Source organism: Gobio gobio, assembly GCF_949357685.1.
Source record: "Gobio gobio genome assembly, chromosome: 20".
In the NCBI taxonomy this organism is placed as follows: Eukaryota; Metazoa; Chordata; class Actinopteri; order Cypriniformes; family Gobionidae; genus Gobio; species Gobio gobio.
The window spans coordinates 49133225-49198224 of record NC_137113.1 but is presented as its reverse complement, the minus strand read 5'-3'; the positions used below and the strand labels follow the sequence as shown (position 1 = coordinate 49198224).

General features: G+C 43.5%; 2 protein-coding genes across 4 annotated transcripts in view; one reads left to right on the top strand and one right to left on the bottom strand.

Annotated features, from left to right (window-relative positions):
- gsg1l2b (gsg1-like 2b) overlaps positions 1-7412 on the top strand; it is a gene marked incomplete at both ends in the record, with an annotated part of 34891 nt that extends 27479 nt beyond the window's left edge. Inside the window, 2 exons of the mRNA XM_079845399.1 lie at positions 2204-2315; positions 7109-7412. Of these exons, the coding sequence (XP_079701525.1) occupies positions 2204-2315; positions 7109-7412 (416 nt within the window). The remainder of the gene's footprint in view (positions 1-2203; positions 2316-7108) is intronic.
- A 7314-nt stretch (positions 7413-14726) lies between these two features.
- On the bottom strand, positions 14727-49686 carry hs3st3l (heparan sulfate (glucosamine) 3-O-sulfotransferase 3-like). 3 transcript variants are annotated; one of them, XR_013818626.1, is made up of 3 exons: positions 49149-49686; positions 15856-17767; positions 14740-15813 (listed from the first exon to the last, which is right to left on the bottom strand). XR_013818626.1 is itself a non-coding variant. In XM_079845448.1 (2 exons), the coding sequence occupies exons 1-2, from the start codon at positions 49484-49486 to the stop codon at positions 17149-17151; spliced, it is 957 nt and encodes a 318-aa protein (XP_079701574.1). In that variant the 5' UTR covers positions 49487-49686; the 3' UTR covers positions 14727-17148. The 3 variants fall into 3 exon arrangements, 1 of the variants encoding a protein (XP_079701574.1); XR_013818627.1 differs by having other exon boundaries at positions 15706-15813; positions 16506-17767; XM_079845448.1 differs by having other exon boundaries at positions 14727-17767.
- Between the last annotated feature and the right edge of the window lie 15314 nt (positions 49687-65000).

Below are 65000 nucleotides of genomic sequence, written 5' to 3'. Positions count from 1 at the left end.
GAACCGTTTGTCCAAAAATCATAAAAGTGATCTCGTTTTTGGTCCCAATTTTACCCTATCGGCCATTTTGGCTGTCAGCCATTTTGTACTAAAATACTGTATTTTAGGAACGCATTAACGGATTGTTACGAACCTCTGTATGGGTCATCAGCACGATGCCCTGAAAGAGCCTGAGAAGTTTCGAAACAGCGCCACCTAGTGGAGAACTTTTTTTTCCCCAAACGCTTATAACTTAGGCTGTGATTGACGTATTTTTATGGGAGTACGTTTTTTTGTCTCCTGAATCCTTGCCGAGTCCAACGATACCAGACTTGCCCAGTTTCGGTGTATGGTTTGTGCAGCGCGGTAATTTATCGCTTATAAAACGTTAGCTGATATCTTCGAAACCGCTAGTCCGATCGAGACGAAACCAGCGTCAGAAGTTCAGAAACATAGGTCGACAGCTAAACGCTAATACCCATGTCAAAATATTGATAGTAAGGGGGAGTAACATCCAATCAAAGTCAGGTGTCAGTCATTGTTTACATGTTTTTTCATATAAATGTCTATAACTCCAAAATGAAATGAGATATTTTCACCAAAATTGACACATGTATGGGCTCACTCCGAAGACACATAACAATTTTTTTTTAGGATTTTGCCTCTTGGTGGCGCTATAATTAAACAAAATATGAAATTGGCTCTATACAACTCAATGTTTTAATGTGGTGTTTTATTTATTTATTTATTTATAACATTGTTTTAACATTTTTCAATTTATAAAAGTGTTTTAACATTTTTGCTTCAAATCACTCATTGTTTCAGTTGGTCTGCTGCTAGTTTCCTTGTTTGCTTCTGTTGCGCTTGGCCCCGGTATTTATTATTATTACTATTCCCTGTGTTGGTGATGATGTCTGCATGCAGGCGGCTCACGGTGTTGTCATGGCGACGTGAGGGTTATCGCTCAGAGACACGCGTGACGGGATTCAGATGGACATGATGATACTATAAGAGACACAGATTACCTGAGAGCCGCACACGTCTCTGAGTGCTTGTATTTCTCCAGTGGATTCTCTGCATTTAGTGGATTGGAGTGGCTCAGTGTGTGTGTGTGTGTGTGTGTGTGTGTGTGAGCAGTGGATCATGTGCAGGTTACCTCTGTCCTTGCTGTTCGCTGAGGAGACTGATTGTCCTGATTTGTTGGCGGTGTTGATTATGTCCAGTTTGCCATCTGGCCAGTGCATTTACACTGGTTTGACTCCATTAAGCAGCGAGCCTGACTGTGTGTGTGTGTGTGTGTGTGTGTGTGTGTGTGTGTGTGTGTGTGTGTGTGTGTGTGTGTGTGTGTGTGTGTGTGTGTGTGTGTGTGTGTGTGTGTGTGTGTGTGTGAGTGTGTGTGATGGGTAGATTTAGGGGCAGTGTGTGTGTGTGTGTGTGTGTGTGTGTGTGTGTGTGTGTGTGTGTGTGTGTGTGTGTGTGTGTGTGTGTGTGTGTGTGTGTGTGTGTGTGTGTGTGTGTGTGTGAGTGTGTGTGTGTGTGTGTGTGTGTGTGTGTGTGTGTGTGTGTGTGTGTGTGTGTGTGTGTGTGTGTGTGTGTGTGTGTGTGTGTGAGTGAGTGAGTGAGTGAGTGAGTGAGTGTGTGTGTGTGTGTGTGTGTGTGTGTGTGTGTGTGTGTGTGTGTGTGTGTGTGTGTGTGTGTGTGTGTGTGTGTGTGTGAGTGTGTGAGTGAGTGAGTGAGTGAGTGAGTGAGTGAGTGAGTGAGTGAGTGAGTGAGTGAGTGTGTGTGTGTGTGTGTGTGAGTGAGTGAGTGTGTGTGTGTGTGAGTGAGTGAGTGAGTGAGTGAGTGAGTGTGTGTGTGTGTGTGTGTGTGTGTGTGTGTGTGTGTGTGTGTGTGTGTGTGTGTGTGTGTGTGTGTGTGAGTGAGTGAGTGAGTGAGTGAGTGAGTGAGTGAGTGAGTGAGTGAGTGAGTGAGTGAGTGAGTGAGTGAGTGAGTGAGTGAGTGAGTGAGTGAGTGAGTGAGTGAGTGTGTGTGTGTGTGTGAGTGAGTGAGTGAGTGAGTGAGTGAGTGAGTGAGTGAGTGAGTGAGTGAGTGAGTGTGTGTGTGTGTGTGTGTGTGTGTGTGTGTGTGTGTGTGTGTGTGTGTGTGTGTCTATCACAGCTCAGCACTGACTCCTGCTGGTGAGCGAGGGAAGTGTGTGTAACTGTGCTTCTCTGCTCTTCTTCAGGTCTTCTGGGTATGGTGGCACACATGATGTTCACCACAGCGTTCCAGCTGACGGTCAGTCTGGGGCCGGAGGACTGGAAACCGCAGAGCTGGGACTACAGCTGGTCTTACATGTACGATACTCAAGTCATGCAGAGTCTCTGACTGCTCTTGCACTGCAATCGCCAAAGTCTAATATTGTAATACTTTTTACTTGTATTTTATATATATATTAGGGATGCCACAATTCTCAATATAATATTGAACCGTTCGGTACGGCATTCACGTTTCAATACGCGGTTTCGCATTTAATTAATTATTTTTCTGCAAATTCTATCATTTTCCTCCATCCCAATACTGAACAACGCGACATACATTCACATCACAGGTTAGTGGTGGAGTTATACTCACGGGACACTAGAGTTATTCACAATCACCAAAGTTCATTATTTGCATGCGTTTTAAAGCCTTGCCGGTGTTCTGTCGATTTGTCCTACCTTGTCAGATTTTGCTACCTCCCATTAAAACAGTAACGTTAGGTAGCACGATTCGACAGCAAAAAATGCTGCCTATCAGATTGTGCTACCAGCATCATATTCATCTGATTTGAGGCTTTATTAATATCCATACCTACTCCTACCCTGAACCTACCCTTAAAACTATGTAAATATTTTAAATAAATAAATATTAAATATGGATGTAAAATGCTACCTATCAGATTGTGCTACCAGAATCATATTAATGTGATTTGCTTTATTAATATCCATTAATATCCATACCTACCCCTATCCCTACCCTAAACCTACCCATTTAATTCGTCATTCGCGTTACGCGGTTTTAACATGCGCTTTTCAGAGCGTGCGCACTAAACGCCTGTCAAACACGTGATTACTGGACTCAGTAGTCGTCTTACTGCGCTAATACTGTCAAATACACACAAGGTTCACATAAACACAGTCGGTTATGTCTAAAGTCAAAGTAAAATCGCGTATGTTTGTATATCAGATGCACGGAGGTCTTTAATTGACAGCGGCGCAGCCTATAGTGAACACGCCGTCCTTAAAGGGACAGTTCACCTCTAAAATGATGTCATTATTTACTCACTCTAATATTGTTCCAAACCTGTATTCATTTCTCGATGACAGAATTTTCAGTTTTGAGTGAAATATCCCTTTAATGTTAATACAACAACAAAAGACAAAGAGAAAATCACTCACTGCTCTTGACTGAAGAACTAATACAGAAGCTTTAATAAGAATCAGTGTATATTTTATAGTGAAGTCTATGAAGTGTTTTATTTTTACATTTATTCATTCAATTTCATACTTTAATGCTGCTGTACAGCTCTGAGCTGCCAGTGTAAATCTTTATATATATTTATTTTATATTATACAATACACTAGGAATGTGTACAAGAGGTTTTTTAAGTAAAGTTTTAAGTTTAAGTAAGGGTTTTCAATTCTTTTAAGTAAAATAAAGAAAGAGTATTGCAATAAAAAAATAGTCTTTTTTCTCCTTAACCTCTTGCTGTTCCTGTCGCTTAAGAATAGAATAACAAAAAATGTATGTGACAAGCCATCAGAACCGAACCGAAAACTGTGGTTAAAAACCGAGGTGTGTGTTAAACCGTGGACTAACTGTATTGTTGCATCCCTAATAAATATATTATATTGATTAACTTATTTTATAACTCTATTTCAGTTTCACATTAATAAAAATGTACACAATACTTGACCAAGAGACATTAAGTTGAAAAAGTAATTGATATAATATATTGTTTTGTGACTTTTTGACATACACTATTTTTCTAAAAGTATCCACATCACTGAGTTCAGGTGTTCAACACTTCATGGCCACAGGTGTGTAACTCCAGCTCTAGTGCAGACGCTTCTACACACATTAGAGAGAGAATGGGCCGCTCTCAGGAGTGTGTGTGTGTGTGTGTGTGTGTGTGTGTGTGTGTGTGTGTGTGTGTGTGTGTGTGTGTGTGTGTGTGTGTGTGTGTGTGTGTGTGTGTGTGTGTGTGTGTGTGTGTGTGTGTGTGTGTGTGTGTGTGTGTGTGTGTGTGTGTGTGTGTGTGTGTGTGTGTGTGTGTGATGGGTAGGTTTAGGGTCAGTGTAAGGGGATAGAAAATACGGTTTGTACGGTATAAAAACCATTACGCCTATGGAATGTCCTAACGTTTCACAAAAACAAACATGTGTGTGTGTGTGTGTGTGTGTGTGTGTGTGTGTGTGTGTGTGTGTTCGCTTCTACACACATTAGTGAGAGAATGGGCCGCTCTCAGGAGCTCAGAGAACTCAAGTGTGGGGCCGTGATCGGTGGAGCCTGTGCAATAAGGCCAAATATTACACTAAATATTCCACACTCAACTGTTAGTGAGATTATAACAAAGCCATTGGGAACAACAGCAACTCAGCCACAGAGCGGGGTCAGCGCATGCTAAGGGTCACAGAGCGGGGTCAGCGCATGCTGAGGGTCACAGAGCGGGGTCAGCGCATGCTGAGGGTCACAGAACGGGGTCAGCGCATGCTGAGGGTCACAGAGCGGGGTCAGCACATGCTGAGGGTCACAGAGCGGGGTCAGCGCATGCTGAGGGTCACAGAGCGGGGTCAGCACATGCTGAGGGTCACAGAGCGGGGTCAGCGCATGCTGAGGGCCACAGAGCAGGGTCAGCGCATGCTGAGGGTCACAAAGCGGGGTCAGCGCATGCTGAGGGCCACAGAGCAGGGTCAGCTCATGCTGAGGGTCACAGAGCGGGGTCAGCACATGCTGAGGGTCACAGAGCGGGGTCAGCGCATGCTGAGGGTCACAGAGCGGGGTCAGCACATGCTGAGGGTCACAGAGCGGGGTCAGCGCATGCTGAGGGTCACAGAGCGGGGTCAGCGCATGCTGAGGGTCACAAAGCGGGGTCAGCGCATGCTGAGGGCCACAGAGCAGGGTCAGCACATGCTGAGGGTCACAGAGCGGGGTCAGCGCATGCTGAGGGTCACAGAGCGGGGTCAGCACATGCTGAGGGTCACAGAGCGGGGTCAGCGCATGCTGAGGGTCACAGAGCGGGGTCAGCGCATGCTGAGGGTCACAGAGCGGGGTCAGCACATGCTGAGGGTCACAGAGCTGGGTCAGCACATGCTGAGGGTCACAGAGCGGGGTCAGCGCATGCTGAGGGTCACAGAGCGGGGTCAGCGCATGCTGAGGGTCACAGAGCGGGGTCAGCGCATGCTGAGGGTCACAAAGCGGGGTCAGCGCATGCTGAGGGTCACAGAGCTGGGTCAGCACATGCTGAGGGTCACAGAGCGGGGTCAGCGCATGCTGAGGGTCACAGAGCGGGGTCAGCGCATGCTGAGGGTCACAGAGCGGGGTCAGCGCATGCTGAGGGTCACAGAGCGGGGTCAGCACATGCTGAGGGTCACAGAGCTGGGTCAGCACATGCTGAGGGTCACAGAGCGGGGTCAGCGCATGCTGAGGGTCACAGAGCGGGGTCAGCGCATGCTGAGGGTCACAGAGCGGGGTCAGCGCATGCTGAGGGTCACAAAGCGGGGTCAGCACATGCTGAGGGTCACAGAGCGGGGTCAGCGCATGCTGAGGGTCACAGAGCGGGGTCAGCGCATGCTGAGGGCCACAGAGCAGGGTCAGCGCATGCTGAGGGTCACAAAGCGGGGTCAGCGCATGCTGAGGGCCACAGAGCAGGGTCAGCACATGCTGAGGGTCACAGAGCGGGGTCAGCGCATGCTGAGGGTCACAGAGCGGGGTCAGCGCATGCTGAGGGTCACAGAGCAGGGTCAGCTCATGCTGAGGGTCACAGAGCGGGGTCAGCACATGCTGAGGGTCACAGAGCGGGGTCAGCGCATGCTGAGGGTCACAGAGCGGGGTCAGCACATGCTGAGGGTCACAGAGCGGGGTCAGCACATGCTGAGGGTCACAGACGTGGCCAACTTTCTGCAGAGCCAAGAGCTCCAGACCTCCAAACTTCTGTGTCCTTCAGATGAGCTCAAGAACAGTGCGTAGAGCTTCATGGAATGGGTTTCCATGGCCGAGCAGCTCATCCAAGCCTTACAGCACCAAGTGCAATGCAAAGCGTGGGATGCAGTGGGATAAAGCGCGCCACCACTGGACTCTAGAGCAGTGGAGATGTGTTCTCTGAGTGACCAATCACGCTTCTCTGTCTGACAATCCCATGGACAAGTCTGGGTTTGGCAGTTGCCAGGAGAACGGGACTTGCCTGACTGCATTGTGCCAAGTGTAAAGTTTGGTGGAGGGGGGATTATGGGTTCCAGTCCTTAGTTCCAGTGAACGGAACTCTTAATGCAAGACATTTTGGACAATTTCATGCTCCCGACTTTGTGGGCTCAGTTTGGGGACGGCCCCTTCCTGTCCCAGCATGACTGCTCCAGTGCTCAAAGCGTCTCCATAAAGACATGGATGAGGAGTTTGGTGGAGGAACTGTAGTCCTGACCTCAACCCGATAGAACAGCTTTGGGATGAATTAGAGCGGAGACTGAGAGCCAGGCCTTCTCGTCCAACATCACAAATGAAGAATCCCCATAAACACACTCCTAAACCTTGAGGAAAGAAGAGCAGAAGAGCTGAAGCTGGTAGAGCTCCATATTAAACCCTACGGATGAAGAATGGGATGGCGTTAAAGCTCACAACACTTTTGGCGATATAGTGTATATGTGTGCAAACATTTAACATAAAACATAAACGATTTAAAAAACATTCCACAAACGATGTACAGTATAAATAATTGTTTTGAGAACTTCATTAAAGACCAGATAACGTAAGATTTCTGGAAGAACGTTTGTTCATAACTTTGAAAGAACCAGTGTCTATATTACTATTACTACAATGCTTGGGTTTTCATCTTTGATGCCTCGTTGTTTAATAGCTGGTTGAGATGCTGATCTGAAACCCTTGTTTCCTGCAGTTTGGCCTGGAGCTCGTTCACCGCCTGCATGGCGTCCTCGGTCACCACCATAAACAGATACACTAAGACTATTCTGGAGTTCAAACACAAGCGGAAGAACATGGAGAAGAACCTGAAGATCAAGCAGAAGCTGCTGGACCTGGACTCTCCGGAGCAGGTGTGGGACATGTACATCAGCTCCGTGCCCAGCTCCGGCGAGGAGTTCCTGGACCTTTCGGCGTCCGGACGCAAGCTCTCCAGCAGCTCCGTTTTCCTGGACCTCAACGAGCTTCCGGCTCCACGGGGAGAGGAGGAATACTGCTGAACCACAGACTCCAGGTGGAGATCTCATAACTGTGCTCTGCTGTTGTGCTGGTGTGATGCTGTGAGGTTTAGATTGTTAGTTTGTTATGTGTGAAACTTATACTGGAACCAGAACTGGGATGAATGAATGATTTCCTTCAATCTTAGAAAATATAATGTGACACAAGCCAAATTTTTTTTCATCTAACCTTTGAAATCGCAATAGAAACATCGCCATACTTTCCAAAAAAATAATCTTCTTCCTCAGTGTTTCTGTCTTGTTTTCCAGCACTTTCTTAAATCAAGATACATTTACTGGAAAAGCAAAATGACTGAAGATATTAAAGGGTTAGTTCACCCAAAAATGTAAATTGTGTCATTAATGTCTGAGCCTCATGTGGTTGGACACCCGTCAGACCTCCGTTCATCTTCAGACACAAATGAAGATATTTTAGTGTAAATCTGATGCTCTGAAAGGCCTCCATTGGCTCAACTTTACACTCTCAAGACCCTTAAAAGACACTAAAGTTACAAAGTCCATCTCACTACAGCGGCTCTACAATAACTTTATGAAGACGAGAATAGTTTTTCTGCGCAAAAAAACCCTAAATAACGACTTATATAGTGATGACGATTTCAAAACACGGCATCATGAAGCTTCGAAGCGTTATGAATCAGTGAGTCGATTCGGCGGTTCAGAACGTTATGAATCAGTGAGTCGATTCAGCGGTTCGAAACGTTATGAATCAGTGAGTCGAATCATGATTCGGATCGCGTGTCAAACTGCTGAAATTACGTGACTTTGGCGATTCAAACCGCTGAATCGGCTCACTGATTCATAACGCTCTGAACCGCTGAATCGACTCACTGATTCATAACGCTCTGAACCGCTGAATCGACTCACTGATTCATAACGCTCTGAACCGCTGAATCGACTCACTGATTCATAACGCTCTGAACCGCTGAATCGACTCACTGATTCATAACGCTTCGAAGCTTGATGATGCCGTGTTTTGAAATCGTCATCTCTATATAAGTCGTTATTTAGGGTTTTTTTGCTCACAAAAACTATTCTCGTCTTCATAAAGTTATTGTAGAGCCGCTGTAGTGAGATGGACTTTGTAACTTTAGTCTTTAGTATTTGAGAGTGAATGAACGGAGGTCTGACGGGTGTCCAACCACATGAGGGTCAGTCATTAATGACACAATTTTAATTTTTGGGTGAACTAACCCTTTAAGGGTTTCTTTAAGTGAAACGTCATAAACACTTAGAATTCCCCTTAAATGCTGTTTTTTCACTTAAGTAATCCCTTAAAAAGCGTTAAGTGTTGCATAAAACCCCTTAACGGTCATTTCCCTAAGTATAACTTAAGGTTTGGAAATCGTAACCTTAAGAATAACGCGGACAAAAATAAGACGACATGGCTGAATTTATGAACCAGCTGAAGATCATTATGTGCCAAGAAGAGTTTTTAGGGATAGGGAGAACCCTTTGGACCATCTTAGCGATGAAAAATTGTTCCAAGAATACACCGATTTGACCATCACACATCGCAAACACTGACACTGAACACTTGCAGTCAAACGAACATTTCTGAACGAAATGAAGAAAAACTCACATAATTAAAGAAGTCGTTTGACGTTATATCAAGTCGTTAATGTCTTATATGTTTCATATAATAGAACCGAAGCTATAGATTGTGAATTTAAACCTTTCTCGTTTACCAGTGGCTAAAGTCATGAGGACTAGCCGAGGTGAGGCTGCTCCAGGCGGGATCTCACCACATCTTTAAATAGGCGCCATCTTTACAAATAAACCACAGATTTGAGCTTTAAACTACTACATTCTCGACTGAACAACTCTTAAAACTACATTTCGTGACACAATAACAGTAATATTTTTCAATTTCGCGGCCGCACAACCACTATGAAAAGCGCAAAAGGACGCGCGTCAATGTCGCTTCAAACGCTTGCTTTATACACGTGTCCATCTCGCTTTGGACACGCGAATGCATTCAAAGTTTATGCATCAAACTAGATGCGAATTTGACTCTCTATTAACGTTTGGTGTGAACGCAGCATTAGTGTTAGTGTTTTGCGTATCTATGGCAACAAGACTTTTATAACGTGAATCCAGGATCGCTGTCGTGAAACACTTCAATGTTTCCCTAAGAGAACCGTTTAAGAGATTATATGAAACACCCTTAAGTTATTCTCTTAGGTAAGGGGAACTCGCCCCTTAAGTTCATACTTGAGGGAAAAACTTAAGGTGCTTTATGCAACCAGGCACCTTAGCCTGGCTCCGCCCTCCTCCGTACTTCCGCTCTATTTTCATTTTCCTTCAGTTCTCCGTCTGGGACTGCTGTATATTCTTAGGTTTTCTCCGAACAAATTTGTACCGGTCCAATCAGCGAACAAAGGGCGTGGCTGTGAAGCCGTTCGGTCTGTTGTGGCACCGCTACCGAGTGTCCAGAAGTTATAGCCGGAGCGAGAACAATCTGTGCTGAGTTCTGTTGGTGGCCGTGATGTTGTGTCCCGGGAAAAGTGTGATTCTCCAGCTCGCTCCGTTAGTGGGGAAGGAGTTGCTGAAGCCCCGGTGATTGTTTCTCGTGGGGTCAGAAGGTATGGTCATCATTTACAGCGGCTAGTCAGTGATTTTATTGCCGTCCGTCTCCCACCACCCGCGTAAAAATCCCCGGCCGAATGACCTTTAGACAAACACCAGGTCATGTGGTCATTAAACTGCTGTCCGAATCCACATCTCTGAGTCTTCAAGAATATATCACTTCAAAATTCACTGTTTATATCCTTTTTGACCCCTGCAGGGCACCGTACGGCTGCGCTTCGCTGTCATTTGGATGCATTTCTAGACTTGTATTTCTTAAAAATGAAGAAAAGCACGTAAACATTTGAATTGGGCCGTTATTTACGGCAGCATTTATTCTTATCATACCAAGCATATGATATTTTATTACAGCACAATCATGTCACGGACCATTGATTACTGTAATATTTATTAGTAAATAGTAGACTAGGTACTTAATTAAAAAAAATGTGACTTACATTTGTGCTAATAACTTTTGAACTGGAAGGGCTAGAAACAAAAATTCTGATTCCTTGGCTCAAGACGATTCGACTCAACCCACATTTTCAGTAGTGCCAATTTTCCCGCCAAAAAAAATACTTTTTCGAACTCCTAGACGATTCTTCAGACAATTTGATTTCATTTTCGAATAAAGCGCAAACAAATTTTACGTAGAGCTTGTGAATATAGTCATACGGCTGTGACCAAACTTGGTACATGTCATCACAAACATGACTTGAGGCTACATGCTGCGTTTCGGCACACAAAAAAAATTTCTGAACGGTTTGCCCAAAAATCATGCCGAGTCGAATGATATCCAATTTTTCAATATCGGCCATTTTGGGTGGCGTCCATTTTGAATTTTGTAGTAAAATGCTGTATTTCATGACCGCATTAGCGTATCATTACGAAACTCGGTATGGGTCATCGACACGATGCCCTGACAGATCATGAGAATTTCGAGCCAGCGCCACCTAGTGGTGAAATCAAAACATGCTTATAACTTTGGATGTGGTTGACTTATTTCATGGGATTCTGTGATTTCTGAATCCTTGCCAAGTCCAACTACACCAAACATGCTAGGTTTAGCTTATGGTTTGTTCAACACTGTGATTTAACGTTTTAACAACTTTCGCGAATATCTTCGAAACCGTTTGTCCGATCGAGCCGAAACCATCGTAGGAACTTTGAAATAATAGCCGGTTGACGATGAGCTAATGGCCAAATGTCAAAATTTTGATAGTAAGTGGCAAAAACATGCAATCAAAGTCGGGTGTGGGTAATTGTTTATATGCTCATAAATACAAACTCCTAAACGAAATGCGATATTTTCACCAAATTTGACACGTTTATGTATGAGGGCACTCTGAGGACACGCTTGGTGACGCTATAATTAAACAAAACATGAAAGTGGCTCTACACAACTCAATGTATTTAAGGGTTTTCAACCTTTTTGCTTAAAATTGTCTCCAAATGTCTTTACTCATTGTTGCAGTTGGTCTCCTGCTGTTTCCTTGCTTGCTTCTGTTGTGCAAAAAAAAGCCGATAAATGATGTATTCTTTCCTTCAGCTGAGACACTGATGGTTATGAATCACTTAAAATATGATTGGAATCACTTTAAAAGAGGAAAATACAGTAAACATGAGCAAATCGGTCATATCCGCTACATGAAACAATAATAAAAACATCATAATTGTGTGTTTGGGATTTAATGGTGAGGCTTTTGTTTTTGTAATCAGGCTCTTAGAAATGATATAAATATTTGGATTTAGATTTATCAGCCGATATATCGGTTATCAAGCTTTCAAATATAAAGAATTATCGTATCGGCCAAAATGTTGATATCGGTGCATCCCTAATATTAAGTCTAAAAGTTTATGCTTAAAACAAGAACAAATAGTTTATTTTCCCTTTGAATGAAGTGTATTTCTCTGACTGGCAGATATTTCTTCTTAAGCACAAACTCTTCATATCTTCCGTCATTCTCCAGTAAATGTGTTGATGTAAGAATGTTTAGATATGTGTGCTGGAAAACCAACCCCTGAGGAAGAGTGTGATTAAAGTGTTTCTGCAGTGTGTTCATCTTGTGCGATCCGCCTGCTGTAGATCTGTGTGTGTGTGTGTGTGTGTGTGTGTGTGTGTGTGTGTGTGTGTGTGTGTGTGTGTGTGTGTGTGTGTGTGTGTGTGTGTGTGTGTGTGTGTGTGTGTGTGTGTGTGTGTGTGTGTGTGTGTGTGTGTGTGTGTGTGTGTGTGTGTGTGTGTGTGTGTGTGTGTGTGTGTGTGTGTGTGTGTGTTCGAGTCCTGAGGGAATGATCCCGAGGGTCTGGATCTGCTCGGATCACATTTCTGAGTGCCTTTGTGTGTGCGAGTGATCCCTGTTCTTTAACCGTAGCATGCAAAAGTCCTGGAATCAACATATCTGTAATAATCTGTGTGTGTGTGTGTGTGTGTGTGTGTGTGTGTGTGTGTGTGTGTGTGTGTGTGTGTGTGTGTGTGTGTGTGTGTGGAATCCTTCATCAGTTAACCATCCATTGGAATAAATCCCGTTCTGAACTGTCTGAGTCTTTGCACTGCCATAATGAACTGTTTACATTTAATGTGCAATAATGAATGACACTTCTATGATTCGATGACTTGTTTACAGTCATACTGTACTGTACTGTACACTGATGGTGTTAATGCATGTCAGATTGTTCGTTTAATTTGATATTTGTGTATTTGTTTGCTTGGTTATTTTCACTTCACTGGTTTCCTTTGACCTTATGTTGATGAAATGTACAGTATATATTGAGTCTTTTACAAAAGCTGCCAGGCATAGAGTAATAATAACTACACTGAACAATGCATTATAATAAAGAGAAGCTTTATAACCTGAATGCTGTGTTCATTTCTGCACATGACCAGAGGGTGGCGCTACAGACCAACACACTCACATGATAATGCTCTACTGTACACCTCTCCACAATAATCAATAGAACAACATGCGTTTGATTTATAATTCATTTGACAGAAAATCCCCCTCTTTATTGTTTTCTTGTTGTAATTATTCTGCTTGTTGTAAAAAGCTGTTGCAAAAACGATAAATAAATGAATATGCAAATAAATAAACCCACAAAACAAATAAATAAATGCATAAATCCACATATTCCTGTATAAATAAATATATTAATAATAATTAAATGTGCAAGGAGATAAATAATTGAATAAATAAAATCAATGTTGGGGGAAATAACCTTTTGAACCGTTTATTCATTTTTGTATGTATATGCTAATGAGGGGGCGTCAACACACTCTAAAAATGCTGGGTTAAAACAACCCAATCTCTGGGTTAAAACAACCCAATCGCTGGGTTAAAACAACCCAATCGCTGGGTTAGTCCATTTTCAACCCAACTTGGGTTATTTTTAACCCAGCATTTTTTAGAGTGCAGTCATCAGCCAATGTTGGCATAGAGACCGCCTCTGATGTTTGATTGACACCTCCTCATTAGCATATTTTGCCATGGAAAAATAAACATGGAGCTACATTCAAAAATGAATAAACAGTTAAAAGGAATAAAGAAAAAAAATCCTTTAACATTTTTTAAATTTCCCTCAACATTTATTCAATTATTTATCTCCTCACATATTTAATTATTAAGATATTTATGCAGCAATATGTGTATTTATTAGCAAATTCATTCATTTATGTAGAATTGTGTAGATTTATTTGCATATATTTATTGTTTTTGCAGGATTCGTCCTCCATAAGGATTGTCTATGACTCAACGACCCAAAAAATAGATCAATGTGTCTATTAATTTGAAAATTCACATTGTATATTTTAAAATAATACACAACTCATACAGCACAATACCGATGCCCGTTTGTCACGTGTCCGCTACAAGCTCAACTTTCATTGGACGATATGAAATGGCGCGGTGATTTGAATTTGCTCATTCATAAATCGGTTGAAAACTACACCGTCTGTTCTGAGGTGAAATAGATAAAAGACGTGTCGTTCTTTACAGGCGGAATTGCGTTTGTTGAATGATCTGGATCTGCTATTTTGGCGCGTTCAAGTCTTCCTGGGAAGTTCGTTTTTACGAGGTAGGAAGTCGTGTTTATGACGTCATGTGCGGTTTAAAATGGCGGAGTACTTTCTCTTAATTAATTACACAACAATACAGCAAGATTCTTAAAATCTACTTTCAGGAACATGAAGAACACGGAATGCTTTTTTATGTTTTAATTTATGAAGCCACTGTAAACTTTATTGTTAGGCTACATATTATATTGTTATATTATAATTCTCCTAGCATAGCTTTCATATGCTATAGCTGTAAACAGAAAAGCCTGACAGTATCAGTGCTAAATACCTTTAAGTATTGTGGATTTTCCGACATATATCACACTGACACGGCCCAAACTCATAAAGAAAATACGATCTTTACGACATTACTTGAACGCGCCATTTGTCTCAATTTTTAATAATCTTGTTGATTATTATATTGGATGTAAATGGAACCATTAATGGTGAGCAGAGTTAAATTTTTATAAATTTACCGTTTGATGAAACCTAATAAGGTTGTGTGTGTGTGTGTGTGTGTGTGTGTGTGTGTGTGTGTGTGTGTGTGTGTGTGTGTGTGTGTGTGTGTGTGTGTGTGTGTGTGTGTGTGTGTGTAAATTCAGCTTTGATCACAGGAATAAATTACAGTTTACAACAGAGAACAGCTTTGGTGAGCAGAAGAGACATCTTTGAAAACAGTAAATAATAAAAAAAAATCCTAATTTTTATTTATTTATGTATCTTATAAACAAATTGTAGCTAATAGCTCCATGAAAAAGATATCAACAAAGAATCATAGACAAATGGTAAAGAAATATATCATCTTAATTTTGGGGATTAAACAGAACAAAAACAATAACACAGGAGCTTAAAATAATTTATTCGCTTTCAGACTAGTGCAAATCCATCCATGAAGTGGGAAAACCAAAAGGACTGGCCTCATCTGCATATCGTCTACTTTGAGCCAATCACAGCAGGCGGGCGGAGCCAATCTGAGCCCCTGGGTATAGAGTGTGATTGTAGACCAGCTTTACACAGATGTGCTACAGTGTACATACAATGACAAATGATGTCTAATGCTACACAGTTTATCTTAAACCCAAACCCTTTTTGATATGAATGATCAATCAAACGTGATTGAAGCTGCAGTTTGACTGGGCAACATAGAAAAGACTGGCAAGAGCAGAAAAGTGCTACTTAAACCAATGATTTAAAGGGATAGTTCACCCAAAAATGAAAATGACCTCTTGATTTACTCTCCTCAAGCCATCCTCTGTGCGTTCTTCTGTCAGACGATCACCATCAAGAGTTATATTAATAATGTCCTGGATAATCCAAGCTTTATAATTCATAGTTTTCAGTCATGTGACTGTCGAGGAGCTCTGGAGGCCATCTTAAACACAAACATATGTGAACAAGATGCAAGTTTTGGGCACTTGTGATCCATTCACAGCTCAGCTTTCAGTCACTAAACACAGCAGAACTAAAACACTGAGGGTGGAGAAAACCAGATATCAGAAGTTTAGGCTGTTAAAACGCATGCCGATAATAAACCTCGGGTTGCACCAATAATTAAGCAAAGTTTAGTGCTAATCTAGGATTTGTTGATCTGGGTTTTATTTTAAATCAAATTATTATTATTAAATACAGGAAGACGGTTAGAATTAAAGAGCTGATCGAGCAGCACTTTTATGATGGATAGATGCACTTTTATGATGGACAGATGCACTTTTATGATGGATAGATGCATTTTTATGATGGACAGATGCACTTTTATGATGGATAGATGCACTTTATGATGGATGGATGTACTTTTATAATGAATGACTGCACTTTTATGATGGATGGATGCACTTTTATGATGGACAGATGCACTTTTATGATGGATAGATGCACTTTTATGATGGATAGATGCACTTTTATGATGGATGGATGTACTTTTATAATGGACGGATGCACTTTTATGATGGATGGATGTACTTTTATAATGGACGGATGCACTTTTATGATGGATAGATGCACTTTTATTATGGATGGATGCTCTTTTATGATGGATAGATGCACTTTTATAATGGACGGATGCACTTTTATGATGGATGGATGTACTTTTATAATGGACGGATGCACTTTTATGATGGATAGATGCACTTTTATGATGGATGGATGCTCTTTTATGATGGATGGATGCACTTTTATGATGGATAGATGGACTTTTATGATGGATAGATGCACTTTTATGATGGATAGATGGACTTTTATGATGGATAGATGCACTTTTATGATGGATGGATGCACTTTTATGATGGATAGATGCACTTTTATGATGATAGATGGACTTTTATGATGGATAGATGCACTTTTATGATGGATAGATGCACTTTTATGATGGATAGATGCACTTTTATGATGGATAGATGGACTTTTATGATGGATAGATGCACTTTTATGATGGATAGATGCACTTTTATGATGGATAGATGGACTTTTATGATGGATAGATGCACTTTTATGATGGATAGATGCACTTTTATGATGGATAGATGGACTTTTATGATGGATAGATGCACTTTTATGATGGATAGATGCACTTTTATGATGGATAGATGGACTTTTATGATGGATAGATGGACTTTTATGATGGATAGATGCACTTTTATGATGGATGGATGCACTTTTATGATGGATAGATGCACTTTTATGATGGATAGATGCACTTTTATGATGGATAGATGCACTTTTATGATGGATGGATGCACTTTTATGATGGACAGATGCACTTTTATGATGGACGGATGCACTTTTATGATGGATGGATGCACTTTTATGATGGACGGATGCACTTTTTATGGACTTCAAATTTTGGGCTGCCTTTATAAAGCTTGGATTAGCCTGGACATTATTAATATAACTCTGATTGTGTTCGTCTGAGAGAAGAATGTCACACACACAGAGGATGAGCTGAGGGAGAGGAAATCATGGGGGATTTTTGGGTGAACTCTCTGTTAAATGTCATTGCTATCAGTTCTCTCACGGACGGCATGAAGACTGTTCTCAGGCCTGTGTTTGCTTAACCCCAGAGATGGCGTTTCGCCTGCACTTCTTCAGTTCTCCACAGGCACATAAAGTTCATTGCCATCCAAAGTCCATGCCTGCCATCTGGTAGAACTTCAGGTTGTGTGGCCGGTAGAATTCCCTCAGTTTCCGAATGACCTCTGGGTCTATTCTGGGATGCGTTCTGCCTTTGGTCTGGCCCAGACAGTGCGGTTTGCTACTGCCCTCGGGCTTCTTGAGGCAAGGGAAGCCCTTGGTCTTGTTGAAGTAGAAGTGTTTGTCCGTGATGATCCTCTCCAGGCCGAGGAAGTCCTGGACTCGGCCCAGCTCGCCCGCCGGGTCGCGGATCAGTCTCTCCCCGTGGACGAAGTGGATCTGCGAGAGCGGGAAGTAGGCCAGCCATCGCTCCAGGTGCTGGGCATACAGGCCGATGTTCAGCGGACTCCAGAACCCGTCGATCTGACCCGCGGACCGGTTCTTAAACGCCAGGCTCTCGAAGCGAGGGATGCCCGGGGTCTTGGAGATGATCTGGGTGTAGTCTGAGATGGCGCGGGTGATGGGGTCGCGCACCACCACCATCAGCTTAATGTCGCGCGACATGCCGTGGATTCGGCCCGGCGTCTCCGGGGTGACGAAGTATCTGGGCGTCTTCTCCATCACGATCTGCCCACTGAGGGCTTTGGGCATCATGCTCCTGAAAGACAAGAGGGGTACTTCATTATACAGAAAACACAATTCCTAAATCCTAAAGCCATTAAAGCGTCTATTAAACATTCAGATCTTTTATCTTTTCAACCACACAGGATCATTATCTCTGTCTTACAATCATTCAGATTATCTCAGAAGTACTGGATATAAACACTGAGAGAGTGTTACTTGATGAGTGAGTCATTGAATCATTCATTCAAGAGATTCGTTCAAAAACACTGATTCATCCAGTCATGGAACAAGTGAGTCATTGAATCATTCATTCAAGAGATTTGTTCAAAAACACTGATTCATCCAGTAATGGAACAAGTGAGTCATTGAATCATTCATTCAAGAGATTCGTTCAAAAACACTGATTCATCCAGTGATGAAACAAGTCTTTATGAGTGAGTCATTGAATCATTCATTCAAGAGATTTGCTCAAAAACACTGATTCATCCAGTTATTAAACAAGTGAGTCAGTGAATCATTCACTCAAGAGATTTGTTCAAAAACACTGATTCATACAGTAATGAAACAAGTTCTTATGAGTGAGTCATTGAATCATTCATTCAAGAGATTCGTTCAAAAACACTGATTCATCCAGTCATGGAACAAGTGAGTCATTGAATCATTCATTCAAGAGATTTGTTCAAAAACACTGATTCATCCAGTAATGGAACAAGTGAGTCATTGAATCATTCATTCAAGAGATTCGTTCAAAAACACCGATTCATCCAGTGATGAAACAAGTGAGTCATTGAATCATTCATTCAAGAGATTTGTTCAAAAACACTGATTCATCCAGTCATGGAACAAGTGAGTCATTGAATCATTCATTCAAGAGATTTGTTCAAAAACACTGATTCATCCAGTAATGGAACAAGTGAGTCATTGAATCATTCATTCAAGAGATTTGTTCAAAAACACTGATTCATCCAGTAATGGAACAAGTGAGTCATTGAACCATTCATTCAAGAGATTCGTTCAAAAACACTGATTCATCCAGTGATGAAACAAGTCTTTATGAGTGAGTCGTTGAATCATTCATTCAAGAGATTTGCTCAAAAACACTGATTCATCCAGTTATTAAACAAGTCTTTATGAGTGAGTCATTGAATCGTTCACTCAAGAGATTCGTTCAGAAACACTGATACATCCAGTAATGGAACAAGTGAGTCATTGAATCATTCATTCAAGAGATTCATTCAAAAACACTGATTCATCCAGTAATGAAACACATCTTTATGAGTGAGTCATTGAATCATTCATTCAAGAGATTCGTTCAAAAACACTGATTCATCCAGTAATGGAACAAGTGAGTCATTGAATCATTCATTCAAGAGATTCGTTCAAAAAACACTGATTCATCCAGTAATGAAACAAGTGAGTCATTGAATCATTCATTCAAGAGATTTGTTCAAAAAACACTGATTCATCCAGTAATGAAACAAGTGAAGTCTTTATGAGTGAGTCAGTGAATCATTCACTCAAGAGATTTGTTCAAAAACACTGATTCATACAGTAATGAAACAAGTTCTTATGAGTGAGTCATTGAATCATTCATTCAAGAGATTCGTTCAAAAACACTGATTCATCCAGTAATGGAACAAGTGAGTCATTGAACCATTCATTCAAGAGATTCGTTCAAAAACACTGATTCATCCAGTGATGAAACAAGTCTTTATGAGTGAGTCGTTGAATCATTCATTCAAGAGATTTGCTCAAAAACACTGATTCATCCAGTTATTAAACAAGTCTTTATGAGTGAGTCATTGAATCGTTCACTCAAGAGATTCGTTCAGAAACACTGATACATCCAGTAATGGAACAAGTGAGTCATTGAATCATTCATTCAAGAGATTCATTCAAAAACACTGATTCATCCAGTAATGAAACACATCTTTATGAGTGAGTCATTGAATCATTCATTCAAGAGATTCGTTCAAAAACACTGATTCATCCAGTAATGGAACAAGTGAGTCATTGAATCATTCATTCAAGAGATTCGTTCAAAAAACACTGATTCATCCAGTAATGAAACAAGTGAGTCATTGAATCATTCATTCAAGAGATTTGTTCAAAAAACACTGATTCATCCAGTAATGAAACAAGTGAAGTCTTTATGAGTGAGTCAGTGAATCATTCACTCAAGAGATTTGTTCAAAAACACTGATTCATACAGTAATGAAACAAGTTCTTATGAGTGAGTCATTGAATCATTCATTCAAGAGATTCGTTCAAAAACACTGATTCATCCAGTAATGGAACAAGTGAGTCATTGAATCATTCATTCAAGAGATTTGTTCAAAAACACTGATTCATCCAGTAATGGAACAAGTGAAGTCTTTATGGGTGAGTCATTGAATCATTCACTCAAGAGATTTGTTCAAAAACACTGATTCATCCAGTAATGGAACAAGTGAGTCATTGAATCATTCATTCAAGAGATTTTTTAAAAAACACTGATTCATCCAGTAATGAAACATGAAGTCTTTATGAGTGAGTCGTTGAATCATTCACTCGAGAGATTCGTTCAAAAACACTGATTCATCCTGTAATGAAACAAGTGAGTCATTGAATCATTCATTCAAGAGATTTGCTCAAAAACACTGATTCATCCAGTAATGAAACAAGTCTTTATGAGTGAGTCATTGAATCATTCATTCGAGATTCGCTCAAAAACACTGGTTCATCCAGTAATGAAACAAGTCTTTATGAGTGAGTCATTGAATCATTCACTCAAGAGATTTGTTCAAAAACACTGATTCATCCAGTAATGGAACAAGTGAGTCATTGAATCATTCATTCAAGAGATTCGTTCAAAAACACTGATTTATCCAGTAATGAAACAAGTCTTTATGAGTGAGTCATTGAATCATTCACTCGAGATTCATTCAAAAACACTGATTCATCCAGTAATGAAACAAGTCTTTATGAGTGAGTCATTGAATCATTCACTCAAGAGATTCGCTCAAAAACACTGATTCATCCAGTAATCAAACAAGTCTTTATGAGTGAGTCATTGAATCATTCACTCAAGAGATTCGCTCAAAAACACTGATTCATCCAGTAATGAAACAAGTGAGTCATTGAATCATTCACTCAAGAGATTCGTTCAAAAACACTGATTCATCCAGTAATGGAACAAGTGAGTCATTGAATCATTCACTCAAGAGATTCGTTCAAAAACACTGATTCATGCTCTATTAGCATCTATCTGTCTGTTTTCTGATGGACTGTATTGACTTCAAAACCATCAAACTTTAAACTACGTCAAACTTTCTGGTCTAGCTTGCTCAAGCCAACTTCAAAGTTTGTTTACATGCGTTACTCCTCTAGTTTAGGAAGTGTAATCTGATTAGCAACGAATACGAGTTATGAAAGTCATGATGTAAAGAAGATGCTCTTTTCTTCCCCTCCCACCATCAGTCTATGGTTTCCACAGATCCGTCCAGCCCACCTGAGCTAATGAGGTGACCCGCTCTAAGCCCCGCCCACACGCTCCACTGAGCCTCTGATTGGCTGTAGAGTGTGCATCAGTAATGCTGCTGATCCTGCAGATGCTCAGCCGGCATCAATCACACTAATGGGGCGCATGCGTGCCTTTCTCAGGGTTGGCAGATGGGACTCATGTTTTAAGTGGCTCATCGGCCCACCTGCCCCCCCGCCTGCCTTCACTACACCACCACATCTAATGTGTGTGTGTGTGTGTGTGTGTGTGTCCAGACCCGTCCAGCTCAGAGAAGTCAAAGAGATTCTGCTCGATCAATAAAAACACTGCAAATTTCAGAACTCAAAGCCAGATTTGGAAGTTTCTCCTTAATGCAAAAAAACATGAGACTAACCACATTATGACATTAAAATGTGGGAAATATTGCGCTTACTGTGTTTTTTCTGCCTCTTTGTAGAAATGTATATTTATCTATATTTATAATTCTGTGTCAAATCAAACAAATTTCGGCTCACATTTTTGATTTTGTCAATATATTTTCTGTATAAAGACAAACATAAATAGTGATGAAAGGCAGAATATCTAATGTATTGACTGAGTAATCACTGTTGTGTCGACAATTTTCACCTTGGAGCCAAATCACAGGCGTGTAAACATGACTTTAGAAAGATGGCAGCATCATTATTGTATTCTCACTCAGAGATTGGTGGATCTATTAGTGAAATCTGTCGACTTTATCAATCTGTGTTGAATTATATCCCAACGCTGAGCGCTCAAACATGGGGAAGAAGCACTTCTGCTGTTGGAAAAGGAACATTAATGGCACTCGGACGGACAGGATTTTTTTCTATGCAATTGCGTTGACAGGAAAACGCGATATATTTCTAGTTTCAACATTATTTGTTGTTCTGATCTTCCTCTTTAAAAGAAAAAAACATCAGCTGTGTGTAAAGTGACCCACATTTGGCTTTCGACCACTGAAAATGTGTACCATTTTACTCCTGGAGCCGGATTGAGATCTCCATATCTCTGAGACTGAACCATCGACGGTCTTTAAAATGAAGAAACCAATAGAAATGTTTATTAAGAACCAGAATCTAGAAGGATATTAATATATCTTTAATACTTCTGGAGCTACAGGCAGTCAAACTTGAGACATAAACACAGCAGAAGTGCTTCTTCCCCATGTTTGAGCGCTCAGCGTTGGGATATAATTCAACACAGATTGATAAAGTCGACAGATTTCACTAATAGATCCACCAATCTCTGAGTGAGAATACAATAATGATGCTGCCATCTTTCTAAAGTCATGTTTACACGCCTGTGATTTGGCTCCAGAGCTCAATTTTAAAGAACGTTTTATGGCAAAAAGGCTCGATATAAGGAGAAATGTCTTCAATGGTTGCATAATACTTTCACGTTTAACATTTATTTCAGTTTATTTTGCGCTGTTTAATTCATTAAATGTGTTCAAAATGTCAAAAAGATTTTTTAACAAACATTGTTAGTTTGGTTGTTGATGAAGTTAAACCTGTTTCTAGTGTTGATCATCATGTTCTGTGTTCCTCTGCTCATCGTGTCAGTGTTTGTTCTTTGGATTAATGATTAAAGACTGAGTCCATGTGACTTCAGGACGATTCCTCTAGTGTCCTTCACAGGAGACAGACTCTCAGCACTTAGCCTAAACTCTTCCTCTTTACCTCGGCCTATAATGGGCCAGCAAGTCTATTAGCTGTCCTCATTAATTATTGACTCGCCTCGAGTGATGTGAGCGCTTCCTTCTCTTCCTTCTCCAGCTGATGACTTCTGATGTCCACTATTCAACTTTACAAGACCTATAAATATAGGTCATTCATTTTTAGTCTATTAACATTTACCATAGATTCAACAAACAATGCGATTCTTATGAACATGCCATAATAATGACAGAAAAACGCCTTAAAGGAAGGAGAGGCTTTGAAAGAAACCTGAGTTTTGGCACGTTTTGTTCTCATTTCAAAAGATAAAAACTGCAAATTCAATATTTGACAAATATTAAGTCCGCGGGAAATGATGTGGCAAGTCTTAAAATATCAGAGAATTTGACCTTTTTTGGCAAGACAATGTTAGTTGTCATCATGTCATAATTTATATATTTTTTAAATATGTTTATAATTGTTTTTTACTGTTATACTATTTTTTTTAGGGCTGTCAAAAGATTAATCGCGATTAATCGCATCCAAAATAAAAGTTTGTGTTTACATTATATATGTGTGTGTACTCTGTTAATTATTATTTATATATAAATACAAACACAAGCATGTATATATTTAAGAAAAAAAAATTATATATATATATATAAATATATTTTTATATATAAAACATTTATATATATTATAGATTATATAAATGTATATACATGCAAATATTTCTTAAATATATACATGCTTGTGTGTGTATTTATATATAAATAATAATTAACAGAGTACACACACATATATTATGTAAACACAAACTTTTATTTTGGATGCGATTAATCGCGATTAATCTTTTGACAGGCCTACTATTTTTATTTATTTACTTATTTATATTGTTACCATTTATTGATTATGTTTTTGATTTACATGTCAAGTACATGATTGTTTATATCATTTCTTGTTTGCAATAAAGTACAAATCATAAAAAAAGAAATATTAAGGATGCGCCGATAACGATAATTCTTTATATTTGAAAGCCGATAACCGATATATCGGCCGATAAATCAAAATCCAATTTAAAAAAATATATAATTTCTGAGAGTTTGATTACAAAAACAAAAGCCTCACCATTAAATCCCAAACACACAATTATGATGTTCTTATTATGACTTTATGTAGCCGATATGACCGATTTGCTCATGTTTACTGTATTTTCCTCTTTTGACGTGATTCCAATCATATTTTAAGCGATTCATAACCATCAGTGTCTCAGCTGAAGGAAATAATACATTATTTATCGGCTCTAATATATCAGAGAAATGTTCTTATCAAGCCGATAACATTAAAAATGCACATATATCGGCCGATATATCGTACATCCCTAATAAATATAAATAAACATTGAAGCTGCATTACCCGCTGGCCTCAGGGACGCTGTGAATTGTGGACCACATGCATTTAAAGCGGGTAAATGTAGGAAAATAGCAGTCATTTTAATGAGCCACACTTCCTGTTGCCAGCAGGTGGCGCTGTGACTGAATATTGCCGTGTAGAAGTATCTTTCTTTTGTAAATATAATAAAACTAAAGACTTTTTGGAGATATGAAGGATGCAGTACTACTCTATAGGCACTCCAGATTGACATGAGATTGACTGAAACTGAGTGTTTCTCTGCCGTCATTATGTTAAGCCCCGCCCACCGACTCTATACACGATGTGATTGGCCTGAGTAGAGTTTGGTTTTTCCAGCGCGCAAGCCAGCGGAGAGTTGCTAGACTACAAATGACATCTGCGTCCGCTAGGGGGCGTCTAGATTTCTAGACTACTTCAGGTCAGGACCAAGGTTATTATAGTTTTTATTTTTATTTCGTTTTGACTTTTTGTTTTCAAATTTAGTTTAGTTTTAATTAGTTTTTAAAGTAATTAAAACTTTAAAAACTAATTAAAACTAAACAGATTTTTTTTTTTATGGGTTAAAAAAGCCTTTTTTTTTAAGCAATTTGTGTTGTTTTAACCCAGCAGTTGGGTTGTTTTAACCCAGAAATTTTTTTCCCCTTTTTTTTCAGTGAATGGGTTATTTTAACCCAGCAATTGGGTTTGTTTTTAACCCAGTGAATGGGTTTGTTTTTAACCCAGTGAATGGGTTGTTTTAACCCAGTGAATGGGTTGTTTTAACCCAGTGAATGGGTTGTTTTAACCCAGCAATTGGGTTTGTTTTTAACCCAGTGAATGGGTTTGTTTTTAACCCAGTGAATGGGTTGTTTTAACCCAGTGAATGGGTTGTTTTAACCCAGTGAATGGGTTGTTTTAACCCAGCAATTGGGTTTGTTTTTAACCCAGTGAATGGGTTGTTTTAACCCAGTGAATGGGCTCTTTTAACCCAGTGAATGGGCTCTTTTAACCCAACAATTGGGTTGTTTTAACAAAGTGAATGGGTTGTTTTAACCCAGCAATTTGGGGGTTGTTTTAACCCAGTGAATGGGTTGTTTTAACCCAACAATTGGGTTGTTTTAACCCAGCGGTTGGGTTAAATGTTTGCTTAAAACAACCCAATGGCTGGGTTAAAACAACCCAATTGCTGGGTTAGTCCATTTTCAACCCAACTTGAGTTGTTTTTAACTCAGCATTTTTTAGAGTGTATATTCAGAATTTAAGATATTTTTGTTCCACTTTTTAATGTGTGATTGTGTGAAGGTGTGAGATGAACTTGCTTTCAGCGTCGAACACTCGTTCTCATGGAGACGCGGTGTGTTAATCTATAATTGTATTTTATTTGAGTTAGTTTTGCCAAACACACATTACAGTTTTGGTTAGTTATCGTTTTTTTGTAATGCCTCGTTTCTATTTTTATTTCAGTTAACAGCAATGTTTTTTCCCACCTAGTTTTCATTTTTTCGTGCGTTTTCGTTCACGATTATAACCTTGGTCAGGACTATTATCAAACGTGAATTATGGGACATTGCGTGCCCGAGTTACAACAGCTTCCTGTGTAATGGAGACTCGTCTGATTTCCTCAGGCCGCCACGGACACGCCTTCAGGGAGAACTCAAGATCTTCACAAGTTAACATCACCAAGGCCTTTACATTAGACGGACATAATCTCATTACATCTCTAGGAGTTTGTTAAAGTACAACGTCTGGAAATGACAAAAACTGCAAAACGTTTGCAGAGAAAATTCCAAATATCTGACTTCCTGTTGGTTTTCATATTTTGCACCTATAGACTTTTTTGTAGGTGTTGGGCTGTTACATGTGTGTCCCGAATCTCATACTCCTACGTGAAATATAGCACGAATGCCGCTTAATTGAAATGTTATAGGTGGCGCTATTGAGATATTTCAGACGTCCTCTTATTCAGCACTTCAGCCTCAGGAGTTCTCCAGCAGCTTGAAGATGGGATTTATTACGGAGAAGAAGAAGAATAGAGCGATTACAATCCTCACACCATCATAAATATAAACTATTTTTAAATAATAATGAGTAATAATGACTCAAAATGTAAGGAGCACCAACATGCATATTGAAACTAAAGACCATAAAATAAATAAAAAATGAAAATGTGTACTTTATTATGGACACTAGTGTGTGTGTGTGTGTGTGTGTGTGTGTGTGTGTGTGCGCGCGCGCGCGTGTGTGTGTGTGTGTGTGTGTGTGTGTGTGTGTGTGTGTGTGTGTGTGTGTGTGTGTGTGTGTGTGTGTGTGTGTGTGTGTGTGTGTGTGTGTGTGTGTGTGTGTGTGTGTGTGTGTGTGTGTGTGTGTGTGTGTGTGTGTGTGTGTGTGTGTGTGTGTGTGTGTGTGTGTGTGTGTGTGTGTGTGTGTGATTCAGATTAGCCTGTGATCTGGTGTTGAACAGCCGATGTGTTGGAAGAGCGGATGCAGGACAGGTCAGTGTGTGTTTGTAAATGAACACACAGATGGATGTGAGTGTTATGGATTGTGTGTTGGCTTTGAAGCGCTCATTGTCTGGCTCCGGCCGCTCAGGTCTCCTCTGATTGAGCTGCCTCTGATTGACCCAGTGGGGCTGTGGGCTTTGATGGGCTGGCTATGGTAATGTGGGCTCAGCTGCGGTGGGGCAGGTGGAGTCTGGAGACGGGGCTCATCATCAGGCACGTGCAGAGGGGGGGGGCTTTGGGTGCTCGAGCCCCTGCCCTTTTTCAAAATGAATCAAAAGTGCCCCTCTCACACAAATATCAAGGATAATATTGTGGTCAATAAAACTAAATAAATGTGATTATTATAACATGACAATGTATACAATAGTAACGAACGGCTCAAAAGTCGGACAATTTCTGTTGAGGCGTTGACGTAACGCGTTGCTATGGGTCGCGTGCGTTTTGATTGACAGCTGATTTTCCACTGTTCGGAAATGGCTCTCGAGCCAAATATGGTCCTTTCAGAGAGTGTGTGGCCTCACGGGAAAAAATTAACCAATATTTTTTTTTTTCATCCATAGTCAGAGCTAATGTGTTGATTTAATTACAAAGCTATATATTAGCTATATATTTTAAAGTATTACACAATTCACCAATGCCCGTTTGTCATGTATATACACCAACCAATCGTGATCTGCCAAAGCAAGTTCAAATTCCATTGGGCGATGTGAAGCGGTAATTTTCTGTTCTTATTCATAAATCGGTTGAAAAATACATGGACAGACAAACTAACGTTTGTGGAACAATTTCCTGCGGTTTGTCACATTTTATAAATTGCATCACTGACAAAATGGATTTTAACTGACAACAAACAAATCCCTGCACAAAACCACAGCAGCAAACGTCGCATTAATGGTAAGTAGTGTTAATTTCACTTGTATTTATGTATATTGATACACCGTTTACTATTTCATGAAACTATCAAAGTTAACAAAACCCAAGTGCCACCGGCTTCTACAGGGAAGTGTAGGCTGGCGAAATGGTGACATGAAAGGACTGATTACCAGTTTTGAATATTATGCAGCATTATGAAAGAAGTCTCTTATGTTCATCAAGCCTGCATTTATTTGATAAAAAACAGCAATATTGCGAAATGTATAAAAATAATGGTTTTCAATTTTAAAATAATTTAAAATATAATTTATTCCTGTGATCACAGCTGGATTTTCAGCATCATTACTCCACTCTTCAGTGTCACATAATCATTCAGAAATCATTCTAATATGAGGATTTAATGTCAATGATGGAAACTGTGATACTCTTTTCAAGATTCTTTAATTAATAAAAAGTTAAAAAGAACACAATGTAATAATATTTCACAATATTAGGCTACAGTTTTTTCTGTATTTTTGATTAAATAAATGCAGGCTTGATGAGCATAAGGATACATATACATACACACATATATATATATACATATATATATATATATATATATATATATATATATATATATATGTATGTGTGTGTGTGTATTAGATTAGATTAGATTCAACTTTATTGTCATTACACAAGTATGGTACAAGGCAACGAAATGCAGTAAGAGGCTGGTTCGCCCGAACAGGGTATATATATATATGTATATATATACAGGGAGTGCAGAATTATGACAATTATGAGTGCAGAATTCATCTTCCAGAATCTGGCAGTACGTTTTGGGAGTTCATTTTAGTCCATCTCTGCAAAACGTCCTGCCAGATTCTGGAAGATGAATTCTTCAAACAGTGGTACTAGAGGATGTGGTGCTGGTCCTTCAAGAGTCACTCTCAATCTATCTGTCCATAAAGCCTATAAAAAAACCTTCTTCATGTATTTTACAACACTTCAGCTTGTGATTCTTATCTAGTGGGGGTCATTTTTTAGGATTCTTGACCTAACTGAAGTCTCTGAGATCCTGACTCACTTCTGGAGACTCCAGGTAGGTTCAGCTCTGGAAAATGGTGGCGCTGGAGACTAAAGGGTTCCTGATGGTTTCACACTTAATTCTTCACCTTAATTCTTCATTCTTTTGCAGTTAACAGGTCTCTTTTCTTCACCACCTGTTTTTGTCAGATCCTGCTGACCCAACGAGCATTTCACTGTCCAATGGTCACGCCTTAACTGTAATGTCTAGTATTGCATTAGTATTAGGGGTGTAACGATTCATCTACTACATCGATGTATCGATTTATTTTCCTACGATCTAACTACATCGATCTGTGCTCGGCAAGTTGGCCTTCCGGACGACATATATCGATCTAACATCGTTTTAAAAGGTAATCAATCGATTGTATCGATCATAGGAAATAACGCATTGGATTTAAGCACGTCAGACTTTAAATGGATGTTTTTTCTTAGCACTTTTAATGATAAAGGCGTTAAACGTTACTCGATTCAGTCTGCCTATCTGTGACATCATCGCAACGCACCAGCAGCAGCAGCGCTAAGAAAACAAAACATAGCATGGCGGATGGCAGAGGAGAAGCCAACCAGCGAGAAATTATCAAGCCACCAGGAGAAAGAGCTAAGTTAGTAACGTTTTACCTGTACTTTCAACCCTTGCTAAATGTTACCTGTGCATTCCTGACACCAGTGTGCCAGTAGAGCGAGTTTTAGCACTGCTGGCGACATAGTGAACGCACAGAGAAGTGTTCTGCGGTCAGATCATGTTGATTTTTTTGAAAAAGAAATCTGTAGAGTCATTGAAGAGTAGTTGGTTACATTTTATCTTTTGTTAAATATTGTTTGTTTATTAAACTGAGAGTAGTAGCAGGTTCAGCCAGTTTATTCAATCTGAAGAAATGTTGGTTGCACTTTATTTTTGATATTAATATTGTATTTGTATTATTTTAATGTTGAAAAACAACAGCAAAAGTAACAGGTAAACCTACTATTAATTAAACCTGAAGAGTAGTTAGTTGCACTTTATTTTTGATATTAATATTGTAATATTATTATGTTGGATAACAAAAGCAGAAGTAGCAGGTTAACCTACTGTTGAAATGTTGGTTGCACTTACTGTGCTTTTATTGAAAATGTATTGAATATTGAAAATGAGAGCAGAAAAGGTTAACTTCCTGTTAATTCAACCTAAACTGTTGGTTGCACTTTATTCAAATAAAATTTGAATGCATTTGCCATTAATTGTTGTTTACTTGTTTGTTTATATCCATAATTAATTGATACCTGATTCCCTTACAAGAAACAACAGGAATCTAGGAAACTTCACCTGCACTGACCAGTATCCAGATATTTATTTCAGTCACACAATTTTTGGCTAAAAAGTTACTGAATCGATTTCAGGTCACTGAATCGTTTCGGATCGTATCGTTCTAAATGAACCAAAATCGTCCTTGAATCGTATCGACAACCTCAAATCGTGATACGAATCGAATCGTTGTTAAAACGAATCGTTACACCCCTAATTAGTATTGTCTCCTTCTCATGGGCATTTAATACTTTTTGACTTTTCAGTCTGAGTTAAATCTCTTTTTTGGCTCAATTTATCTGTAAAAGAAAACATGCCTAATAATTCTGCACACCTGAATATAAGGTGATTTTCATTTCCAGCCTTCATGAACAATTATATATCACTTATACATTATTAAATACTAAATCAATAGTAGTTATTAGGATTACTGTGGTTTGGAATTGGTCAAATGTGCCTGGAAAAAAAATATGATCAGAAAATCAACGTGCCTAATAATTCTGCACTCCCTGTATATATATATATATATATATATATTAGGGCTGCTCGATTATGGAAAAAATCATAATCACGATTATTTTGGTCAATATTGAAATCACGATTATGTAACACGATTATTTCACATGACTTTGGGAATGTGTTGTATTTATTAAAAATACACCTTTCAACAATTCAATTGAAATTGTAACATTTGTTGTACTTTTTGAACTATTAAAATAAATAATATAACATATATTCAAATCAAAGTATAAAAGTATTCACGTAAAAATGATAACCACAAATAAATAAGATAAACAATTTGGTTCGGCTAGATATGCTTTTCATGTACGTCTAACATTAGTTTTCAGGTACAGAAATGTATCAAATGTAAAATAACATTGCATATTTGAGTGCATAAATTAAAGATTAATCCTATTAAACTTACAAAAGCTATTCAATCAAGTGCAGTGAATGATGTCCTTGTCTTTTGTTGTTTGACATAAAGAGGCAGTAGCCTTTACTGCTGTCTGTTTAAAGACCTAAAGCTCGGATATACGTCGTCTTTATCGACTGTATAAAGTTCACTTAAGGCATATACAGACTATGTCTGCTAGGATACTCATCAAGTTGGACATGTTGACATACGTTTTGTGTGAGTTTGTCGGTTCAAGAGCAAGACTTGAAAGAGAACTCAATATTTGCGCGCTGAGAGGCGTGTGCGCGCTCTCGGATGATACATTATCAGATACAGATACATTTTCTCACAGCGCGCGCGGCTTCTCATTCGCGTCTTCTGGCACTAAACCCGGGTGATGACGGGGAAAACGGCTCGGGTTATGTATATAACCCTTGTTCCCTGAGAAAGGGAACGAGCACTGCATCGGAACGACGAATTTGGGGACACTCCCTAAGCAACAGCGCGTCTGAAGTATGAATGAAATCAGGCCAATCCTGATTGGTGTTGCGTCATGACGTAACTATGACGGCATACCCGGAAGATACATAAAGGGCAGCCCAGGCATAGTAATGGCAGTTATCGCGATGAAGCATGCGCTCCAGGCCTGCCGAGGTGTGGCGACGAGATGCAGTGCTCGTTCCCTTTCTCAGGGAACAAGGGTTATATACATAACCCGAGCCGTTCCCTTTCGAGGGAACTCCCACTGCATCGGAACGACGAATTTGGGGAACGAGTACCCACTAGGCCACACCGACGGTAGCACCAGTCCCAGTGTGAAGCCGGAGACCGGGCACAGCTAGGACTGGAGTACCCTAGCACCGGGCGTCGCAGGGAGGTGCAGACTATAAAACCTAATAAAGGTGTGTGGAGTAGCCCATCCGGCTGCCTCGCAAATGTCCTGCAAGGGGACCCCAGAAAGGAGGGCCACCGAAGAGGCCATGCCCCTGGTGGAATGTGCCCTCACGGCCATAGGTGAAGGCAGGTTGCGCACCTGATAGGCCGTGGCTATTGCCTGGACAATCCAGTTACTGATAGCAGTGTTTCCCCTAGAATTTTTTCCAGCAGCGGTGCTGTTACGTGCCGGAGGTTGTTACCAAGCCGCTCGTCGGGGGGGTCCGGGGGCATGCACCTCCGGAATAAATAAAAAATTAAAATAAACCATGACATCTGGCAAGTTTTGTGGATAGAAATAGACATTTTGAACATTAAAATCCAAATTAAGCTTTTCATTAGTTTAAAAGGTGACTATCTTATAGCCTATTTTAATTCAATAACCTGCAGGGACGTGCAGAAAGTTCCTAAGGGGCAAGGGCTCAAATGTAAGAAAGGGGCAATATGTAAAAAAAAAAAAAAAAAAACCCCATAGTGTTTGGATACTATTTTATGTTTTTGCAAAAAGTCTCATGCTTATCAAGCCTGCATTTATTTAATATAAATTACCAGAAAAAACAGTAGCCTAATATTGGGAAATATTATTTCATGATGTTTTTTTTTTTTACCTTAAGTTTTTATTAATCAAATATATTGTTGTTTTGATTCACATTATGGCTCAATCGTCACCAAGTTTATTAGATGCTGCCCCTTTAAGACGCAGATCTAAAATCATTCTCCCTTTTACGCCCATTTAAGCTAAACTGTGTTTAAGTGAATACTCTCCAAGCCTGTCATTTTGACATATAGGCTATTTTGTTGTGTATTTGATGGTTTAGTCGCGCACACGAAGCATATGTGCAATTCGGTCCGTTTCGCAGCGTGCGTACACACACACACACACACACACACACACACGCCTGCCTTGAACTTGGAAACAGCGTCTATTGCGCGGATTATTGTGCTTTTCATTTAATCAAACACGTTCTGCAATTTAGCCAAAGTGGAGAGTGCATTTGCCAACAATCACGGATTGTGCTGAATCTGACGTTAAATGCATGTTTGGGGAGAAATGACAGCGCGCGCTGTGAAGGGAAGGAAGTTGTGCTAGACGATGCGCGAGCATAGTTTATAATAGTTTTACCTCATATCTTCTTTTTTTAATCCTTGGAAGCGAAAAAAAGATTAATATCACAGCCCTGTGATATTGTGAAAGTGTAAGCAGACTACATTTTTGTTTAGTTCTCTGGCCATCGTCAATCTCTCTCTCTCTCTCTCTCTCTCTCTCTCTCTCTCTCTCTCCTTTACAGTGTGTAAGTGAATGTCGTGATATTACTGATCATGTGAAGATTTTACAGTGGCGCTGAAAATCCAGCGGCGGCGCTGCGCCGCTGTGAATACATTGTAGGGGAAACACTGCTGATAGTCTGGGTTGACGCAGGCAGCCCCTTCTTAGATGAACCAAAACACACTAATAGCTGCTCAGACTTCCTCCACTGCGCAGACTTCTCCACATATAATTTAAGGGCTCTGACCGGGCAGAGCAGGTGAAGCCTCCCTTCTTCCGCCGTCACGTGAGGCGGAGGATGAAATGCCTGAAGAACCAAAGGCCTGACCACGTTCGATGGCACCTTGGGCACATAACCGGCCCTAGGGTGTAAGATGGCCTTCACTTCGCCAGGGGCAAACTCCAGGCAAGTCGGCGTAAGCGCCAAGGCCTGAAGGTCCTCCACCCTCCTCAGAGAAGTGATGGCTAAGAGAAAGGCCATCTTAAGGGTCAAGCTCTTTGGGTCTGCTGACTCTAGTGGCTCGAAGGGGGCCTCAGCCAATCCCTCGAGAACCACTGCCAGGTCCCAGGTTGGGACTCTGGACCGAGCCGCAGGCCTCATCCTCCGAGCCCCACGGAGGAACCGTACAACCAACTGGTGCCTACCCAAAGGCCCATCACCCAACGGTGTGTGGAAAGCCCCAATGGCAGCCACGTACACCTTGAGTGTGGACGGGGTAAGCCCTGCAGAGAAACGATCTTGGAGGAACTCCAGCACTGAAGCCACTGGGCAGTTAACTGGGTCCACCTCACGCTCTCTACACCAAGTGGAAGACACATTCCACTTGAGGCTGTACAGTCTCCTTGTAGATGGAGCCCTGGAACTGAGTAAGGTCTCGATCACATCGGCCGGCAGGCCAGCCTCTAGGTATAGACCCAAAGGTTCCATAACTCGGGCCGGGGGTGAAATATCGTGCCCCCTGCCTGAGACAGGAGATCCCTCCTCAGAGGAATCTCCCAGGGTTGACCTGCCAGCAGAGATATGATGTCCGAGAACCAAACCCGAGTCGACGGACCCGCTCCAGGACTCCCGGGAGCAGATCGATCGGGGGAAATGCATATAGACGTAGCCTCGGCCATGTCTGCACCATGGCATCCAGCCCCAGAGGGGCCGGATGCGTGAGAGAAAACCACAGTGGGAAGTGGGTCGTCTCTCGAGACGCGAATAAATCCACTTCCACTGGGCCAAACCTCTCGCACATGGCCTCCACCACCTCCGGGTGGAGTCGCCATTCCCCGGGCCTCAGCCCCTGCCTCGACAGGATGTCTGCTCCCTGATTTTGGACCCCCGGGACATACATTGCCCTGATGGACAACAGTTTCCCTTGGGCCCACAGGAGGATCTGATGCGCCAGTCTGCATAGAGGGCGCGATCTGAGACCCCCCTGCCGGTTGAGGTATGCTACGACAGACGTATTGTCTGTCCGTACCAGGACATGGTGACCGCCGAGGTCTGGGAGAAAGCTCCTGAGAGCTTTGTAGACCGCCATCATCTCCAGGCAATTTATGTGCCAGGAGGAATGACGGCCCTCCCAAGGGCCCCTCGCAAAGCGGCCGTCCATGACCGCGCCCCAACCAGTGAGGGAGGCGTCTGTTGAAACGGATTTCCGGCAACAGGACGCTCCCAACACTGGCCCCTGGGACAGAAACCAAGGTTCTTTCCATATGGCTAGGGAACGAAGGCAAACGCGCGTTACCCTGATCATACGGAACGGGTTCCCCCTGGGGGAAAACCCCTTGGTTTTCAGCCACCACTGTAGAGGTCTCATGTGCAGCAGGCCAAAAGGTATTACGTTGGACGCTGCTGCCATGTGACCCAGCATCCTCTGGAAGTGCCTGACAGTGATGCTGTGGCCTAGCCTTAATCCTGAGACCATCGCCCGCGTGGTCTCGACTCGTGCGGGGGCTAATTGCGCCCGCATCGAAGTCGAATCCCACACGACTCCCAGGAACGTAGTTCTCTGGGATGGCGTCAACACACTTTTCTTGGTGTTGAGTCTCAGCCCCAAGCACTTTATGTGGGCCAGAACGACATCTCGATGCCGAACCGCCATATCGTACGATTGGGCCAGAATGAGCCAATCGTCGATATAATTCAGCACACGGATGCCCTGGAGTCTCATTGGAGCCAGAGCTGCATCCATGCACTTTGTGAATGTGCGTGGGGAAAGAGCTAGACCAAAGGGAAGCACTCGATATTGGTACGCCTCACCCCCGAAAGCGAACCTCAAGAGCTTCCTGTGACACGGAAGGATGGATATATGGAAGTATGCGTCCTTCAGATCTATCGTGACGAACCAGTCCTCGGACTGGATCTGACTCACGATAGTAGGAATGGTGAGCATTTTGAACCTGAACCTCATCAGAGATCAGTTCAAATACCTCAGATCCAGAATAGGACGCAACCCTCCATCCTTCTTTGGAACTATGCAGTACCGGCTGTAGAACCCGGACTCCCTCTCTGGCGGGGGAACATACTCTATGGCCCCCTTTACCAGCAAGGATTCTACTTCCTGTTCCATGACCCGAACCCGCTCTGGTTCCACTACAGTCCCTGTCACTCCACAGGTGGAGGGTGGCTGAACTGCAGTCTGTAACCTTTTTCTACAGTACGCAGGACCCACGTAGAAATACTCGGAAGGCGTTTCCACGCACTGAGATAATCTACTAAGGGAACCAGCCTCTCGAGGCTGGCTTCGGGTATCAACCGAGCCTTGTCGGCAGGGAGCAGTTGGGGACAATTTTCGGTGTACGGACGTGTTAACTGCCCAGTCGCAAGTCCTCCCGGAGGCGGCTGGAGCAGTGAACGTCCGCGGGAAACCGATGTGGCCCGAAGCGTCTGTGACGGCGGGATTACCACATCGATTTCCCGAGAGCGCCGCGGCGGGGACAACCTCGGTTGTTCCTGCGCGGGGGGGACCGCTCTTTGAAGTCCAGCTGAAGCTAGGACTTCTTCCCAGCAGCCTTCCTAGCCTGAAGGACGTTTCTCAAACGGGGCTCGAGAGGCGACGCTCTGCTTTTGCACCTGCCGGTGCGAGGAACTGGTGGACGGCTGAGGCTGCCCGCTGGAGGCAGCCTTCCCTTTGGAGCGACGAGGGAGATATTGGCGGAAAGCTGCTGACTGCTTCCTCGCCTCCTGGAATCTGTCGACGACGATATTAATGGCGTCGCCGAACAGACCAGAAGGCGAGATCGGGGAATCCAGAAGGAAGGTTTTATCCTTCTCCTTCATCCCCGATAAATTCAGCCATAAATGTCTCTCCACAGTCACCATAGATGCCATAGAGCGGCCCACAGCGCGGGCCGTCTCCTTGGTGATGCGGAGAGACAAATCCGCAGCTTTCCGGAGCTCCAATATGTCCCCCGGAGAGGGACCCTCACCCTCGTCCAACTCCTTCAGGAGGTCGGCCTGGTAGGCTTGCAAGATGGAAAGGGTATGCAAGGAACTACCAGCCCGCCCAGCCGCCATATAGGCTCTGCCCACCAAGGCTGAGGTGTCCCTGCAGGGCTTGGTGGGCAGTACCGGGGCTTTCAGCGACGATGCCGACTCGGGAGAAAGATAGCCCGCGAGCGCATCTTCCACCCGCGGCATCGTCCCGTATCCGGCTTCACGCGCCCCCAGGACATTAGAATAGTCCAATACAGGGGGATTGGAAACGCGTGCCGAATACGGCTTTCTCCAAGACTTGCACACCTCGTCCGGGAAAAAAGGCAAACCCCGGCGAGGTGTTTGAGCCCGGCGTGAAAGGAATCGGTCATCCAGCCTGCTTGGTGGCTGGATTTCCTCATTTTCCTGTGGCCAATCTAATCTTAATTTGGCCACCGCACGGGTCAAAACCTCGACCAGTTCCTCTTGAGCGGGTGGGTGAAGTGGCGACTCATCTGGTGCTTCACCGCCCGCTTCGATGTCCACCTCATCTGGTTCCTCAGAACCAGAGAGAATGAACATCGGATTCTCCACCCCGGGGGAAGAAGCCGCAGCGCGGGCTTCCACACGGGGAGGGAGAATCTCGGAATCGTCAGACGAAGTTTGGTAAGGTGCCTCAGCAGTCCCAAACCTGTCTGATAGATCCCGCTGTGAGCCCCAGGATCTGCGACGCCGCTTTGCCTCGGCAACAGCGGGTCCAGAACCAGAGGGCTCACGAGGCTGGCCGGCCTCATCGAACACGGCCAGCCGAGAACGCAAGAGCCTGAGTGTGAGCCGCTCACAATGTTCACAGGCGGCTCCCTCGAGAGGACTTTTTTTTTTTCAGACAGATTTCACAAAGAGCGCTATGCTGAAGAGCGATAACTGCCATTACTATGCCTGGGCTGCCCTTTATGTATCTTCCGGGTATGCCGTCATAGTTACGTCATGACGCAACACCAATCAGGATTGGCCTGATTTCATTCATACTTCAGACGCGCTGTTGCTTAGGGAGTGTCCCCAAATTCGTCGTTCCGATGCAGTGGGAGTTCCCTCGAAAGGGAACGACTGGTCATATTCGAAAATATGGCAGCACTCGCATGCATTGAACAAAGTTTACAAAGAGAGAATTATTTGAAAAATATGAGGGGAAAAACTCGTCAGTTTTTGTTTCTTTATTAGATTGTCATAGGTCACTCTGTTTAATTTTCAAGTGGTTAAACAAATTCGTGGTGTTCCCTTGCGTTGCAGCCACTACCATGTAGCAAATCTTGCACGTAGCATGTTTCTGCTCGTCGTCTGATTCCTCGAAGCCAAACTGTTCCCAGACAACAGAGTTGGTTTTGCCTTTTTTGTTCACCAAACGCTGCTGTAACTGCCCTCCTTCTGCCATCTTTACTCGCGCCGAGTTTTTAAATTCCAGCGGATGATATGCACACGAGACTCACGAACTGAGAGAGTTTGTGGCTTCGGGAGGGGCGGATGAGCGCGTGCGCGTTTCATTCAGAACGCAAGACAAAATAAGAGTGTTCTTGCAAAACTGAACATGGCCAAATAATCGTTTTTTCTCGATTGTACTATTTTGGTGATCGTTGGGAGGCAAAATCGAAATCGAAATCGAAATTTGATTAATTGCACAGCCCTACTATATATATATATATATATATATATATATATATAGCCCCTTTTTGTACATTTGAGCTCCTGCCCCTGACGAACTCTCTGCACGGCCCTGCTCATCAGCACACACAGATGAGGCAGTTACCCCATCCTCAGTTACCCCATCCTCAGTTACCCCATCCTCAGTTACCCCATCCTCAGCCCAGATCCTGCGGAGGGGGTGAGGCCACCCTCATTCCAGTGAAGACCTTTAATGCCTCCATACAGCCTTTGCTTTTCATTTTTTAACCCAGTGAATGACTTGTTTTAACCCAGAAATTGGGTTGTTTTAACCCAGTGAAGTGAATGGGTTGTTTTAACCCAGTGAATGGGTTGTTTTAACCCAGCAATTGGGTTGTTTTAACCCAGTGAATGGGTTGTTTTAACCCAGTAAATGGGTTGTTTTAACCCAGAAATTGGGTTGTTTTAACCCAGCGAATGGGTTGTTTTAACCCAGCAATTGGGTTGTTTTAACCCAGTGAATGGGTTGTTTTAACCCAGTGAATGGGTTGTTTTAACCCAGTGAATGGGTTGTTTTAACCCAGCGAATGGGTTGTTTTAACTCAGTGAATGGGTTGTTTTAACCCAGCGAATGGGTTGTTTTAACCCAGCGAATGGGTTGTTTTAACCCAGCAATTGGGTTGTTTTAACCCGGTGAATGGGTTGTTTTAACCCAGCAATTGGGTTGTTTTAACCCAGTGAATGGGTTGTTTTAACCCAGCGAATGGGTTGTTTTAACCCAGCGAATGGGTTGTTTTAACCCAGCAATTGGGTTGTTTTAACCCAGCGAATGGGTTGTTTTAACCCAGCGAATGGGTTGTTTTAACCCAGCGAATGGGTTGTTTTAACCCAGCAATTGGGTTGTTTTAACCCAGCAATTGGGTTGTTTTAACCCGGTGAATGGGTTGTTTTAACCCAGCAATTGGGTTGTTTTAACCCAGTGAATGGGTTGTTTTAACCCAGCAATTGGGTTGTTTTAACCCAGCGATTGGGTTAAATGTTTGCTTAAAACAACTCAATCGCTGAGTTAAAACAACCCAATTGCTGGGTAAGTCTATTTTCAACCCAACTTGGGTTGTTTTTAACCCAGCATTTTTTAGAGTGTATATTCAGAATTTAAAATATTTTTATTCCACTTTTTAATGTGTGATTGTGTGAAGGTGTGAGATACCAACTTGCTTTCAGCGTCGAACACTCATGGTTCTCTTGGAGACGCGGTGTGTGTGTGTGTGTGTGTGTGTGTGTGTGAGTGTGAGTGTGAGTGTGAGTGTGAGTGTGAGTGTGAGTGTGAGTGTGAGTGTGAGTGTGTGTGTGTGTGAGAGAGAGACGCAGGGAAAGGAAATGCAGCTGAACGTTATTTGCTCCATGAAAGACATTGACAAAGACGAAAACTAAGGACATTTAATCTATAATTGTATTTTATTTGAGTTAGTTTTGCCAAACACGCTTTACAGTTTTGGTTAGTTTTTGTTTTTTTCGTGTGTTTTCGTTAATTATATAATCGATTATAACCTTGGTCCGGACTATTATCAAACGTGAATTATCGGACCGGCCTCCAAATTCCCCAGATCTCAATCCAATCGAGCATCTGTGGGATGTGCCGAACAAACAAGTCTAATCCAGGACTGAAAGGATCTGCTGCTAACATCTTGGTGCCAGATACCACAGCACACCTTCAGGGGTCTAGAGGAGGCCATGCCTCGACGGGTCAGCAAACACAATATTAGGTCATAATGTTATCCCTGACCTGCAATTTTTCTGTATTTATATTTCTTTCTTTCAAAAATATATACACGTTATATTTGACGTGCCTTAAGTTGGTGTTGGACCAAGACATTGACAGAAACATTGAAATGCATGACATTTTATTTTGTGTAAACTAATTTTTCACCGCGGACGCCTTGAGATAATTGGGGAAAAAAAATATTGAAGTGCTAAACTTTGGTCAATATTTATGTAATAAACCCTGTAAAGCAAAACAGAAGTGTGTGTGTGTGTGTGTGTGTGTGTGTGTGTGTGTGTGTGTGTGTGTGTGTGTGTGTGTGTGTGTGTGTGTGTGTGTGTGTGTGTGTGTGTGTGTGTGTGTGTGTGTGTGTGTGTGTGTGTGTGTGTGTGTGTGTGTGTGTGTGTGTGTGTGTGTGTGTAAACCCAACCATCCGTTTCTTTGCATATAGAGGCCATTAAAGAGCCAGTCAGTTGTAACTGTGCCCTGTCCACTTCCCAGAAACATCCATCATCAGGGGCCGCAGACGCCAGATCCCGTCCACAGTCCCCTGAGGGCCCTAATGAGAGCCGCATTGCCAATGGAGCCTCCAGCCTTATGTTGAGTTCATAAAGTCCTGCATACTTATGCCAACATACACACCCAGCCAAAACAAACACACACCACATTATAATATTCCACGCAATATTATTATAATAATGGCTCTGCTCGTTTGTGTTGATGCATTTAAAGTCACGATTAATATCCTCATCTCTGGCTGTGTTTTGATGAGTCCATGCGCTTGTGAAGTAGATGATGCTCATATTGACGGAACATTAATAATTAATGCCCTCAGAAAGGCTCATGAGGGGCTGTAGAGGACAGGAATGCCCACAGACGGCTCTATGAGAATCACGACACACACACACATTTACACACACACTCTAAAACATGCTGGGTTAAAAACAACCCAAGTTGAGTTGAATATGGACTAATCCAGCAATTGGGTTGTTTTAACCCAGCCATTGGGTTGTTTTAACCCAGCGGTTGGGTTGAATGTTTGCTTAAAACAACCCAAATGCTGGGTTAAAACAACCAAACTGCTGGGTTAAAACAACCAAACTGCTGGGTTAAAACAACCCAATGGCTGGGTTAAAACAACCAAACTGCTGGGTTAAAACAACCCAATTGCTGGATTAGTCCATATTCAACTCAACTTGTGTTGTTTTAACCCAGCAATTGGGTTGTTTTAACCCAGCAATTGGGTTGTTTTAACCCAGCGGTTGGGTTGAATGTTTGCTTAAAACAACCCAACTGCTAGGTTAAAACAACCCAAATGCTGGATTAGTCTATATTCAACTCAACTTGTGTTGTTTTAACCCAGCAATTGGGTTGTTTTAACCCAGCAATTGGGTTGTTTTAACCCAGCGGTTGGGTTGAATGTTTGCTTAAAACAACCCAACTGCTAGGTTAAAACAACCCAAATGCTGGATTAGTCTATATTCAACTCAACTTGTGTTGTTTTAACCCAGCAATTGGGTTGTTTTAACCCAGCGGTTGGGTTGAATGTTTGCTTAAAACAACCCAAATGCTGGGTTAAAACAACCAAACTGCTTGGTTAAAACAACCCAATTGCTGGATTAGTCCATATTCAACTCAACTTGGGTTGTTTTAACCCAGCAATTGGGTTGTTTTAACCCAGCGGTTGGGTTGAATGTTTGCTTAAAACAACCCAATTGCTGGATTAGTCTATATTCAACTCAACTTGTGTTGTTTTAACCCAGCAATTGGGTTGTTTTAACCCAGCTATTGGGTTGTTTTAACCCAGTGGTTGGGTTGAATGTTTGCTTAAAACAACCCAATTGCTGGATTAGTCCATGTTCAACTCAACTTGGGTTGTTTTAACCCAGCAATTGGGTTGTTTTAACCCAGCGGTTGGGTTGAATGTTTGCTTAAAACAACCCAATTGCTGGATTAGTCTATATTCAACTCAACTTGGGTTGTTTTAACCCAGCAATTGGGTTGTTTTAACCCAGCTATTGGGTTGTTTTAACCCAGCGGTTGGGTTGAATGTTTGCTTAAAACAACCCAAATGTTTGCTTAAAACAACCCAATTGCTGGATTAGTCCATATTCAACTCAACTTGGGTTGTTTTAACCCAGCAATTGGGTTGTTTTAACCCAGCGGTTGGGTTGAATGTTTGCTTAAAACAACCCAATTGCTGGATTAGTCTATATTCAACTCAACTTGTGTTGTTTTAACCCAGCAATTGGGTTGTTTTAACCCAGCTATTGGGTTGTTTTAACCCAGCGGTTGGGTTGAATGTTTGCTTAAAACAACCCAAATGCTGGGTTAAAACAACCCCATTTTGGGGTTAAAACAACCCAACTGCTGGATTAGTCCATATTCAACTCAACTTGGGTTGTTTTAACCCAACGGTTGGGTTGTTTTAACCCATTGGTTGGGTTGAATGTTTCCTTAAAACAACCCAATTGCTGGATTAGTCTATATTCAACTCAACTTGGGTTGTTTTAACCCAGCAATTGGGTTGTTTTAACCCAGCGGTTGGGTTGAATGTTTGCTTAAAACAACCCAATTGCCGGGTTAGTCCATATAACCCATCTTGGGTTGTTTTTAACCCATTTTTAGAGTGTACGCACGTTTAAAAAAGCAAAGCTGGAATCGATGTTTGAATGTAAATCCTCATTTTAATGCGCTCCTCATGATTTGCTCATGGATGTGATGACATCACAGCATTATTTCTCCAGTTCTGGATCGATATATCGACGTCTCTCAGACTTCAGAAACTTCAGCGCTCCCACAGTCTCAGATATTTCCTCCAGAGCGGATCTCGTGCACTATCGAGGGTGACTTACACCACATGGATTTCTCTAAAGTGAGTGACAGTATTGGCGTGTGAAACGTGAACTCGGAGCCTCGGCTGAATTAAATCCTCCGGCTCATCGTAACTGAATCTCCAGCTGAGCGGTTCAATGCCAGCCTGACTGAAGCTCAAGCGCAGAAACACTGCAAACTTTGGGTTAAAACTAGTCCATATTCAACCCAACTTGGGTTGTTTTAACCCAGCAGTTGGGTTGAATGTTTGCTTAAAACAACCCAACTGCTTGGTTAAAACAACCCAAGTGCTGGGTTATTCCATATTCAACCCAAGCGCAGAAACACTGCAAACTGTGTTTTCTGGGAGATCTGAGATTGCACAGCTACAGACTGAACCTCTGCTGGATGACCAGATGAAATCCTAATGCTCTGAGGAAAATGACCGGGGTTAAAGGTCAATTGAAGGTTTCTCAATAATGTCAAGTGGCCTGTGATGCTGTGAGGTCCATCTGGGGTCCAGAGGAGCATCAGCCCTGTCACATGACCAGCGCAGAAACAGCTCAGGTTCATTAAAGCGGCCAGACTTCTACAATCACATGAATAAATGATGCCACCAGTGGAGGCGTGGCCATGGCAGGATTCCTTCTGGCCAACTACAAGACATGAGTACATTTCACGTATGGAATTAAGTCAACTCTACTTAACTAACTTCAGTCAAACTAATGAAGAATATGAGAGACTTTAATGTGGCCAGTAAAGGTTGAGTCATTTCCACTCAGCTGAAGTTTCCTTTGCTATACATTTTACTCAAACATTATAACACTGAATAAAAGTCTATGCACTCTAAAAAATGCTGGGTTAAAAATAACCCAAGTTGGGTTGAAAATGGACTAACCCAGCAATTGGGTTGTGTTATCCCAGCAATTGGGCTGTTTTATCCAAGCGGTTGGGTTGTGTTATCCCAGGGGTTGGGTTGTTTTATCTCAGCGGTTGGGTTGTTTTATCTCAGCGGTTGGGTTGTTTTATCCCAGCGGTTGGGTTGTTTTATCCCAGCGGTTGGGTTGTTTTATCCCAGCTGTTGGGTTGTGTTATCTCAGCGGTTGGGTTGTTTTATCTCAGCGGTTGGGTTGTTTTATCTCAGCGGTTGGGTTGGGGTTGTTTTATCTCAGCGGTTGGGTTGTTTTATCTCAGCGGTTGGGTTGTTTTATCTCAGCGGTTGGGTTGTTTTATCTCAGCGGTTGGGTTGTTTTATCCCAGCGGTTGGGTTGTTTTATCCCAGCGGTTGGGTTGTTTTATCCCAGCTGTTGGGTTGTGTTATCTCAGCGGTTGGGTTGTTTTATCTCAGCGGTTGGGTTGTTTTATCTCAGCGGTTGGGTTGTTTTATCTCAGCGGTTGGGTTGTTTTATCTCAGCGGTTGGGTTGTTTTATCTCAGCGGTTGGGTTGTGTTATCCCAGGGGTTGGGTTGTTTTATCTCAGCGGTTGGGTTGTGTTATCCCAGCGGTTGGGTTGTTTTATCTCAGCGGTTGGGTTGTGTTATCCCAGCAGTTGGGTTGTTTTATCTCAGCGGTTGGGTTGTTTTATCTCAGCGGTTGGGTTGTGTTATCCCAGCGGTTGGGTTGTTTTATCTCAGCGGTTGGGTTGTTTTATCCCAGCGGTTGGGTTGTTTTATCTCAGCGGTTGGGTTGTGTTATCCCAGGGGTTGGGTTGTTTTATCTCAGCGGTTGGGTTGTTTTATCCCAGGGGTTGGGTTGTGTTATCCCAGGGGTTGGGTTGTTTTATCTCAGCGGTTGGGTTGTGTTATCCCAGCGGTTGGGTTGTTTTATCTCAGCGGTTGGGTTGTGTTATCCCAGCAGTTGGGTTGTTTTATCTCAGCGGTTGGGTTGTTTTATCTCAGCGGTTGGGTTGTGTTATCCCAGGGGTTGGGTTGTTTTATCTCAGCGGTTGGGTTGTTTTATCCCAGCGGTTGGGTTGTTTTATCGCAGCGGTTGGGTTGTTTTATCTCAGCGGTTGGGTTGTGTTATCCCAGGGGTTGGGTTGTTTTATCTCAGCGGTTGGGTTGTGTTATCCCAGCGGTTGGGTTGTTTTATCTCAGCGGTTGGGTTGTGTTATCCCAGCAGTTGGGTTGTTTTATCTCAGCGGTTGGGTTGTTTTATCTCAGCGGTTGGGTTGTGTTATCCCAGGGGTTGGGTTGTTTTATCTCAGCGGTTGGGTTGTTTTATCCCAGCGGTTGGGTTGTTTTATCTCAGCGGTTGGGTTGTGTTATCCCAGGGGTTGGGTTGTTTTATCTCAGCGGTTGGGTTGTTTTATCTCAGCGGTTGGGTTGTGTTATCCCAGGGGTTGGGTTGTTTTATCTCAGCGGTTGGGTTGTTTTATCCCAGCGGTTGGGTTGTTTTATCTTAGCGGTTGGGTTGTGTTATCCCAGCGGTTGGGTTGTTTTATCTCAGCGGTTGGGTTGTGTTATCCCAGCGGTTGGGTTGTTTTATCTCAGCGGTTGGGTTGTTTTATCTCAGCGGTTGGGTTGTTTTATCTCAGCGGTTGGGTTGTTTTATCTCAGCGGTTGGGTTGTTTTATCTCAGCGGTTGGGTTGTGTTATCCCAGGGGTTGGGTTGTTTTATCTCAGCGGTTGGGTTGTTTTATCTCAGCGGTTGGGTTGTTTTATCTCAGCGGTTGGGTTGTGTTATCCCAGCGGTTGGGTTGTTTTATCTCAGCGGTTGGGTTGTTTTATCTCAGCGGTTGGGTTGTGTTATCCCAGGGGTTGGGTTGTTTTATCTCAGCGGTTGGGTTGTGTTATCCCAGCGGTTGGGTTGTTTTATCTCAGCGGTTGGGTTGTGTTATCCCAGCGGTTGGGTTGTTTTATCTCAGCGGTTGGGTTGTTTTATCTCAGCGGTTGGGTTGTTTTATCTCAGCGGTTGGGTTGTTTTATCTCAGCGGTTGGGTTGTTTTATCTCAGCGGTTGGGTTGTTTTATCTCAGCGGTTGGGTTGTTTTATCTCAGCGGTTGGGTTGTGTTATCCCAGGGGTTGGGTTGTTTTATCTCAGCGGTTGGGTTGTGTTATGCCAGGGGTTGGGTTGTTTTATCCCAGCGATTGGGTTGTTTCATCCCAGCGGTTGGGTTGTTTCATCCCAGCGGTTGGGTTGTTCTATCCCAGCGGTTGGGTTGTTTTATCCCAGGGGTTGGGTTGTTTTATCCCAGCGATTGGGTTGTTTTATCCCAGCGGTTGGGTTGTTTTATCCCAGGGGTTGGGTTGTTTCATCCCAGCGGTTGGGTTGTTTTATCCCAGCGGTTGGGTTGTTTCATCCCAGCGGTTGGGTTGTTTCATCCCAGTGGTTGGGTTGTTTTATCCCAGCGGTTGGGTTGTGTTATCCCAGGGGTTGGGTTGTTTTATCCCAGCGATTGGGTTGTTTTATCCCAGCGATTGGGTTGTTTTATCCCAGGGGTTGGGTTGTTTTATCCCAGCGGTTGGGTTGTTCTATCCCAGCGGTTGGGTTGTTTTATCCCAGCGGTTGGGTTGTTTTATCCCAGCGGTTGGGTTGTTTCATCCCAGCGGTTGGGTTGTTTTATCCCAGCGGTTGGGTTGTTTCATCCCAGCGGTTGGGTTGTTTTACGGTAACATTCAATGGATAGAGTATTAATTTGTCGTTTTGAGTAGAAATAAACTCCAAATTTCACAAATTTACTAAGTTTACGCAAGTTACTAAACCGAACAACAGAAGCAATGATAAATAGCGAAAAATCAACCTTATTAATTATTCAAACCCCAGTGCATGATGGGAACACCAGTATCAGAAAGGTTGAGTAGTATTACTTAATTTTATAATGCTGATATTTACGCTTTAATTTCTGCAAGCTTGAATTGAGTGCTAATATACTCTTTTTAATTCTCGCCTGAACTAATGTAGAAAGTACACGAGTGTTTACTGTAGTATCAGAATCATGTTTATCAGTGTAAGCCCACACGTGAGAAACTGTATCTTTCGTGATTCGTGTCTATTCTATTTTATAACGTTTGTTATTTCTGCGGCATCGCGGTGGATAGACACTGATATATTGTGCAGTGTTGCCTTCAGTATGTCTATAAAGGTCACGAACACGGATATTCATATGCATCATTCACCTCAGATCTTGAGGAAATGTTCAAACTGTTTTGGGGAGTGGAGACTCCGCCCCTGACTCCGCCCCTGACTCCGCCCCTGACTCCTCCTCACTGTATCGATCCCTCTTGAGATGTCAAAAGCAACTCAAACACAAACAATGGAGAGTCCTCAATATAAAGCAACATCTGGCTCCAGAGATGATTAACGCCGCCGCCAGGCCTCAGGCTCCAGATGGCTGTTTTTCTCTCGCTCCAGCCTTGATGAACACGTGTTATAGCGACACCGCCTCATCACTCATGCTCATCAGAATCAGACACATCTGGGCGGAGGTGAACTTCACCCTTTAGGACCGCAGCGCAAGATTGGGTTATCCCAGCCATTGGGTTGTTTTAGCCCAGCCATTGGGTTGTTTTAGCCCAGCCGTTGGGTTGTTTTAGCCCAGTGGTTGGGTTGTTTTAGCCCAGCCGTTGGCTTGTTTTAGCCCAGTGGTTGGGTTGTTTTAGCCCAGCCGTTGGGTTGTTTTAGCCCAGTGGTTGGGTTGTTTTGGCCTAGTGGTTGGGTTGTTTTAGCCCAGTGGTTGGGTTGTTTTATCCCAGCCATTGGGTTTCTTTAGACCAGCCGTTGGGTTGTTTTAGCCCAGTGGTTGGGTTGTTTTAGCCTAGTGGTTGGGTTGTTTTGGCCCAGTGGTTGGGTTGTTTTAGCCCAGTGATTGGGTTGTTTTAGCCCAGCCGTTGGGTTGTTTTAGCCCAGGGATTGGGTTGTTTTATGCCAGCGGTTGGATTGTTTTATGCCAGCCTTTGAGTTGTTTTAGCCCAGCCGTTGGGTTGTTTTAGCCCAGTGGTTGGGTTGTTTTAGCCCAGGGATTGGGTTGTTTTATCCCAGCCGTTGGGTTGTTTTAGCCCAGGGATTGGGTTGTTTTATGCCAGCGGTTGGATTGTTTTATGCCAGCCTTTGAGTTGTTTTAGTCCAGCCTTTGGGTTATTTTAGCCCAGCGATTAAACATTTAACCCAATCATGTAGAAATAAGCTCCAAATGTCACAGAATGGCGAGTTATCCTCCTGAGAGCCGTTCCTGCAGATCTAAGACTCTACAGTGTCGATATTAATGAATGTTCAGCAGCAAAAGCAGGAGAGGAGAGAGCTCTGGAAACTCACACTTCCAGCCCGATGCTGAACTTACTGTACGTTCTACTGTCACAGTTGCAGAATTATGATTCCCACTGTCCAATGAGCTTAAGCCTGGGTCAGTTCTGACCCAAAAATGTTGTTTTGTTTTTTTAAGATGTTTTTCTCTTTATCGGAACGAAACTTGTGAATGGGTTTGACATTAGCTGTGTGAACACGAGAACACATCACAGACATGATTGGAAAAGGTTCACCGTTCCTGAAAACAATAGTCCCACACACACACACACACACACACACACACACACACACACACACACACTTCTGGAGATATCAACCTCACATCTGGATCACAGCTCTCTACATTTATGGCTTTGATTTTTCTCAGTTTTAGGGTAAAACGTGTTTTGGAAAATATATATTTCATATAAAAATGTAAAATTTTATTTTTTTAATAACAATAAATGTAAAACTCTTTTCATGTTCACTTTAAGACCGTGATAATCTGCCAAGTGTCGTCTTTAATAAGAGCTCAAACTTCAGTCTGTGCTTAAACATTCAAGATTTATGAGAGTTTAAGATGTAAATTTCATTTTTAGTTTTATTTCATGTTCAGGTTCATGCTCAAAAAGTGAATATGTGGATTATAACTACAGCATAAATATAATTTAGTACCATAAAATCCCCTAAAAATATTAAATAAAAATATAATCCGACTAAAATATAGTACATTCATTTCATTTAAATTTAAATAATCTGTCATTTTTGACTGACACGCGAGGTTAATCTCCCAGCATGCAATCCATGAATAAATTATGCATTATTATTATTTTGTACTATGTGCTGTTTAATTTAGCTCTTGCCGTAAAGGCTCTTTATTGGCATTAATGGCTCAGTTAAAGAATCTTTATCATCTTCACATTGCACAAAGGATTCTTTAAAATAGAAAAATGTTCTTTAAATGAATAAAATTAGGAATAAAATCTTTTAACCCCCTTTAGGGTTTATTTTTAAGTGTAAATGATGCATTCTTTTCATTTTTAGGTCCCTAAACTTTGATATTTTCTCCGTGTGTTAATTGTGTTCTATAACACTGACGCCAGTTATTAAAATACATCCCACAAATTATCCTCGCGTGCGTTGTGTTATGACAGCTGTGCTCGTGCACGCGCATTATTACCTGTACCAGGTGAGTCCGCGCGCGTAATGCCTGTCGAAGAAGTGCGGCTCTGAGCCGAGCGCGCGGATGTCCGGATGGAGCCGCAGGAACTCCAGGAGCGCGCGCGTGCCTCCCTTCTTGACGCCGATGATCAGCGCGTGCGGGAGTCGCCGCGTCGCGGTCCAGTCTTTCGCGTCGGTCCCGTTACTGTCCCGTCCCAGCGGTGAGTTCTGCGCGCTGTCCACCGGGTCCGACGCGCCGCACCCCAGCAGGAGGTAGAGGACGGAGACGCAGGTGACGCTGAAGGAGAACATCGCGGCTAGTTTCCGCGGCTCCAGCGACGCGAGGCTGAACCGCATCCCTCCGAGGGCGCTCTGTGCACGGCCATTCTCTTCAGGACCTCATTGGCTTCACTTGGACCGGCTGGAAGCCCCGCGGGCGGATGGCAGCGCGCGCGTCCCGGAGGCATCGCGCGGAACCGCTCTCATGCCGCGCGCAGACGCACTGTGTGTCGCAGAGAGACGCGTGTGTCCATGCCGAACACACACTCCAGACTCTCCCGAGGCTGCCCTCATTCATTCATGAAAGTGCGCGTGCAGCTCCAGCTGGCTGTGATTGGAGGGTGACGGATGGGGGCGGGGTTAATGCTGCTCTTCTGAGCTCGAGCTGCTGGCATGGGGTGAAAAATATCATGCATTATTTTTCCATAATTTGGCCACAGTGATGTACATTACAAACCCAGGGGTTGGGTTGTTTTAGCCCAGTTGTTGGGTTGTTTTAGACCAGCCGTTGGGTTGTTTTTAGCCCAGTTGTTGGGTTGTTTTATCCCAGCGGTTGGGTTGTTTTATCCCAGTTGTTGGGTTGTTTTATCCCAGCTGTTGGGTTGTTTTATCCCAGCTGTTGGGTTGTTTTAGACCAGCCGTTGGGTTGTTTTAGACCAGTTGTTGGGTTGTTTTAGCCCAGTTGTTGGGTTGTTTTATCCCAGCGGTTGGGTTGTTTTATCCCAGCTGTTGGGTTGTTTTAGACCAGTTGTTGGGTTGTTTTATCCCAGCGGTTGGGTTGTTTTATCCCAGCTGTTGGGTTGTTTTAGACCAGCCGTTGGGTTGTTTTAGGCCAGCGATTGGGTTGTTTTAGCCCAGTTGTTGGGTTGTTTTATCCCAGCGGTTGGGTTGTTTTATCCCAGCTGTTGGGTTGTTTTAGACCAGCCGTTGGGTTGTTTTATCCAAGCAGTTGGGTTGTTTTAGCCCAGCCGTTGGGTTGTTTTATCCAAGCAGTTGGGTTGTTTTAGACCAGCCGTTGGGTTGTTTTATCCAAGCAGTTGGGTTGTTTTAGACCAGCCGTTGGGTTGTTTTAGGCCAGCGATTGGGTTGTTTTAGCCCAGCCGTTGGGTTGTTTTAGGCCAGCCGTTGGGTTGTTTTAGGCCAGCCGTTGGGTTGTTTTAGACCAGCCGTTGGGTTGTTTTAGGCCAGCCGTTGGGTTGTTTTAGACCAGCGGTTGGGTTGTTTTAGACCAGCCGTTGGGTTGTTTTAACCCAGTCGTTGGGTTGTTTTAGACCAGCCGTTGGGTTGTTTTATCCCGGCAGTTGGGTTTTATCCCGTTGGGTTGTTTTAGCCCAGCCGTTGGGTTGTTTTAGCCCAGCCGTTGGGTTGTTTTAGCCCAGTGATTCAAAATGTAACCCAATCGCTGGGTTTGTCCATTTTCACCCAACGTAGGTTGTTTTCAAACCAGAATTTTTTAGAGTGAAATGATTGATAATTGTAGGTTTGTTCCCCGTCTAGAAAAGTTGGAAACCGACAACTCAAAAATTAAAATACATAAATAGTATGAAGAATTTTGTGCATTGAGGAGAAGCGTCTCAGATGATGTGGAGCGGGCCCTCTGGGTCAGATCTCAGCAGTGTAAGCGTCTGAAGATGCTCCTGATCTCGTAATTGGTTTGGCCTGTAGTCCAGTTATCAGATCAGAGCAGTAAAGCTCCTCACACACACTGGTTTATCATCTCATGTCCAGAAGACAGACGTGAGCTGGACGGATGATTTTATTACCTGCAAAAGGTAATGCGATATCAAATAAACACAGAGTGTGTTCACAGTTCTGATATTTATTGCATTAATGATCCGTTTGCATCATGACGGCATCCGGCTAAACGCATTACACGGCCATTTTGTGGTGATTTGTCTGGTTTATGTTGTGATTTATTTCTCCCATCTCCAGTGCAGATGTGGCCAGGGTCAAAAGGTCAAACGTGCACTCTTTTTAAAAGAGCCATACTTAGTCATTCTCCAAATGTTGTTGAATTGTTCTTGAAATCTATACTAATACAATCCTGCATAATGATAATGTATGACACACTATAACAGAACGGCCATACAAAACAAATAAAGTCACGCTTTCCGACATTTTGTATAATCCTCATATCTGCAATAATAAGTTGCATCATGCAGCAGTATTAATAACAGTAATTATATATATATAATGAAACAGAAAGTAATGCTTTAACCGTGGGCATTTGTAGGTGTGAAGGCAGTAAATCCGCTGGTTTTATCAGGTGAGCTTGTTTTCGAGGATCAAGTCTTGTGAGAGTCCAGGAGCAGATTGCTGGATGATGGAGGAGCCGTCTATAAACACTGACCCTGGGTCAGGGCCAGAGAGCGGCAGGACTGATTTATTTCCTTCAGGGTAGAAAACAGTGTTTTCATGAAAGCATAATGAGCCGCAGAGCTTTATTAAGAGTGCGAGCCGTACCTGGGTCGCATTCTTCAAATCTCCAAATGAGAAATAATTGCTTTGCTTGCTGGAGGACTTCAGTTTAGAGATGTGTGTTCTCTTCAAGAGCCAGTCCGATCCAGTTAACCTTTCCATCTTCTGAAGGATGAGTAGAACAGCAGCGCCAGTCTATAATTCATCATGGATTAATGCTGGATGTGACATGCATGAGCAAAACTAAGCATGAGCAATACATGTTTTGATGCAAATATAATGGCTGCACTCAAAAAAAAGAGATTGGGTTGCTTTAGCCCAGCCATTGGGTTGTTTTAGCCCAGCGATTGGGTTGTTTTAGCCCAGCCATTGGGTTGTTTTAGCCCAGCGATTGGGTTGTTTTAGACCAGCCGTTGGGTTGTTTTAGACCAGCCGTTGGGTTGTTTTAGACCAGCCGTTGGGTTGTTTTAGCCCAGCCATTGGGTTGTTTTAGACCAGCCGTTGGGTTGTTTTAGCCCAGCGATTAGGTTGTTTTAGCCCAGCGATTGGGTTGTTTTAGACCAGCCGTTGGGTTGTTTTAGACCAGCCGTTGGGGTGTTTTAGACCAGCGATTGGGTTGTTTTAGCCCAGCCATTGGGTTGTTTTAGCCCAGCCATTGGGTTGTTTTAGCCCAGCGATTGGGTTGTTTTAGACCAGCCGTTGGGTTGTTTTAGACCAGCCGTTGGGTTGTTTTAGCCCAGCGATTAGGTTGTTTTAGCCCAGCGATTGGGTTGTTTTAGACCAGCCGTTGGGTTGTTTTAGACCAGCCGTTGGGTTGTTTTAGACCAGCCGTTGGGTTGTTTTAGCCCAGCGATTAGGTTGTTTTAGCCCAGCCGTTGGGTTGTTTTAGACCAGCCGTTGGGTTGTTTTAGACCAGCCGTTGGGTTGTTTTAGACCAGCGATTGGGTTGTTTTAGCCCAGCCATTGGGTTGTTTTAGCCCAGCCATTGGGTTGTTTTAGCCCAGCGATTGGGTTGTTTTAGACCAGCCATTGGGTTGTTTTAGACCAGCCGTTGGGTTGTTTTAGACCAGCCGTTGGGTTGTTTTAGCCCAGCGATTAGGTTGTTTTAGCCCAGCGATTGGGTTGTTTTAGACCAGCCGTTGGGTTGTTTTAGACCAGCCGTTGGGTTGTTTTAGACCAGCCGTTGGGTTGTTTTAGACCAGCCGTTGGGTTGTTTTAGCCCAGCGATTAGGTTGTTTTAGCCCAGCCGTTGGGTTGTTTTAGACCAGCCGTTGGGTTGTTTTAGACCAGCCATTGGGTTGTTTTAGCCCAGCGATTGGGTTGTTTTAGACCAGCCGTTGGGTTGTTTTAGACCAGCCGTTGGGTTGTTTTAGCCCAGCGATTGGGTTGTTTTAGCCCAGCCGTTGGGTTGTTTTAGCCCAGCGATTGGGTTGTTTTAGACCAGCGGTTGGGTTGTTTTAGCCCAGCGATTGGGTTGTTTTAGACCAGCGGTTGGGTTGTTTTTTTCCAGCGGTTGGGTTGTTTTAGACCAGCCGTTGGGTTGTTTTTTTCCAGCGATTGGGTTGTTTTAGACCAGCCGTTGGGTTGTTTTAGCCCAGCCATTGGGTTGTTTTATCCCAGCGATTGGGTTGTTTTAGACCAGCCGTTGGGTTGTTTTAGCCCAGCGATTGGGTTGTTTTAGACCAGCTGTTGGGTTGTTTTAGCCCAGCCATTGGGTTGTTTTATCCCAGCGATTGGGTTGTTTTAGACCAGCGATTGGGTTGTTTTAGACCAGCCGTTGGGTTGTTTTAGACCAGCCGTTGGGGTGTTTTAGCCCAGCGATTAGGTTGTTTTAGCCCAGCGATTGGGTTGTTTTAGACCAGCCGTTGGGTTGTTTTAGACCAGCCGTTGGGGTGTTTTAGACCAGCGATTGGGTTGTTTTAGCCCAGCCATTGGGTTGTTTTAGCCCAGCCATTGGGTTGTTTTAGCCCAGCGATTGGGTTGTTTTAGACCAGCCGTTGGGTTGTTTTAGACCAGCCGTTGGGTTGTTTTAGCCCAGCGATTAGGTTGTTTTAGCCCAGCGATTGGGTTGTTTTAGACCAGCCGTTGGGTTGTTTTAGACCAGCCGTTGGGTTGTTTTAGACCAGCCGTTGGGTTGTTTTAGCCCAGCGATTAGGTTGTTTTAGCCCAGCCGTTGGGTTGTTTTAGACCAGCCGTTGGGTTGTTTTAGACCAGCCGTTGGGTTGTTTTAGACCAGCGATTGGGTTGTTTTAGCCCAGCCATTGGGTTGTTTTAGCCCAGCCATTGGGTTGTTTTAGCCCAGCGATTGGGTTGTTTTAGACCAGCCATTGGGTTGTTTTAGACCAGCCGTTGGGTTGTTTTAGACCAGCCGTTGGGTTGTTTTAGCCCAGCGATTAGGTTGTTTTAGCCCAGCGATTGGGTTGTTTTAGACCAGCCGTTGGGTTGTTTTAGACCAGCCGTTGGGTTGTTTTAGACCAGCCGTTGGGTTGTTTTAGACCAGCCGTTGGGTTGTTTTAGCCCAGCGATTAGGTTGTTTTAGCCCAGCCGTTGGGTTGTTTTAGACCAGCCGTTGGGTTGTTTTAGACCAGCCATTGGGTTGTTTTAGCCCAGCGATTGGGTTGTTTTAGACCAGCCGTTGGGTTGTTTTAGACCAGCCGTTGGGTTGTTTTAGCCCAGCGATTGGGTTGTTTTAGCCCAGCCGTTGGGTTGTTTTAGCCCAGCGATTGGGTTGTTTTAGACCAGCGGTTGGGTTGTTTTAGCCCAGCGATTGGGTTGTTTTAGACCAGCGGTTGGGTTGTTTTTTTCCAGCGGTTGGGTTGTTTTAGACCAGCCGTTGGGTTGTTTTTTTCCAGCGATTGGGTTGTTTTAGACCAGCCGTTGGGTTGTTTTAGCCCAGCCATTGGGTTGTTTTATCCCAGCGATTGGGTTGTTTTAGACCAGCCGTTGGGTTGTTTTTTTCCAGCGGTTGGGTTGTTTTAGCCCAGCGATTGGGTTGTTTTAGACCAGCTGTTGGGTTGTTTTAGCCCAGCGATTGGGTTGTTTTAGACCAGCCGTTGGGTTGTTTTAGCCCAGCCATTGGGTTGTTTTAGCCCAGCGATTGGGTTGTTTTAGACCAGCCGTTGGGTTGTTTTTTTCCAGCGGTTGGGTTGTTTTAGCCCAGCGATTGGGTTGTTTTAGACCAGCTGTTGGGTTGTTTTAGACCAGCTGTTGGGTTGTTTTAGCCCAGCCATTGGGTTGTTTTATCCCAGCGATTGGGTTGTTTTAGACCAGCCGTTGGGTTGTTTTTTTCCAGCCGTTGGGTTGTTTTGTCTCAGCCGCTGGGTTGTTTTAGCCCAGCCATTGGGTTGTTTTATCCAACAGAATTTTTGTATTTGTATTCCATATCAATTTTTCATCAGCTTTATTTTTGTGATGCATATTTGAGACTCAAACTATAAATGAGACATCACAGCTTCATAATAAACTTTCTCAGAGGCATATGAGGGGAAATCAGCGAGTGCTGCATGAATTAACCAACGCACTGGCATCTCTAACTGGGCAACATGCAATATAGAAAAGCAACTAAAAACAAACCGACAGCCTGAGACGCGTGCGCTTAATGATGAAGGCCTGCTTGTGCTCCAGCTTTAATATTTCAGAAGTCAAGGCTCTCATGTCATACATTACTGAAAACATCCCCTGAAGTCCTTCTGCACTGACGAAAGAAAGAATAATTCGATTAAAAATTCTTTCATCATTTACAAACTAAAAGATGACGTTTCAAAAGAGTGTGAGTTAACACATTGTCCTCAGTGTCATTTATTTCTATATAGTGCACTGCCTGATCGTTCCCTATCCCCTATATAGTGCACTGTCTGATCGTTTCCTATCCCCTATATAGTGCACTGTCTGATGGTTCTCTATCCCCTATATAGTGCACTGCCTGATCGTTCCCTATCCCCTATATAGTGCACTGTCTGATCGTTCTCTATCCCCTATATAGTGCACTGCCTGATCGTTCCCTATCCCCTATATAGTGCACTGTCTGATCGTTCCCTATCCCCTATATAGTGCACTGTCTGATCGTTTCCTATTCCCTATATAGTGCACTGTCTGATCGTTTCCTATCCCCTATATAGTGCACTGTCTGATCGTTCTCTATCCCCTATATAGTGCACAGTCTGATCGTTCCCTATCCCCTATATAGTGCACTGTCTGATCGTTCCCTATCCCCTATATAGTGCACTGTCTGATCGTTCTCTATCCCCTATATAGTGCACTGTCTGATGGTTCCCTATCCCCTATATAGTGCACTGTCTGATAGTTCCCTATCCCCTATATAGTGCACTGTCTGATCGTTCTCTATCCCCTATATAGTGCACTGTCTGATCGTTCTCTATCCCCTATATAGTGCACAGTCTGATCGTTCCCTATCCCCTATATAGTGCACAGTCTGATCGTTCCCTATCCCCTATATAGTGCACTATCTGATCGTTCCCTATCCCCTATTTAGTGCACAGTCTGATGTTCCCTATCCCCTATAGAGTGCACTGTCTGATGTTCCCTATCCCCTATATAGTGCACAGTCTGATCGTTCCCTATCCCCTATATAGTGCACAGTCTGATGTTCCCTATCCCCTATAGAGTGCACTGTCTGATGTTCCCTATCCCCTATAGAGTGCACTGTCTGATGTTCCCTGTCCCCTATATAGTGCACAGTCTGATCGTTCCCTATCCCCTATAGAGTGCACTGTCTGATGTTCCCTATCCCCTATATGGTGCACTGTCTGATGTTCCCTATCCCCCATAGAGTGCACTGTCTGATGTTCCCTATCCCCAAAGAGTGCACTGTCTGATCGTTCTCTATCCCCTATAGAGTGCACAGTCTGATCGTTCTCTATCCCCTATAGAGTGCACAGTCTGATCGTTCTCTATCCCCTATATAGTGCACTGTCTGATGTTCCCTATCCCCTATAGAGTGCACTGTCTGATGTTCCCTATCCCCTATAGAGTGCACTGTCTGATGTTCCCTATCCCCTATAGAGGGCACTGTCTGATGTTCCCTATCCCCTATAGAGTGCACTGTCTGATCGTTCTCTATCCCCTATATAGTGCACTGTCTGATCGTTCTCTATCCCCTATATAGTGCACAGTCTGATCGTTCCCTATCCCCTATATAGTGCACTGTCTGATGTTCCCTATCCCCTATAGAGTGCACTGTCTGATGTTCCCTATCCCCTAAAGAGTGCACTGTCTGATCGTTCTCTATCCTCTATATAGTGCACAGTATGATCGTTCTCTATCCCCTATAGAGTGCACAGTCTGATCGTTCTCTATCCCCTATAGAGTGCACAGTCTGATCGTTCTCTATCCCCTATATAGTGCACTGTCTGATGTTCCCTATCCCCAATAGAGTGCACTGTCTGATCGTTCTCTATCCTCTATATAGTGCACAGTCTGATCGTTCTCTATCCCCTATAGAGTGCACAGTCTGATCGTTCTCTATCCCCTATATAGTGCACTGTCTGATGTTCCCTATCCCCTAAAGAGTGCACTGTCTGATCGTTCTCTATCCTCTATATAGTGCACAGTCTGATCGTTCTCTATCCCCTATAGAGTGCACAGTCTGATCGTTCTCTATCCCCTATAGAGTGCACAGTCTGATCGTTCTCTATCCCCTATATAGTGCACTGTCTGATGTTCCCTATCCCCTATAGAGTGCACTGTCTGATCGTTCTCTATCCCCTATATAGTGCACAGTCTGATCGTTCTCTATCCCCTATAGAGTGCACAGTCTGATCGTTCTCTATCCCCTATAGAGTGCACAGTCTGATCGTTCTCTATCCCCTATATAGTGCACTGTCTGATGTTCCCTATCCCCTATAGAGTGCAATGTCTGATCGTTCCCCATCCCCTATATAGTGCACTGTCTGATCGTTCTCTATCCTCTATATAGTGCACTGTCTGATGTTCCCTATCCCCTATAGAGTGCACTGTCTGATCGTTCTCTATCCCCTATATAGTGCACAGTCTGATCGTTCCCTATCCCCTATAGAGTGCGCTGTCTGATGTTCCCTATCCCCTATAGAGTGCACTGTCTGATGTTCCCTATCCCCTATATAGTGCACTGTCTGATGTTCTCTATCCCCTATATAGTGCACAGTCTGATCGTTCCCTATCCCCTATAGAGTGCACTGTCTGATGTTCCCTATCCCCTATAGAGTGCACTGTCTGATGTTCCCTATCCCCTATATAGTGCACTGTCTGATGTTCTCTATCCCCTATATAGTGCACAGTCTGATCGTTCCCTATCCCCTATAGAGTGCACTGTCTGATCGTTCTCCATCCCCTATATAGTGCACAGTCTGATCGTTCTCTATCCCCTATATAGTGCACTGTCTGATGTTCCCTATCCCCTATAGAGTGCACTGTCTGATCGTTCTCTATCCCCTATATAGTGCACTGTCTGATCGTTCTCTATCCCCTATATAGTGCACTGTCTGATGTTCCCTATCCCCTATAGAGTGCACTGTCTGATCGTTCTCTATCCCCTATAGAGTGCACTGTCTGATGTTCCCTATCCCCTATAGAGTGCACTGTCTGATGTTCCCTATCCCCTATATAGTGCACTGTCTGATGTTCTCTATCCCCTATAGAGTGCACTGTCTGATGTTCCCTATCCCCTATAGAGTGCACTGTCTGATGTTCCCTATCCCCTATAGAGTGCACTGTCTGATGTTCCCTATCCCCCATAGAGTGCACTGTCTGATGTTCTCTATCCCCTATAGAGTGCACTGTCTGATGTTCCCTATCCCCTATAGAGTGCACTGTCTGATGTTCCCTATCCCCTATAGAGTGCACTGTCTGATGTTCCCTATCCCCTATAGAGTGCACTGTCTGATGTTCTCTATCCCCTATAGAGTGCACTGTCTGATGTTCCCTATCCCCTATAGAGTGCACTGTCTGATGTTCCCTATCCCCCATAGAGTGCACTGTCTGATGTTCTCTATCCCCTATAGAGTGCACTGTCTGATGTTCCCTATCCCCTATAGAGTGCACTGTCTGATGTTCCCTATCCCCTATAGAGTGCACTGTCTGATGCTCCCTATCCCCTATAGAGTGCACTGTCTGATGTTCCCTATCCCCTATAGAGTGCACTGTCTGATGTTCCCTATCCCCCATAGAGTGCACTGTCTGATGTTCTCTATCCCCTATAGAGTGCACTGTCTGATGTTCCCTATCCCCTATAGAGTGCACTGTCTGATGCTCCCTATCCCCTATAGAGTGCACTGTCTGATGTTCCCTATCCCCTATAGAGTGCACTGTCTGATGTTCCCTATCCCCCATAGAGTGCACTGTCTGATGTTCTCTATCCCCTATAGAGTGCACTGTCTGATGTTCCCTATCCCCTATAGAGTGCACTGTCTGATGTTCCCTATCCCCTATATAGTGCACAGTCTGATCGTTCCCTATCCCCTATAGAGTGCAATGTCTGATCGTTCCCCATCCCCTATATAGTGCACTGTCTGATCGTTCTCTATCCTCTATATAGTGCACTGTCTGATGTTCCCTATCCCCTATAGAGTGCACTGTCTGATCGTTCTCTATCCCCTATAGAGTGCACTGTCTGATGTTCCCTATCCCCTATAGAGTGCACTGTCTGATGTTCCCTATCCCCTATAGAGTGCACTGTCTGATGTTCTCTATCCCCTATAGAGTGCACTGTCTGATGTTCCCTATCCCCTATAGAGTGCACTGTCTGATGTTCCCTATCCCCCATAGAGTGCACTGTCTGATGTTCTCTATCCCCTATAGAGTGCACTGTCTGATGTTCCCTATCCCCTATAGAGTGCACTGTCTGATGTTCCCTATCCCCTATAGAGTGCACTGTCTGATGCTCCCTATCCCCTATAGAGTGCACTGTCTGATGTTCCCTATCCCCTATAGAGTGCACTGTCTGATGTTCCCTATCCCCCATAGAGTGCACTGTCTGATGTTCTCTATCCCCTATAGAGTGCACTGTCTGATGTTCCCTATCCCCTATAGAGTGCACTGTCTGATGTTCCCTATCCCCTATATAGTGCACAGTCTGATCGTTCCCTATCCCCTATAGAGTGCAATGTCTGATCGTTCCCCATCCCCTATATAGTGCACTGTCTGATCGTTCTCTATCCTCTATATAGTGCACTGTCTGATGTTCCCTATCCCCTATAGAGTGCACTGTCTGATCGTTCTCTATCCCCTATATAGTGCACAGTCTGATCGTTCCCTATCCCCTATAGAGTGCGCTGTCTGATGTTCCCTATCCCCTATAGAGTGCACTGTCTGATGTTCCCTATCCCCTATATAGTGCACTGTCTGATGTTCTCTATCCCCTATATAGTGCACAGTCTGATCGTTCCCTATCCCCTATAGAGTGCACTGTCTGATGTTCCCTATCCCCTATAGAGTGCACTGTCTGATGTTCCCTATCCCCTATATAGTGCACTGTCTGATGTTCTCTATCCCCTATATAGTGCACAGTCTGATCGTTCCCTATCCCCTATAGAGTGCACTGTCTGATCGTTCTCCATCCCCTATATAGTGCACAGTCTGATCGTTCTCTATCCCCTATATAGTGCACTGTCTGATGTTCCCTATCCCCTATAGAGTGCACTGTCTGATCGTTCTCTATCCCCTATATAGTGCACTGTCTGATCGTTCTCTATCCCCTATATAGTGCACTGTCTGATGTTCCCTATCCCCTATAGAGTGCACTGTCTGATCGTTCTCTATCCCCTATAGAGTGCACTGTCTGATGTTCCCTATCCCCTATAGAGTGCACTGTCTGATGTTCCCTATCCCCTATATAGTGCACTGTCTGATGTTCTCTATCCCCTATAGAGTGCACTGTCTGATGTTCCCTATCCCCTATAGAGTGCACTGTCTGATGTTCCCTATCCCCTATAGAGTGCACTGTCTGATGTTCCCTATCCCCCATAGAGTGCACTGTCTGATGTTCTCTATCCCCTATAGAGTGCACTGTCTGATGTTCCCTATCCCCTATAGAGTGCACTGTCTGATGTTCCCTATCCCCTATAGAGTGCACTGTCTGATGTTCCCTATCCCCTATAGAGTGCACTGTCTGATGTTCTCTATCCCCTATAGAGTGCACTGTCTGATGTTCCCTATCCCCTATAGAGTGCACTGTCTGATGTTCCCTATCCCCCATAGAGTGCACTGTCTGATGTTCTCTATCCCCTATAGAGTGCACTGTCTGATGTTCCCTATCCCCTATAGAGTGCACTGTCTGATGTTCCCTATCCCCTATAGAGTGCACTGTCTGATGCTCCCTATCCCCTATAGAGTGCACTGTCTGATGTTCCCTATCCCCTATAGAGTGCACTGTCTGATGTTCCCTATCCCCCATAGAGTGCACTGTCTGATGTTCTCTATCCCCTATAGAGTGCACTGTCTGATGTTCCCTATCCCCTATAGAGTGCACTGTCTGATGTTCCCTATCCCCTATAGAGTGCACTGTCTGATGTTCCCTATCCCCTATAGAGTGCACTGTCTGATGTTCCCTATCCCCTATAGAGTGCACTGTCTGATGTTCCCTATCCCCTATAGAGTGCACTGTCTGATGTTCCCTATCCCCTATAGAGTGCACTGTCTGATGTTCCCTATCCCCTATATAGTGCACTGTCTGATGTTCTCTATCCCCTATAGAGTGCACTGTCTGATGTTCCCTATCCCCTATAGAGTGCACTGTCTGATGTTCCCTATCCCCTATAGAGTGCACTGTCTGATGTTCCCTATCCCCCATAGAGTGCACTGTCTGATGTTCTCTATCCCCTATAGAGTGCACTGTCTGATGTTCCCTATCCCCTATAGAGTGCACTGTCTGATGTTCCCTATCCCCTATAGAGTGCACTGTCTGATGTTCCCTATCCCCTATAGAGTGCACTGTCTGATGTTCTCTATCCCCTATAGAGTGCACTGTCTGATGTTCCCTATCCCCTATAGAGTGCACTGTCTGATGTTCCCTATCCCCCATAGAGTGCACTGTCTGATGTTCTCTATCCCCTATAGAGTGCACTGTCTGATGTTCCCTATCCCCTATAGAGTGCACTGTCTGATGTTCCCTATCCCCTATAGAGTGCACTGTCTGATGCTCCCTATCCCCTATAGAGTGCACTGTCTGATGTTCCCTATCCCCTATAGAGTGCACTGTCTGATGTTCCCTATCCCCCATAGAGTGCACTGTCTGATGTTCTCTATCCCCTATAGAGTGCACTGTCTGATGTTCCCTATCCCCTATAGAGTGCACTGTCTGATGTTCCCTATCCCCTATAGAGTGCACTGTCTGATGTTCCCTATCCCCTATAGAGTGCACTGTCTGATGTTCCCTATCCCCTATAGAGTGCACTGTCTGATGTTCCCTATCCCCTATATAGTGCACAGTCTGACCGTTGTGATCTGTGTGACCTGAGGTGTGGTCAGGTGTTGAGGACAGGGCGGTCTGACCTGGGATCTGCTGTATTCATTAGAGTTAATCACCTCCTCATCCTGTGAAGCTCAAACCCTCTTAAGTTCAAAGCCAGATTAGCAGAGGCACTTTAGATGCTTTAGTTAGTGTGGTGTGGAGATTTAACACCTCCTCTGACATGCAGACGTGAGCTGGACAGAACTTCATCAGAGTCTGAACACACACTCACACATGCTCACGGTTTATGAACATCACACAGGATCTAACGCAGCTTTATTCTATCACTGAGCGTTTTGAGCGTTAGCGTGTAGTTTTAATAATGACATCAAATTATAGAAGCTTGTTTCCGCAACAGAATAAAAAAATTAAGTAATTACGGGTTGGTTTCTGGGGTATTCATGGTGGTTGCTAGGGCAGTCGGGTGGTTGCTAATGTGTTGCTACACGGTTACTATGGAACTTGGGTTGGTTTCTGGGGTACTCAGGGCGGTTGCTATATGGTTGCTAGGGTAGACGGGTGGTTGCTATGGTGTTGCTAGGGTACTTGGGATGTTGCAATGCGGTACTTGGGGTGTTGCTCTGCAGTTGATAGGGTACTCAGGGTGGTTGCTATGTAGTTGCGAAGGTAGACGGGTGGTTGCTATGGTGTTGCTTTGCGGTTGCTAGGGTACTTGGGATGTTGCAATGCGGTACTTGGGGTGTTGCTATGCAGTTGATAGGGTACTCAGGGTGGTTGCTATGTAGTTGCGAAGGTAGACGGTGGTTGCTATGGTGTTGCTTTGCGGTTGCTAGGGTACTTAGGATGTTGCAATGCGGTACTCGGGGTGTTGCTATGCAGTTGATAGGGTACTCAGGGTGGTTGCTAGGGTGTTGTTATGGTGTTGTTAGGGTACTCGGGATGGTTGCTATGCGGTTTCTAGGGTATTTGGGTTGGTTTCTGGGGCACTCTGGGTGATTGCTATGTTGTTGCTAGGGTAGTCGGGTGGTTGCTAATGTGTTGCTACACGGTTGCTATGGTACTTGGGTTGGTTTCTGGGGTACTCAGGGTGGTTGCTATGTTGTTGCTAGGGTAGTCAGGGTGGTTGCTATGGTGTTGCTTTGCGGTTGCTAGGGTACTTGGGATGTTGCAATGCGGTACTCGGTGTGTTGCTATGCAGTTGATAGGGTACTCAGGGAGGTTGCGGGTACTCGGGGTGGCTGCCATGCGGTTGCTAGGGCAGTCGGTGGTTGCTAATGTGTTGCTACACGGTTACTATGGTACTTGGGTTGGTTTCTGGGGTACTCCGGGTGGTTGCTATGTAGTTGCTAAGGTAGACGGGTGGTTGCAATGGTGTTGCTTTGCGGTTGCTAGGGTACTTGGGATGGTTGCTATGCGTTTTCTAGGGTGTTGCTATGGTGTTGTTAGGGTACTCAGGATGGTTGCTATGCGTTTGCTAGGGTAGTCGGGTGGTTGCTAATGTGATGCTATGCTGTTGCTACGGTATTTGGGTTGGTTTTTCTGGGGCACTCTCGGTGATTGCTATGTTGTTGCTAGGGTAGTCAGGGTGGTTGCTAATGTGTTGCTACACGGTTACTATGGTACTTGGGTTGGTTTCTGGGGAACTCAGGGTGGTTGCTAGGGTAGTCGGTGGTTGCTAATGTGTTGCTACACGGCTGCTATGGTACTTGGGTTGGTATCTGGGGTACTCAGGGTGATTGCTATGTTATTGCTAGGGTAGTCAGGGTGGTTGCTATGGTGTTGCTTTGTGGTTGCTAGGGTACTTGGGATGGTTGCTATGCGTTTGCTAGGGTGTTGCTATGGTGTTGTTAGGGTACTCAGGATGGTTGCTATGCGTTTGCTAGGGTAGTCGTGTGGTTGCTAATGTGTTGCTATGTGGTTGCTACGGTATTTGGGTTGGTTTCTGGGGTACTCAGGGTGGTTGCTAGGGTAGTCGGGTGGTTGCTAATGTGTTGCTACACGGTTGCTATGGTACTTGGGTTGGTTTCTGGGGGTTCTCAGGGTGGTTGCTATGTTGTTGCTAGGGTAGTCAGGGTGGTTGCTATGGTGTTGCTTTGCGGTTGCTAGGGTACTTGGGATGTTGCAATGCGGTACTCAGTGTGTTTGATATGCAGTTGAAAGGGTACTCAGGTGGTTGCTATGGTGTTGCTTTGCGGTTGCTAGGGTACTTGGGATGTTGCAATGCGGTACTCGGTGTGTTGCTATGCAGTTGATAGGGTACTCAGGGTGGTTGCGGGAACTCAAGTGTGGTTGCCAAGCGGTTGCTAGGGCAGTCGGGTGGTTGCTAATGTGTTGCTACACGTTTACTATGGTATTTGGGTTGGTTTCTGGGGCACTCTGGGTGGTTGCTAATGTGTTGCTACACGTTTACTATGGTACTTGGGTTGGTTTCTGGGGTACTCAGGGTGGTTGCTAGGGGTAGCCGGGTGGTTGCTAATGTGTTGCTACACGTTTACTATGGTATTTGGGTTGGTTTCTGGGGCACTCTGGGTGGTTGCTAATGTGTTGCTACACGTTTACTATGGTACTTGGGTTGGTTTCTGGTTGCTAGGATGTGCTATGTGGTTGCTAGTACTTATTACCGCATTGCTAGATGGATGGATGGATAGATAGATGTTGTTCTGAGAACATTCAGAAATAACGTTTTCACAACTAAATGGGAACGTTAGCAGAACATTAGGACATATATATCGGTTTGCTGGGAATGAGGGCTATTTTTTTTTAGAAAAG

What these genes read in the sequence shown, in the direction of transcription:
- hs3st3l (XM_079845448.1), bottom strand. Translation starts at nt 49,486, where the DNA reads ATGCGGTTCAGCCTCGCGTCGCTGGAGCCGCGGAAACTAGCCGCGATG. An exon ending in CGCGGACTCACCTGGTACAG is followed by an intron (nt 17,768 to 49,148) that starts GTAATAATGCGC and finishes CTTGTCTTTCAG; the next exon opens with GAGCATGATGCCCAAAGCCC.